The sequence below is a fragment of the Rosa chinensis genome, chromosome 5 (genome assembly GCF_002994745.2).
Source record: "Rosa chinensis cultivar Old Blush chromosome 5, RchiOBHm-V2, whole genome shotgun sequence".
Classification (NCBI taxonomy): Eukaryota; Viridiplantae; Streptophyta; class Magnoliopsida; order Rosales; family Rosaceae; genus Rosa; species Rosa chinensis.
In genome coordinates this window covers 77,551,401-77,623,079 of record NC_037092.1, presented here as the reverse complement: position 1 = coordinate 77,623,079, position 71,679 = coordinate 77,551,401, and the positions used below count along the sequence as shown (strand labels likewise).

At 39.3% G+C, this 71,679-nt stretch overlaps 4 protein-coding genes and 2 long non-coding RNA genes across 10 annotated transcripts in view; 5 read left to right on the top strand and 1 right to left on the bottom strand.

The window, feature by feature from the left end:
* The window catches only part of LOC112167293, a 2,259-nt gene extending 515 nt beyond the window's left edge, over window positions 1-1,744 (top strand). Inside the window, exons 1-2 of one of the 2 annotated variants that reach the window (XM_040507003.1) lie at window positions 1-1,241; window positions 1,443-1,744. The exon at window positions 1-1,241 is cut by the window's left edge and continues 515 nt beyond it. In XM_040507003.1, coding sequence (XP_040362937.1) covers window positions 1-1,241; window position 1,443 — 1,242 coding nt within the window. In that variant the 3' untranslated portion in view covers window positions 1,444-1,744. Of the gene's footprint in view, window positions 1,408-1,442 lie in introns of those variants that run through there. The other variant, XM_024304301.2, reaches the window with a different exon arrangement.
* Window positions 1,745-22,493: 20,749 nt separating this feature from the next.
* On the top strand, window positions 22,494-24,760 carry LOC121049602. 3 transcript variants are annotated; one of them, XR_005800856.1, is made up of 8 exons: window positions 22,494-22,859; window positions 22,969-23,153; window positions 23,266-23,333; window positions 23,459-23,535; window positions 23,744-23,815; window positions 23,973-24,016; window positions 24,137-24,195; window positions 24,534-24,760. It is a non-coding gene; the product is annotated as an uncharacterized LOC121049602 (long non-coding RNA). The 3 variants fall into 3 exon arrangements; XR_005800855.1 differs by lacking the exon at window positions 22,969-23,153; XR_005800857.1 differs by lacking the exons at window positions 22,969-23,153; window positions 24,137-24,195.
* Window positions 24,761-26,685: 1,925 nt separating this feature from the next.
* Window positions 26,686-27,246, top strand: LOC112164123. Its single transcript, XM_024300363.1, has one exon. The coding sequence runs from the start codon at window positions 26,686-26,688 to the stop codon at window positions 27,244-27,246; it is 561 nt and encodes a 186-aa protein (XP_024156131.1).
* Window positions 27,247-37,723: 10,477 nt separating this feature from the next.
* On the bottom strand, window positions 37,724-42,751 carry LOC121049623. The gene is made up of 2 exons (XR_005800917.1): window positions 42,520-42,751; window positions 37,724-37,921 (listed from the first exon to the last, which is right to left on the bottom strand). It is a non-coding gene; the product is annotated as an uncharacterized LOC121049623 (long non-coding RNA).
* Window positions 42,752-43,364: 613 nt separating this feature from the next.
* On the top strand, window positions 43,365-46,749 carry LOC112164122 (cation/H(+) antiporter 3). Its single transcript, XM_024300362.1, has 3 exons — window positions 43,365-43,580; window positions 44,405-45,430; window positions 45,613-46,749. Exons 1-3 carry the CDS (start codon window positions 43,365-43,367, stop codon window positions 46,747-46,749), a joined length of 2,379 nt encoding a protein of 792 aa, XP_024156130.1.
* An 18,714-nt stretch (window positions 46,750-65,463) lies between these two features.
* Window positions 65,464-69,157, top strand: LOC112164121 (cation/H(+) antiporter 15). 2 transcript variants are annotated; one of them, XM_024300360.2, is made up of 3 exons: window positions 65,464-65,885; window positions 66,059-67,060; window positions 67,544-69,157. In XM_024300360.2, exons 1-3 carry the CDS (start codon window positions 65,694-65,696, stop codon window positions 68,744-68,746), a joined length of 2,397 nt encoding a protein of 798 aa, XP_024156128.2. In that variant the 5' UTR covers window positions 65,464-65,693; the 3' UTR covers window positions 68,747-69,157. The 2 variants fall into 2 exon arrangements, with proteins under 2 accessions (XP_024156128.2, XP_040363112.1); XM_040507178.1 differs by having other exon boundaries at window positions 65,752-65,885; window positions 66,063-67,060.
* The last annotated feature ends 2,522 nt before the right edge of the window (window positions 69,158-71,679 follow it).

Genomic DNA, 71,679 nt, shown 5'->3' with positions numbered 1-71,679 from the left:
TACTCCGCGATTTTCCAAGAACTCATCGCCGAGGGCTTCCTCGCCCCCAATTCCAAGGCCCTCTGCGTCGGGACCCGCGCCGGAGAGGACGTGCTGGCACTTAAAGAAAACGGCGTCGTTAATTCAATTGGAATCTCAGGCACCGCTTCTCCGCCGTTGATCCTCCCCGGGGCCCCTCACCGCCAGCCGTTCGATGAAGCCAGTTTCGACTTCGAATTCTCCGCCAACGGCTCCCTGGACCGGTCGGGTCGACCCGCGGATTTCGCGAACGAGGTCTGCCGGACCCTCAAACCGGGAGGGTTCTTCGTGGCCCAAATCTTCGCTAAAGACAATTACAGCTTCAACTCCTTTCTCGATTTGTTCAATTGCTGCAGACTCATCCGCACCCGCGACGTCGACGGCGTCGATACGACGTCGGTTCGCGAGGTCGTGCTCAGAAAAGAGGCGCAATTTCTCAACCCTAGTAAATTGGGGCTCGGTGGCAATTCCAGTAAAAGGTGCTTAATTCCGGGGTATAAACGGGAATTGATCCGGAAAGCAGAGCCGTTGATAGAGCAGGAGCCACTGAAGCCATGGATTGCTTGGAAGAGAAACTTGAAGAAGGTGAAGTACTTGACTTCAATGGCGGACATTAGCTTTAAGCAGAGGTATGTTTACATTGATGTTGGAGCTCGTAGCTATGGGTCTAGTATAGGAAGCTGGTTCAAGAAACAGTACCCAAAACAGAGTAAGAGCTTTGAGGTTTATGCAATTGAGGCTGATAGGGTTTTTCATGAGGAGTATAGAGATAAGGAAGGGGTGAGTCTTGTGCCTTACGCTGCTTGGGTGAGGAATGAGACATTGTTCTTTGAGATTACGAGGGATTCGGGTTCGAAAGATGTGGAGATGTCCAGAGGAATAGGGAGGAGGATTAATCACAATGTGAGGAGTTCTTCGAGTTATGGGGAGGAGGTGGATAAGATTAAGGGGATTGATTTTGTGGAGTGGTTGAAGAGGAGTGTTTCGGAGAGCGATTTCGTGGTGGCGAAGATGGATGTGGAGGGGAGTGAGTTTTATTTGGTTCCGAGGTTGATTGAGAGTGGAGCCATTTGCTTGATTGATGAGGTGTTTATGGAGTGTCATTACAATAGGTGGCAGAGGTGCTGTCGCGGTCAGCGGAGCGCCAAGTTCAAGAGGAGTTATGGTCAGTGCTTGGAGCTGTTCACTAAGCTCAGAGAGGCTGGAGTTCTTGTGCATCAATGGTGAGTGGTGAGTGGTGACCAGTGAGTATAGTAACTAGTTGTTGACTTGTAGGAAGATACTTTAGAATTTCCTAGTGTTCTTGCTTATTCTTTGTAGGGAGTAAGAGATTCAGAGCTGTTTATATGTTACATCCTGCAAATGTGAAATATTCAATGAAAGGTTCATTCTTTTTCCTCAATTTGGTGTCTTAATTTTTGCAGATATTGTACTCTGTTGAAGTAAATTGTTGCTTCAGATTGTACTACTTATTTTGGCTCATAATGCTTGGGTACTGCTGGCTTAGAAAGTAGTTCGGCACTTGTGTCACTATTAGGAGATGAGGAGAGCTACTCACTCTTCCCTACAGTATAAGTATTACTATGCTGGAGTGTAAAGTGTATATGCTCCAGATTGGAGTGCTAGAGTGCAGTGGGACAATTTCCGATTGCGTTCGTGCTCCCTTAAAAACTTATCATATTTGATGAGCAGCATGTTTCGAGGAAGCTTCTCTGGAAATGATGTTTTCCATTGTCTAAGGGAGTTAAAAAGCATTTCCTTTCAAGTACAGCATGTTTTGAGGAAGCTTCTCTGGAAATGATGTTTTCCATTGTCTAAGGGAGTTAAAAAGCATTTCCTTTCAAGTACAGCATGTTTTGAGAAAACGCAAAAGCACACTAAGATGCCTTTTTTAGCATTTGAGGATTTGTACCGAAACAGACTTGGAAGTTGCTCAGATAGATAATCCAACTGGTAAAAGCACAAAAAACATATAGAAAGTCAAAGTATGATGGAGCTCTTGGGTCTGGGATTGGGGTAAAAAGCAATATTTGCACATGAACAAAAGAAGCACAAGCAGCGCACTTAGTGTTGCATACATGTGGAGGATCTATGGAATAATGTGATGATATGTACACCAGGTGAGATTGATCATAATAAAAGATATGGGACTTAAATGTTTGATACAGAACGTCTTTAAAGACAAGAATCATAATTAAACTAGGATGATTATTTCCTAACGTAATCATGCAAATAAGTAGGAGGTAGTCCTTGAGTTGTCTACTTGGGCCTTCCTTCCTCTAAGTTGGAGGATACACCCGTACCATTAGGTTTCGAATTACTTTCCACCTCATCAATTTTTTCATATCAAAAGTTAGGGGTCATCATAGGCCGGGCTAGGGCCGGCCCTACCCTAAATTTTAGGGCTTAGGGTCGGGCCGGGCCGGGCCAAGTCAAAGTCAACAAAATTTAGGGCCGGGTAGGGTCGGGCCGGGGCTTAAATATGCTAACCCTTACCCGCCCGAAAAGTCCGATCCGTTAGGGCCGAAAGGGCTGGGTCGGGCCGGCCCTCAAATAGGGCCAAATAGGGCCGAAATGGGCCAAAAAGGGCCTTATTTTGTTTAACAAAAAAAAAACTTTATTTTTTTCTTCTCAAAATATGGCTTAATGGTATATATTGGTGATAAAAGACTCATTGTTTTTTATTGAACATAATTTATATTCATATAATACTTGTAACTTATAACATTTATTAATATTACTTAAGGTGGTTATATTCAATTAACTATCTATATAAATCTCCCAATATTAATTGTTGTGTAACAAAGAAAATAGAAATTAAAGAAAACAAAACTTATGAAATCAATTACAAAGAAAGAGATAAATTGCATATTATAGAAAAAAGAGAAACGTAATTAAAAAATAGAAAAAATATAAAAAAATTATGGCTTATTCGGGCGTGCCAAAAATTTCGAAATGGAAATTGATCAATCTGACAATGCTCATGGAGGGTAACAAGCCTAATAAACTAGTTATACTACATTACAAGGCATATAAGGATTATGTGCGATCCAAAAATTTTGAAATGAAAATCGACCAATCTGAAAATTCTCATATGTTTATACAACATTGATAGGCATTGTGTAAAGAAATTAGGCCGATCTGCCGTGAATAAGGCGTCCAACATAGCGGTCAACGCTTTACACAAGCAAACTTCCCTAAGGGGAGCGGCACCATGCGCGGACAAACGTTGCGGAATTTTGACATCCGTAAGTAGACCCCCTACCCATGAGAGTGTGGGAGCTAAAAGATAAAAAAAAGTGAATTGCCAAGGACCGGTTAAGAGCATATTTGTTTTATGTTCTATTTAGGGTTTTGAGTTGACAGGGTAGATCGAGGTCCAGCCGAAGGCGGAAATTGCTGAAATTTCTACCACTAACATATATTCATATGAAAAAAAACATCCAGCGGTTCATTTAAAAAAATTCCATTTCGTCCCCCATTTTGCTCATGGAGGGTAACAAGCCTAATAAACTAGTTATACTACATTACAAGGCATGTAAGGATTATGTGCGATCCAAAAATTTTGAAATGAAAATCGATCAATCTGAAAATTCTCATATGTTTATACAACATTGATAGGTATTGTGTAAAGAAATTAGGCCGATCTGCCGTGAATAAGGCGTCCAACGTAGCGGTCAACGCTTTGCACAAGCAAACTTCCCTAAGGGGAGCGGCACCATGCGCGGACAAACGTTGCAGAATTTTGACATCCGTAAGTAGACCCCCTACCCATGAGAGTGTGGGAGCTGAAAGATCGAAAAAAGTGAATTGCCAAGGACCGGTTATGAGCATATTTGTTTTATGTTCTCTTTAAGGTATTGAGTTGACCGGGTAGATCGAGGTCCAACCGAAGGTGGAAATTGCTGAAATTTCTACCACTAACATATATTCATATGAAAACAACATCCAGCGGTTTATTTTAAAAAATTTCATTTCGTCCTCCATTTTGCTCATGGAGGGTAATCTCAATCATTTAAATGCAATGTATAAAAATGCAATGTATAAGTTATACAATTTTAGGAGGCAAATTGGTATAGACTAACATATTTGTAATTAAATTTGAAATTTTTATCTTATATCTACGCACATCCATTGATGAAATATTTAAAAATGTGATGTAAAAAAATTAGCACGTTTTGCGGTTGTCACGCCATCGGTCAACCAAGAAAACATACAAGTGAATATGGTTGACCAATCTGATTGGGTTCGAAACTATGGTGAAATTGACTAAATTTTTAACCACACGCATAATTTATTGTAATAATCACATCCAACGGTTGATTTTCTCATTTTCTTTGAATTGATAGAGGTTGCTCTTTGGAGTGTATCATATATAAATATAGATTTATAAAAAAAATTAGTGTCCATTCTCTTTGGAGTGTATGATATAAAAATTAGATTTACATAAATTAATTGGGTTCAAATGTTCAATCTAATACCCATTCTCTAAAATAACATATTTCTTATTTCTTTTTATGTAAATATGTAATATAGAAAAATAATAAAAATAAAATATAAATTTTAGGGCTGGGCCGGGCCGGGCTTGGCCCTTTCGGGCTCAATCGGGCCGGGCCGTAGGGTAGGGCCGGGTTTCATTTGCATGACCCTTACCCTACCCTATTTGAGAAAGGGTCGGGCCGGCCCTCCCTAATGGAAGGGCCGGGCCGGGCGGGCTTAGGGCCCAAGGGCCTATCAAAAGTGATGTGTAAGGCCTCCTAGTGATGACATATATAGCAGATGCTATATCATTCGGTATTGAAATTTGGACTCAGTTATTATACTCGCACATGTCAAGTAAGGGACATATTTATACATTAGTTATTATATGTCGGGGATTAGGTGTTGGACCTAATCAAGGTAATCGGCACTAGGACAACTCCAAAGCATACAATGATATTTTATTCTAAATATTCACCCAAGGCACCAAGCCTAATTAAAACCACTAACTTATAAGTGCATGCCAAATGATCATGTCACTAATTATGGTCACGTCATTCAATAAGAAATGCACATATTGAGTAGCCAATAGTATGTCAGATGACCGTGCCACTAAGCATGGTGACATAATTCAAAGAAACATGTATATATATTGCCAACATCACACTCTTCTTAGCTAAAGGATTCTCAAATAATATTAACTTGAATACTCCCATAGCAAAAAAAAATTCTAAGTATTCTCAAATCAAAATTTCTTGAAGTTAACAACATAGTAACCATAATCATCTATCGTGCTTTATCCATTTATATTTTTACTGGTTTGTAGGATTTATACTTTCTATATTTTCTAACGTGATATGACATAGTTGTGAAATGAAATTTCTTCTGTGCAGTGGCTCCTTTTTATCATGCCCCTAGTATATGATGTGATTTTGCATGGTTTCAATAAAATTGGTGTCTTTTTTATTTTTATTATTGTATTGTACTCGTTTTTCTTCTTTCTAACACCCCCGTCAGATTATCAATTGACCCTATATCATTTAGATAGTTCTTTGTCCACACACTATTCATACTTTGGGTCCTAAAACATTAACTTGAGGGCTAGTTTGGAATTGTTGTGACTTTTACAAGAAATTATTGCTGATGTGTTGTGAGAATAATCAGCTGTGAATTAAAACAGTTTCGTGTTTAGTAATAATATTTTTAAAAGTGTTGTCAGTACATAAAACAACTTCAGAGCGTTTGGTAAATTCCAAGTAAAAGTGTTGTAGATATGTTTATTGACCACAAAGGACTTAATTTTTTTTTTCTTTCACTCCTTAACAATCGATTAGGCCTCATCATGGGCTGGGCTTTGACCAAGTCAACAAAGCTTAGGCTGGGTTGGGCAGGGACTTCAATATGTAAGCCCTTACCCGCCCTTAAGCCCCATCCCGCAAGGGTCGTGGTCAACCCTTCTAAATAAGGTTGGACCAGGCTTTTGTTTAACTCACATAAAACACAATTTTGTAACAACATAAACAAAACAAAAAAACCTCAATCTGAAAAATTCTTCAGTCATCATACTTGAGAACCTTGGTTAATTACAAATAGGGGAATTTGATTCTACACCCAAATTCGCACACCCCTTTTAGAATAAACCAATCCATAAGAGTGTTTTAATATACACCCAAACCAATTAATTAGGTTTATTCAAAATAAAAAAAACCTATTAAATAGGATAAATATTAAAACCCAATGTTGTTAAGAATTACTAAAGCTGCCATTATCAAATTCCCCATTCACTTATTAAATAGGATTAATATTAAAATCCAGTCTTGCTGCTAATGGAAGTCATGAAACGGCTGCCCATAGACGTTGCCCGGAATTACTCAACCCTTGATTCCAACAATTGAAAACTCTCCTCTGGGTTGGAGGTTATGTATACGTAATCTCCACATTCAAAAGCCTAATCTCTACATTCAAAGCCGGTATCAATATCTCCACAATCATGCGATTATGTTTTTGATTTCAAATTATGATTGTGATATAAATGGATAGCACAATCAGAGGTTGGTGGGTTGCCTTTGTTCAACTGCATATCCCTTTAATCCAATTGGCACGGTTGATGAGCATTGTGTTTGCTACCTATTCAATAGGTGTGTGTCTTCCTGACGAAGAGGTATTTGTTTTGTGATTTTTCAGGGTTTATGCTATTGAATATGTATAATAGACTCTACAAATTCTTGATTGCATGTTTCTTTTTCCTCTTATTGTTTCTCAATAGATTCTACAAGTTCTTGATGGCTAAAGAATACTCTCACCTAGAGTTTAGGTGCGACCTTCTCCACAATCATGCGATTATGTTTTTGATTTCAAATTGTGATTGTGATATAAATGGATCGCACAATCAGAGGTTGGTGGGTTATCTTTGTTCAACTGCATATCCCTTTAATCCGATTGGCACAGTTGATGAGCTTTGTATTTGCTACCTATTCAATAGGTGTGTCTTCCTGACGAAGAGGTATTTGTTTTGTGATTTTTCAGGATTTATGTTATTGAATAGGTATAATAGACTCTACAAGTTCTTGATTGCATGTTTCTTTTTCCTCTTATTGTTTCTCAATAGATTCTACAAGTTCTTTAGCCATCAAGAATACTCCCTCCTAAAGTTTAGGTGCTATCTAATAATAGGAATATCTTGACAAAAGGATGTTTAATCACGTTGAGAAATCTACGAAATCTAATAGGAATATCTACACAAACATATCTACTAAAAAATAGCAAATATATAGATCAAATCTGAAAGGAAGAGATATACAATAATTAAGGCAATTAATCTTTTTAAATAAGGAATATCTACACAAACATATCTCCTAAAATATGGCATCAGTTATATACTATAATTAAGGCGATTAATCACATTGAGATATCTAATAATAGGAATATCTACACAAACAAATCTACTAAAAAATGGCAAATATATAGATCAAATCAGAAAGTAAGAGATATACAATAATTAAGGCAGTTAATCATTTTTAAATAAGGGAAAATAAATTGATTGTATTAAATTCTAATTTGTGTTTATAACTGATGCCATATTTAAATTCAAAAAAAAAAACAGCTATATTTGAGGAATATTTTCCTTATTCAATCAGAATGTTACGTCCTGTACCTCAATTTACCAGTTTACTAGTCATTTGGACGGAAAACGACAATTACTTTCACTTTTTACTTTGTTTCGATACTTTTAGTGGCCCTAAAAGTTGACTTTTTGTTCAGGTCAAAATTTGAGAAAATGTTCTTCATGAAAGTTGTAGAGGACGTTAAACCGAGTCCGTAGACATGTGGTACACTTAAATCAGAGTTTGTATGTGAAAGTTATGGCCAAAAATGTTAAAGTTACTGTTCATAGTAACTTTCTATAAATATAGAAAGTTACTGTGGTGAGTTGCCATTTTTGGAAACCTACCCAGTTTTCTTTTTCTTCTTCCCTGACCCTTTTCTCCTCTTCTGCCCAATTCTTCCTTCTCCGGCCACCCACGAATGTATCCGGACACCGGCAAGCTCGCCTCTTCCTCCTTGTCACATCTGTGGTGGTGTTTTGCAGTGATTCGGCCGGAGGAGCTCGATTTTGAGCCGTGAAGTTCACTGTAGCCGATCGAAACTTTCGTCGATTTTCGGCGATTCCGGCAGTCTCCAGCCACCAAACAGGGGTCGAAGGTTCAGTTTTTGCCAAGGATCATTTTGCCCCTAGCCTTGAGCCACGATTTGCAGTGTGGAGGTCGAATCAACGATTTCAAATCCTAGGGTTCTTGGGTTTTTTTCTGGAAAAACTTCACCGGCCAAGTTCGATCACTTACAGGTAAAATTGGAACTTGTTGTAGTTGTGAAAAATGCTTGGACTGTTGAGTAGGTGGTGCTGCCAAAATTTGGTGGCCATCGGAGCTGGTGGCGGTGGCGACGGCGCCGCCACTGTGGGCGGCGATGGCGGCGTGTAGGGCAGTTTTCTGGCTTTGATTTGTAGCCTATTAAATCCTATATTTGATATAAAGCTCGTAAATGTGAATTTGGTTAGAATTGAAGAAAAGTTGTGTTGATTATGAAATTTCTGGAATTTAGAATTCCATTATCGATTTACGAGAATCCGACCATCGGATATCTCTTGGTTCTACCTCAGAAACTTTAAATTAATGAATTGGTATTAGAGGTAAAATTTGGGTTGAATCATAGAAGAAATGAAAATGTTGAATTATGAGGATATGACGTGGGAATCGTGTTTAATTTCCGGATAGTTATTCACGAATTATAATTGTATACAGGACGACGTACCGAGTTACTGCTCGACGAGGGAAACCGTTTGCATGGTCGCCTAAATAGTACTATGAGTTGACATTTATTTTAAATTAATTGTGCATGCAGTATATTATTATTTTCCTTCCCGAGGGCTTTCAATAGATTTTCAAGCTATTTATTTATGAGTTGGGAAATGATTTTCGGAAAGTGATTGATTTAGAAAATATTGTGAGAATTATTAATTTCGAAAATCGATTTATATGGTGATTTACGAGTATGAATGATTTAGAAAATATTTGAGCATGATCGAATTATTGAGATTTCTTGAGTTTTGAGCTCCGCATTTATCAGCTTTGAAGTTATATTGAGATTTCCTTCTGAAAGCATTTATTGATTTACCGAGGATTTATGCTTTCGAAGATTTATTGAGATATTGAATTTTGAGTTATCGAGATATTCTTAAGTTATGCTTTCGGTGAATTATTGATGACTTATTGGATTAATAACGGGTTTCCTTCCGAAAGAAATTATTTTAAAGAGGTTGATTCCAGTTTATTGAGGAGGCAACTAAGTCAGCGCATGCATGCATTACCTAGTCGGCAGTCCCTTCTAAGTAATAGTCTGGTTGGCAGTCCCTTCCGATGCGTCACCTGGTTGGCAGTCCCTTCCGATGCGTCACCTGGTTGGCAGTCCCTTCTAGATGACATGAGGTAGTTGGTTGGCAGTCCCTTCTACCCACCTCCTCCTATTCCGGTTGGCAGTTCATTCCGATGCGTCATCTGGGTGGCAGTCACTCTCAGATGGCATGAGATGACTAGACAACAGTCCTCTTTAGTCATCGCCTATTGAGATATGATTTGAGATTTGAGTAATTTAACGAGATGTCTGAATTATCATTATGTATTTGAGGGATTTGAGATTTTAAAGAGATTTCAAGATGATCGACATTACATAATTGAGATTTCAATAAAGATGATGATTAAGAGTGTTTCTAAGATTTTTACTGCATGCAAGGTTTTAGAGAATAACTTGGGAAAACATTAAGTTTCACTTGTTCATTCGAAATTACTTATTTTTCGTCTACTCACTCTAACGGTTTTTAAATGCTTTTCCCCTGGGCCCTTCGGTTTCAAATGCCCAGTTTGAAGGCCAGATTAGCGTGAGGTCGAGCGTACATGGAATTGAGGCATAGTCAACAGCATGGCTTCCACGTTTGCCTTTGAATTAGGTTTTCCTTGTTTACCTTTCTATTAGAATTGCTCTGATTACCTGTGCGATTAATGTTATTCAAGTTGCGTTTTGTGTTATGTGAATTGGACAATATTGTGATTTGGGGAGCTGGGTGGCTCCAGGAGAATAAGGATGAGTGATTTAGAAGTGTAAATTTCATTTCTACAGGTTTTGGGTAGCCCATTTTAGGGGAAGTTTTGCCAAATTTTTGGAAGAATTTCTTCTAAAGTGGACCCCGCAAGGCCACTTCAGATTTCAGGGTGAAATCCGGGGCGGATCCTGTCACAGAAGGGTAAAATAGTCAAACTAAAAAAACATGAAAAAACTTAATTATAGACTTACAACCTATAAGGTTGATTTAATTATGTGCAAGGGTGTAGATTAAAAGAAAATATAGGAATGAGTTTTTCTTAATAGGAGCTTCATTTTTTGGGTTTTTTTTTTTCGAATTTTCTCTTATAAAGCTACAAATCGCACTAAAACTCACATAGCTACACATTCTCACTAATAAAGTCTTCTTGAAATTGAAATGACATCAATCAGCAACGAGATGACCTTACTATGATGTGCAAAGTATTCCATGAAAGAGCGAGCAGAGATGATTGAAGACAAAGCTGAGGCTGGCTTCGATGCTAGTTTATAAGGTACCCAATATTGCTCCATCTCTTCAGCGGACAAAATCTTATCACACAACTCACTTATTGATAGGAGCATTTTATGCGATGTGTATATGGTTAATCCCTATATTTTTTTTAATAAAGGGCTGGTGCGGCTGCCTCAAGCCTTGATTAATGAAACCGTCGAATACAAGGGGGGACATTGAGCCTAAATCCCTGATTACAATAGGCACCTAGAGTACATCCTAAAATATTATCATGAGTCTTTACTAAACAATTGTATTCAAATACGCACAAACTAGCAAAGAACACCCTCCAGACGGTTCTATTTGCTTCCCAGCGGTGACACAACAGAAAGATAATTCGATCTGCAACTCGAATATAGCATAGCATAATATCCATTCTCACAGCTTTCCCATCATGTTGCCACTGGAAAATACATCCAGTGACACCAAGTTTCACCCTGCCACTAGAAGGTAGCGACCATTTGACAAAGCAAGGAACTCGCCACCTACCTAGAGCAGACAAGGCACTAGGAGTGCACACACAGGAACGCAACCTGACTAGACCCACACGATAAGTGTATGGACTTATTAATCGCAAAAAGCGCAACAAAACTAAATAGCATAAATAAACAACAACTTTAAATAGGAAAAAACAACTAGGGCATGGCCCAAGAATTGAGCCCAAGCCCAGTTAGCTAGGGAGACACAGCCCACATGCAGGGCCCAGCCCAACTCTTGCATGGCTTCCACCGTCTTCCCGTGATCCCTGCTGCGCCACCACCAGCAACAGGTTGCCACCATCACCGCCGACGTTCCCCCAGCAAGGTAACCGAGAACTCAAATCGGATCTAGAAGGTCTCCTGCAACCCAAATCGGATCCAGAGGGCCACCAGCAACCCAGATTGGATCGGGAAGGTCCCCTGCAACCGACAACCGCACTCTCAGCCTCAAACCCCGCCAACAAGTACCGAGCCACCACCCAACAACGATTGTGTTTCCTTTAACCACCTTCCACAAATTGCAGCAGTCTAGAGTGCACACGATTGAGGAGACCACTTCTTCGGACAACACAGATGAAGACAGCCCGTCCGACGACACCGCCCTTAGGACGCGTCGCCGGATGGAAAGGGGATGCTTTTTCGCTGAAACCCTAAGCGCGTGCAAACGCGTTCTCTTTGCTCTGGTTAATCCATATATTAATCTTTGTTAGTTTATTCTATTTTCTCCTTATTTATTTACTTTTGTGTTTATTAGGTTTTTTGGAGCAAATATACAAAAAGAAGATAATATTGAGGAAAGATGCACAAATAAGGAAAAGATTGAAGTCCTGGCCAAGTAGAAGACCTTGATGGATCGAGGAGCCCAATCCATGGAGATATCGCAGCAAATCATGGAGATATTCGCAGAAATATTGATGATGACATGGCAAATTCTCATTGGACAAAGTGTGGAGAATCTTAAATCAAATAGAGAATCAAGAAGTTGCCTTTCTCTATAATTCAAGGAGTCTCAAACCAAAAAGGAATGAAAGAGGACTCAAGGAGCAATATAAAAGGGCTGTGCAAATTTTAAAAAAAGCTCTCTTCTCTTCTCTCCTTTCTCCTCTCTCCTCTCTTCCTCTCTTTCCTCTCTCCTGCAACTTCATATTTTTCTCTTTAGCTTGTTTTTTTTTCTTTATATGTGAAACTAACTCTTTAGTTAGGGGTTGTTGAAGCCCCAAATCATGATTGTAAACTTGTTATGACTTTCAATTAGTTTTGTTTATCTATTGGATGAGAACCTAATTTCTGTCTTCACATTGATGCTTCCTTTGCATGTTTTCTTTGGTGCGCAACTTAGATTGCATGTTTAGGGTTCTATTGCTATGAATGATCATTGCCTACACCTTGCTTCAAGGGTTCTGTTGAGAGTTCTAGAATAGTAAATTGTCTATAAGGCAAGTGATTAGGTTCCTAGGTTAATTGAGACGTGTCGTACTCAAGATACCTTGTGATGTCTCGTTTTTCTATTGCGTAATAATTTCTTTGTGTTAAATCTAGAGTTGCGTCAACCTAGGTTGCATTTTAGAAAATATGTTAGGTGTAGAGCGTCTCTCACCTAGCATACAAGTAAGGAAAAACAATAGGTTAATTCAGGCGTTGGGTTAACTTGAGCATCTTCATCCATAGATAAATGAAATTAGGTTGAACATGATTAGTTTACTTGATTGATTGGTGGTGGATGCAATTCTTCTAACTTGTTTTATCTTTGATTTTCAAAACCCTAAATCAAGTCTTTTTATTTTCAGAGTCATTTAGTGTTTGGTTTTATTTAATTAGTTCATTAACCAAAACACCTTCAAAAATTATAAAACTTTGTCAGTAGTTAGTTGATAATGTCTAAAGTCTGTCTGTAAATTTTCGTGACATTTAGAATAGTTTAGAGTCGTCTGCCAGTCAGATCTTTATAGCTGGACAGTTTTGGTTTATTTTGTTTTGAGTCTTTAGATTAGTGATTAGACCACAATCTCTTGCGGGAACGATCCCTACTTACCTATATTATTTTGGACATTCTTGTAGGGTTAAATTATAGGCATTTTTGTGCATCTATTTAGGAGTATAGAAATAGCCTATCACTTATAATCAAAGTAAAACTAGCATCTCAATCTTCTTACTCAACCACCTATCCACATCCAAAACCGCACCGTTTCGACAATACCCAATAATCGTAAAAGAAGCTGAATGCCACCATGTAATGGGCCTTGTCGGCCAGTGAAGCCACGACAGAAATGGCGTGTTTGTGGGTCAAAGAATCGAGCTTCATGCAAATTTGAGCTTTTGAGGTGATGATTTGAAATGGGTTTGTGGGTTTGAAATGGGGAATAGGATCTGTACATAATTGAACATATTGTGGTGACCAGAGACTGCGATTCTAATTGGGAATCAGAGGTGTTGGTGGAGGTTGTGGAGGCGGCGGAGGAGTGTGGTTCATCAGAGTCAGTGAAGGAAGAGAGGGTTCTGAGAGAGAGGAGGCTGCAATCGTGTAGAGAGGAGACTTTGATCAATTCGATGTCCAGGTTGTGCCTCTTGGAGATTGGAGTTGGACTTAGAGTCTTGGACTCTTGGAGTTGGGCTTCAGACCGGCTAAGCAAAATGAGCCTCAAACGAACAAACTCAATTTTAAAAACTCATTTTCTAATATAACATATTCAAATAATCAATACTTTTATAGTTCTATTTCTATGTAATAGACTATAACAAAAATAAAATATAAATTTTAGGGCTGGGCTTGGCCTTACAGGCTCAATCGGGCCGGGCTTCATTTGCATGACCCATACCCTACTCTTTTTGAGAAATGGTCGGGCCGGCCCGCCCTAATGCAAGAGTTGGGCCGGGCGGGCTTAGGGTCGAAGGACCATATGATGAGGCCTACAATCGATCATATCCCTTTATTTATTTTTCCTCCAAAAAAATAAAAGAAAAAAAATAAAAGATTCAAAATTTATATCATGTATATGGGTATATATATATACATAGAGGAAGCAATAAAAGAAAAAGAAAAAAAAATTTAAGCAACCTATAATTGCATTTTAGTAGAGGCGAGCGAGAGCGGGTTGGGGCTCGAGGCTCTACTCTCTCCCCTGAATAAGTAAGGCCCGGGGGGATAAGGAATAAGGATTGAAGCCCCCAACAGCTCTTGCTCCGCAACTTATGATATTTGTACCTCGTGCTGCTTTCGGCTGTTTTCTTGTAGAACCTATTTATTTTTTTTCTGACCGAGGCAGAGAATCAAAATCTATATCAACAAGTCCTATGTAAATCATTTTCATAAGATTGATGTCATGAGTATATACACAGATCAAGGGAATCAATAGAAGAAAATGAAAAAGAAAAGAATCAAATAAGAAGAACATATGTATATACATGATAAGGGCTGATAATTTCTACCTTCCTACTGGGATTTTATAAAATTCATCAAAACCTTCGCATGTTTTGATCCAAAGCAGCTTCTAAAAATAACTTTTGGGCTTTTAAAATCTATTGCCAGTGACCTATAATTTTCAATTAAAGCAACTTTTTATTAATTTACCAAACAAAATAAAATTTAAAATTTTAGACAAAAGTTGATTTAAAAAAAAAACAAAAACGAAGCAATCCCAAATGGGACCTCAATCTCTCAACTTACTTTTATTTAGAAAATGTCTATAAAACATGTCAGCAACAGTGATGAATCTGATACTAAATATAGAAAACTAAGAAAAATAGAAAGATCAAATGTGTTTGGACCCAAAATGAGCATTTTGGCCTGACAAGGCACGTTTTGGAGAAATTGAGCCAATGTCAGTGGCTCAAGCTATATATTGTCGACAAGTTCAAAATATATATTTAGAGGCTAAATAAATCCTACTATGGAATCATGGAAGTATGGAAGCATGAAAAGTCAACTTTAGCACATTTTCCTACTTCGGCTAGGAGAAACCGAGCTAAACAAGGAAGGAGGGGCGGCAGACTAACCAAATGAAATCCAAATGAGCTGAAACTTTCCAAATTAAATCTAGAAAGCCCAAAGATCATTTCTTATGAGAGTTCCAGAGCTATTTTTGAGTGGAAGGCCTTCAAAAAATCAGTCCAATTTTCTGCAGAAGCAAAACTGGAAAACTCGACCTGTAAGAGGTCCAGCAGCGTTTTCGGCCCAACCATTAGACCAAAAGCTCTGAAATTTTACCAAGATGATCTACACTCATATTGGAATATTTGTTATGAAGAAGTCATGGTCAAAATCTGAGTTCTTTGATGGAGATATAATTGAAGGAATAAAGGAGCCGAAAGTGCTTCCTTATCTCCAAAATTCATCATTTCTTATCTCCAATTATGCTTCCTTATCTCCTTATCTCCGAAATTCATCATTCTTTATCTCCAATTATGCTTCCTTATCTCCAAAATTCATCATTTCTTATCTCCAATTAATGCTCCACTATCATTTGTTTAATGCCAACTGCTTTGGCATGGTAGCCTATAAATAGAGGTTACAAATTCATCACTAAGACACACAATTTACGTACTCATCAATACATCTCTAAGATGATCTAAGTCTCTCTAGAGCAAACCTCTCTAAGAGCAACTTCTCTCCTTCTCTTTCTCTTACCGGTGACCACACTCCTAGTCCTAGTCTTCTCAGAAGCTGACTTTCAGTGCCACCAAACCCTCTGTCAACATAGTTCGGTCCTAGTCTCCTCGGGAGCCGATTGTAGTACCACGACCACAACAGTTACGGAACCAGCCAAGCAAGGGTAACGCCCTCACAAACCAGCCAAGCTAAAGTCACGCTTTAGCAAGTTCTCTCTACTTCCCAGTGGTTCTGGCTCTGCTCTATCTACAACATCGAGTATCGATTGTGATTTTCAAGAAGATTAGCAAAAGTCCTCACCACAAGGGATAAGGAATCCCATGACGAGTTTGGTGCTCTCCTCGTCCACAATCGCTTGAAAGAAGTCAGGTCAAGGGACACCCCTGACGACCGCACCCGAACGGTGCTGGCACGCCCGAGCAAGAAAAGAGACCGTTGACCAGCTGCAACAAAACTGGAGCCAAACATTTTGGCACACCCGGTAGGACATACTGTGAGTTGTAAATCACACCACTATTAAGAAGTTGAGGTTGGTAAGGGGTTGTGAATCATAACAGAATAGGTGAAGTCTCTTTTGTTAATATTGACCTAAACTCCTTATTGGTGCCTAGTTCAGGTCCCTTAAGGTTAAGGGCAGTTTTTATTAACACTTGTTGAACTGTCTTCACACTTATGATATTTCTCATCTTAGTAAGTATAGCCTATGTGAAATGGTGTCTAGAAAGGGGACAACATTCATAACAGGTTATTGAATCCAGAAGTGCGTGCAAATGGGCTTAAACCACTATGTGGGAGTAGTTCATGCCAAAATGGATTCTACCTCTTTTGTTCGCCCTCCCCCACCTGGCCATTTTAGTAAGGTTGCCCAAAGGATTTGAAAGAAAGTTTGTGTCTAGGCGACTATACTTGGGCCACAAGTCTAAACCTTGATTTACAGTGTCTTATTGAATTCAGCTACTTTCAATTCAGACTTCCAGAAGCCATAGGGAAGTCAAGCGCGAATCCTTATCAAAAGGTTTACGTTAACTGCTCGAAACATAAGACCTCCAGTTACAGACCGCACTCGCGTGCAGAGTGTCGTGGTCTTTCCGAAGAACAAGTAATCCAAAGATTTTCTCCCCACCCTCTATCGACAGAGATGTCAACTGAATGAGGAGGAAATCAACATCCTACCACTGAAGGCGAGAAAGTTCCCACCGCCCAGCCTAATCAGGCTGGCAATACGTCTAGCATCACCCAGGTAGCCACGAGCGCAGTTACAACTATTGACTTTGTGCCTATTCTCGTTCCAGAAAATGCGACCATAGAAGAGCGGCTTAATATCCTTCAACAGAATTCTGCTGCATACCATGAGAAGATGGAAAAAGCCCTTGCGGAGGACCGTCGACGGCTTGATGAGTTCACGATCTCGGTCAAGAGGCTTGAGCTAGGGGCACAACAAACACAAGGTCAATTGGATGGCATAAACCAAAAAATGTAGAAGAACCACGAAGAGCTGTTGGTCGCAAGCAAACACATCGCTTCAGAAGTCGCGACGATTCGCAAAGAAGGATCTAACGTCGTGACCCAGGTGGCCATGCAGAAGGCTGACCTTGATCAGGCCAGAGAGGTTCTACATAAAACACTGGGAGATCCTAGCACCATTCTAGGATCTCTAGGTCAGTCCCCCATATCTGGCAAGTACATACCACCAAATGCTTGAGAAAAAGCAAGCGGCGGCAGTACAGCCACATCTGCTACTGCTGTATCAGTCAAAGGTAAAGAGACTACTCTGGCATCTGGTGGGAAGAACAATGCCGCGTCATCAGTCACGCAAGGGACCAAGACTTTGAAAATCAATGAAGGGGCCTTTTCATATCATAGCCAGTTTCCCCAATACGACAGCGACGGAGTTGAATACGTGCACCATGATCAACCTCCAGTAAGCCATTATGGTATCGACCAAGTTGAAAGTCCAGCGAAGGTCACTGCATCCACAAAGGGTCAGCCAACAGTGGGTTTTACGTCACAGACGTCAACCCGACACAAAATGATCCATGGAGGCGGCGTATCTTAGGTTAATCAGGTTTCACAGGCGCCACCACTGATCTGGCCAGTTGATGATACAGTGGTTCACCCACCTCCTCCTGATCCAATATATATAAGGAAAGAGGAGGTAGAAGCAACTATCAGGGCCGCGAACCAGAGGCCTAACCTGGAGGAGGCCTACTAGGGACCCTTCCCACCGCATATTACACAGACACCTTATCCTAGGGGATATAAGAACATTACGTTCTCTACTTTCTCGGGAGAGGAAGTCGAAAATGCCGCGGCCCATTTGGTTAGGTTTCGAGTATAGTGTGGCCAGTACCAGAACGACGATAATTTGAAGTGTAACATCTTCGCTACTTCTTTGTCGGGGTCTGCCTTCACCTGGTTCACTAAGCTGCAACCGGGATCAGTTGCGAGTTGGCCTGCGATGGAGAAGTTGTTCAAGGAAACCTTCGGGACTATCGAGCCGGAAGTAGATCTGGCTTCACTCACTCAGATGGCTCAGCAACCAACTGAATCCGTTGTTATGTACCTTCAGCGCTTTCAGATCTAGAAAGGAAAGTTGAACGTGATTCTGCCGGAGAAAGAACTGGTGAAGTTGGCAATCAAAGGCTTAGAACCCCGCCAACGCAAAAAATAGCATGGAAGCATGTTCAATTCCATGGGGGAACTGATCACAGAAGTAGGAAGTTTCGAGCACTTGCTCAGGGAGATGGACGTTATGAAAAATGCCTCGAAGGGGACATACATCCCAGGGAAATGCCGAACAGTGGCTGCGCTCAGCCATCAATCCAGTTCCTTTGATCCTTACTACAAGAGTGAGGAATCTAGTATAGCAGAGGCTGATGAGTCTGAAGAAGACGAGATAGCTGCCCTGGAACTCACCGGGAAAAAGGCTTCAACGCTAAAGCAACTGAAGCTGTGCAAAGAGCCGGGGAAGCTCAAGTCGATGGTTTTCACCAAACCAGAGTTCGCAAGTTATACTTACGACGCGAACAAAGCGCATGACATCTTGGATGAAACGATCGCCGCGAATATAGTGAAAACCGACTTCGGCCCATTTCCCAAACCAGAGCATCTAAGGGGGAAGAAATACTGCAAACTCCATAATATGTGGAATCATAATACAGTCGATTGTATTAAGCTGAAGGATCAGATCCAAATCTGGTTAAATAACGGTAGTTTGCAAGTAGAGGCGCCGACAACAGCAGCAGTGTTGGTGGACCTAGATCCCTTCCCAGATACCGGCATCAACATGGTGGACGTGGCGTGGGGTGAAAAAGATCAGCAGAATCAAAGTCCAGTCCACGCGACTAAGGATTTGAAAAGGGTTGGAGACAAAGTCGTGAAGCGGGAATCCAAGACTCGTTTACCCATCGTCCTATGCTCGTGGTGCAAGGAAGAATGTGACACTCAAGCCCTGTATGAGGAAACATCCCAGACTGTCCGCTTTGGATCTCTGCCGCCAATACGGTTAATATCATCCTCTAGAAATTTCCAACCACGCAGCCCAAGAGTACACAGTGGTTCAGAAACTCCTTCTCCAAGGGACTCAAACTTATTCAAAAAGTTGAAGATCGCGAGGGAACAAGGGCAAGCAGATAAGCAACAAGGGGTTTTAACTAGACCTTACATTCCGCCAGTGTCGACATCCTCCATCAAAGAAGGGAGATGGTATACACAGGAGAAGGGCAAGGCGGTGGAGATGAGCTCTTCAAGGAAGAGAAAACTCCAGCGGATGTTCGGAGAAGCAAAGCGAACTTTGGAAGCACTAGATCAAGGACTGATCAAACCATTGCAATTACTGAAACCTCCAGAAGAGTATCAGAGACAATTGGAGGCACTGGCCTCCAAGAGATTCGTTTCCTCAAGTTCAGAAACAGCGGCCCAAAGTTTCGCACAAAGAGCAAAAGCCACGTGCCCCCAAGAGCAGCACTCAGGAGAAGTCCCTAGTTCCCGCGAGGCAAGAACCACCGCCAGCTCGTAAAGTCAATGTTTGGCGGAGAGTATCTCGCGAAGGAAGAAATAGCGAGCCTTCCATCTTTGACAGGCTGGGGGGCAAAGACAATCGGTCCGCTATTGTGCAGAAAGTTCAAAGCTTGGTGGTCGCTCTCCCAGAGGAAGTGCCAGTGGCGAAACAAATTTTAGAGTCATTGAACCAGGTTCCCATGGTACAGGAGCACGAATAAGCCAAGGCGGTAATCCTCACAGAGGAATCATTGGTTGCTTTCATGGTTAAACGGTTCAACGGCGATATCCCAGCTGATGAACCCAAGCTCAATCTTGATGATGACATGGATGAAACAGAAATGGTGGATACCTCGTGCCATATGGTTTATGTACTCCCTGCTAAGTATGCCTTACCAGTCGCTACGCAGGAATGCGTATAAGCTGACGCAATTGGAGAACAGCAGTTGCAGATCACTTCAGCTGCAACAACGCTGGTGAAAGAAGCAGTGTTCCTTAAGATTGAAGATGCTAACAACAAGGGTTTCTTCATGAGATTCATAAGACCCACACCCGCCATGGTGCAACACATGAGACCTTTGTATATCATAGCAAAAATTAATGGGACTAAGGTCAGCAAGATAATGGTTGATACCGGCGCGACTGTGAATGTCATTACTACCAGAACCATGCATCTACTAGGGATCAAGAAAGAGAAGATCCAATCCACGTCCCTTATGCTAAAGAACTTCGCGGGGACTATGACCAAAACATTGGGTTTGATTTTCCTACGAGTCAAGGTGGGTCCTGCAGAAGAGGTTTAAGCTTTCTTTGTTACAGATTGCTATGTGGCATATAGCGCAATTATGGGCCGCGACTGGATCCACAGGAGTTATTGTGTCCCATCCACCCTTCATCAGGAGCTGATCATATGGGACAGAGTCGCAGACAAGGCGGAAATTGTTAAAGCAGACCCGTGACCTTTTTCGGTGTCTGCCAACTACTTAGATGCAAGGTATTACCTAGAACCAATCTCTCCTTTACAAGTCGTTGGTATTGGTGATAAGGGCCGCCCCACAGGGGTGACGACCTCTGAATTGGCACAATGGGGGCTCGCGGTAGCAAAAAACGACCTCGAAAGGCCTGGATATGCGGTGCCATCTCCAAGTGTTAATTAATGGATCACGAACTCATGGAGGAAGAGGTAGAGGCCTTCCATTCCTTGTACGAGAGGCTATCCTCATACTTGGTGGAAAAAGAGGCCTATGATCGAGTCGCGACCTTAGAAATTGTTAATGAAGAGTTCACGGGCCAAGAAGAGGAGGAAGAAGAGATTCAGCTTGCTCCAGTGGCATTGGATGACACACCTCCGAAGGTTAGGGACCCTATTGAAAAGGTCAATCTGGGAACAACTGATGAGCCCATAGAAGTGGCTATCAACACTTACTTAGAGCCTAGAGAGAAACAGAGGCTCGTCGAATTATTGCTGGAATTCAAGGACTGCTTCGCGGAAAAATACGAGGACATACCAGGCCTATCACCAGACTTGGTATGCCACCAACTACCAACGCTGCCTGATAAGAGGCCTGTTAAGCACGAGCCGCAGAGAATGAACTCGGAGACCCAAGTTCTGGTCAAAGAGGAAGTCGAAAAGATGCACAAGTCGGGCATTATCAGGGTAGCCAAGTACAATAAGTGGCTGTCCAATATAGTGCCTGTTCGAAAGAAGAATGGCAAGATGAGGATTTGCGTAGATTACAGAGACCTTAATTTGGCTACACCTAAAGACTTCTACCCCATGCCTGTTGCGGACATATTGGTAGACGTAGTTGCAGGGCACGAACTGTTGTCTTTCATGGACGGTATAGCGGGATATCACCAAATTCCGGTCGCGGAAGAAGATAGACACAAGACCGCATTCCGCTGCCCTGGGTTCACTGGATTTTTTGAATATGTGGTCAAGCCTTTTGGACTGATGAATGCCGGAGCAACATATCAGAGAGCCATGAACCTGATCTTCCACGACATACTTGGGAAGATCTTAGAGGTTTACATTGATGACGTCGTCGTGAAGTCTAAGAAGAGTGGAGATCACTTCACGGATCTCAGAAAAGTTTTCGAGCGCATGCGGCTACACAAGCTCAAGATGAATCCCGCTAAGTGCGTTTTTGGAGTTCAGGCAGGCGATTTCCTGGGATTCATTGTCCATCAAAGGGGCATTGAGGTCCCTGAGGATAAGGCAAACGCGGTTATCAACGCATCTCCCCAGCGAACGAAGAAAGAATTACAGCGACTACTGGGTAAGATCAACTTTTTGCGACGATTCATTTCTAACTATGCGGGCAAAATCCAGCCGTTTTCCCCACTGCTGAAGTTGCAAGGACAGAAAGAGTTTGTGTGAGAACCTAAACATCAAGAGGCTTTCGACAAAATCAAAGCCTATCTGGCAAGCCCACCAGTGCTTGTTCCTCCCAGAGCTGGATTTCCATTAAAGTTGTATGTTTCAGCAACTAAGTCTTCCATTGGCAGCCTCGTCGCTCGGGATGATGAAGAGGGTGTCGAACATGCCATCTTTTACCTAAGTAGGACACTCACAGATTGTGAAACAAGGTACACTCACTACACCAAAACTGGTATTTAGTGACGAAGTCTAGTGACAGATTTAGAAAACCGTCTCTAGTGATTTTAATAGAGACAAAATTTTTGTGATTGTCTCTAATGATAGTGGTGGCAGATTAAAATTCGTCTCTAATAGTATTAGAGACGGAACGTGGCCCCTCTAATCTTTTGGGTGCGACCTCAAAATTTTGAGTCTAAAAATTTGAAGACCCAACATTTTTTTGGCGCAAAGTTTTGGATTTTAGAAATTCAAAAGAAAAAATCTCATCTCATAAGCAACAATATGAAAACCCAAACTGCTCTTCTCATCTTTCATTAGTACCGACTCACTGTAGCCACCGTCTCAGTCAAACCACGTACAAATCTCTCAACGGTGAAACCACAAACCACAAACCACAATCTCCTTCACAACCATTCTTCAACAAGCAAGACCAATAATCTTCGGTGTTTCGTTTAATTGGAGGCAAAGGATCAGAAGAAGCTCTCACGGACCCAATTCAGATCCTAGCCCTTCACTATCTAGGACTATGAGGTTTGTGTTCTGATATGACGCTTTGGCTTATTGCAAATCTAAATGGGCTATGACATATATGCTAAGTGGGTCCTTGAAATTTGACGAGAAGTTGGGGTATGCCTATTAGGTGTTTGTAGAAATGTCTAAGTGGAAGCGGTTGAAATTTGCAGAGAAGTTAGGGCATGCCATTAGGTGTTTGCATAAATGTCTAAGCAAATCACTTGAAATTTGATTGGTTTTCACTATTTGAAACGGCTCTATTTTCCTCTCAAAGTCACATCTTTGAGTATGTCAATCATTCTACAAACGATGGTATGAATTGAAAGTGGTTTTAAGGCTAGCTAGTGTTTTTTTCCTTTTGATTTTGATCAGTTTACTTCTATGATAAAAACTAATATTGACATAGTATGCATGAAATGGTCAGTGATGTTGTATTGGTGACTTTGAACTTGACACATGATGATGAAGATTGGAACATCAAATTGAAATAAGGTCAGTAATGTGAATTTAGCAATTGTTCCTTGTACTCATTTTTGTGCCACTTATGCTTGCTTATATAATTAGCTGCACACAAACATTTGAACTATATTATGGGTTTAAGGTGTTCTTTTTTGAAGGTTATTGAGGATTCAATTGCGTGCTCATTTGGGTTGGCACCTATACTTGCTATTTTCTGGGCTTGAATCTCCTTGAGGTATTTATATATGTGCTTGCATCATTTGTCTTTTCAACTCATTCATCTTAAGCAACATTTTCTTTCACCTTTTTGTGTCTCTAAGAAATACCTTTCAAGTCTGATGGTTTAGCTTAATCTCTTAGAAGAATTTTATTGACTTGTTTTTTCTGACTAGTGCTATATATCCTTCATTCCTATGCTATCATCTTATGTGTCAACTTTGCAGGTAATGGAACTACAGCTGCCATCCTTTTTTGACAATTTTGATCCCTGGGCTGCTGCTGCTAATTTCCATAAGGTAACTACCCGTTATTGTTGTCGGTATTTGTTTTTAGATAAAAGTTGGTTGGTCATGAAAAGATCTTACAAATTTCATCTTGGAACACCATGACATTCTAGGTGTTCAAGCATATCTTAGGTGGACTTACATTTTCTTTAACATGTTCTCTATGCAGTACACAAGCACTAGCCATTGCTAGGATATGTACCAACGTCCAAGGTAAATTAAAATGTTTGATTGTTGGCATCTCTAATTATAAGTAGATAGATACATGACAATGATCATTTTAGTACAAGTGCTTGACTATTGCTTGATAGACTGATGTTGTTTTCCATCTAGGTGTAGACAAAAGAAAAATGTGTATGGCATAATTCATAATTGGCATTGGCCAACATATGGTGAGTATGTAAGGCCTTGTTAGTTCTCTTTTTTCTTATTAGTATTATTTTTTTTATTTTATTTCTAATTTCTTTTCAGGCCTTATTAGTTGTTGTGATTTACTTATATCTAACAGATATAACATGATAGGTCTAGAACAAGTTTGGCTACTTGTTTTCTTTTTGTTCATACAACTTCAGGTTTGAGATTTTTTTACATATCTTTAATTGCATGGTTTTTGGCTTCGAAGTTCATCATCCATGCAAAGAATAGCAGAGCTTTGTTTATGTATTCAATACAGTTTTTGCAGCTTTGTAATCTTACGTGCTATTGATAAGTGAACTATTTTCTTTTGTAGGTTGAGATGCAAGAGAAGTTGGCAAAAACGGTTGCAGTTTAAAGGCATAAAGACTTTGGACTAACATGATTGCTTATAGGGGATGCAGGTGTCTTGAAGCTCAATTTAGAAATGAGCTCATATACTTGGATACATATTCGATACTTGACTAATTTGTACTTTGTTTTATAACAAGTAATCCAGGGATCTGTACTCAACAGTTTATTTTTATATATCAAGCATATTGTTATCAACTTATCAAGGTTTTTTTTTTTTTTTTGCTTTTGGTTTGACAGATTGTTATCAAGTTGTTGCCCAAGACAAATATTAAATTATTATTGCTATATATTTGATCCAACAAAAAAAAATTATAATTATAGGCTGATTGGATTGGAATAATTGGATTGTAATTGGCTGTCATCATATTCATTCAAATGCATTAGAGGCATTTATTAATATTAGATATTCGTCTCTAAAAGAAGTAGAGACGGTTTGTATTGTCCGTGGTTGTTATTGTACACGTGTCAGAGAAACAGCAATAGGGACGGATTTTTGTTTCTAGCAGTTCCTAATAAGCATTAGAGACACAACCTTTAGAGACGGATGGCTAATTTGTCACTCCTTCTATTAGAGACAAACTTAGCTATATATTAGTCACTAATATATTTTTAGAGACGTTTTGTGGTTGTCTCTAAAGCCCATATTTGGTGTAGTGACTCCAATGGAAAAGCTGTGTCTTACATTATACTTCTCAGCATGCAAGTTGTGGCATTACATGTTGTCCTTTACTACTTGCATCATTGGTCAAACCGATCTAGTCAAGTATATGCTATCGCGACCTATCTTGAGAGGCCGTATTGGCAAGTGGGTGCTTGCCTTATCAGAATTCTCACTACAGTATGTCCCACGTAAAGCAGTAAAAGGGCAATCCATCACGGATTTTCTGGCACATCACCCTATGCTGGATGTCCCCGCAGTTAGAGACTTAGAGGTCGCTGCCACAATTTTAGATCGCCCAGATTTGGCGTGCTTACCAGAGTACACTACACTGTATCAAGCCACAGTCTCACTCTAGCCCTGGGTGTTATATTTTCACGGGTCAAGAACGGATACGCTAGCAGGAGCAGGAATTGCACTGGAGAATCCTGCTGGAGATCACTTTTCGTACTCATTCCAGTTGGAGTTTCAGTGTACCAACAACCAGGAAGAATATGAGGCCATAATCATAGGCCTAGAAGTACTGCTAGAAATGGGAATCAGAGATGTACAAATACTTGGCGATTCTCTTTTGGTTATTAATCAGTTGTGCAATGAGTTCAGATGCAATAGCTTCACGTTGGTCCCTTATTGGAACAAGGCATTAGAACTGTTGGACCAATTTGATAATGTACATCTTGAGTACATTCCTCGCGAGCGAAATTTTGCCGCAAACGAGTTGGCCCAGCTGGCAATAGGGGTAACATTGAGATATGGCGTGTGGGAGAGAATCCTTAAAGTCGAGCGTCGCACGCTTCCTTCATGGATGGCGAGAAGAGATCCTCCAGACGATAGCTCAGTTGCGACCCTGGAATCCATCGACGTGGATTGGCGCATCCCTTTGATCAATTATCTCAAGCATCCTGATCAGACCACAGATAGAAGGATTCGCTATCTTGCCCTCAACTACTTCCTCAGAGGTGATGAACTTCGTAGACGAGGAGAAGATAGCGTGGATTTCAGATGTGTTTATGGCCACGAAGCGAAACAACTCATGCGCGAAGTTCATTCTGGCATTTGTGGCGCCCACCAAGCAGGTCCAAAGATGCGATGGTTGCTCAGACGACATGGATATTTTTGGCCCAGTATCTTGAAGGATTGTATCGCGTTCGCTAAAGGTTGTTTGGACTGCCAAGCTCATGGCCCGGTCCAACATGTTCCTAATATTCCAATGTAGCCCATTATACAGCCTTGGCCCGCAAGAGGATGGGCGCTGGATTTAATTGGGATGATTCACCCACATTCATCACTTCAACAGAAGTTCATCATCGTCGCGACTGATTTCTTTACAAAGTGGGTTGAAGCAGAACCTTTGAAGGAAGCATCTGGTGGCACATTGTGACAATTCCTATTCAAAAACATCATCTCCAGATTTGGGATCCCAGAAGTTTTTATTTCGGACTGGGGGGCAGTTTTCATGGGTGGTGAAGTTGATAAATTGACAAGAGAATGGGGAACACAGTACATCCATTCCAGTCCTTATTATGCTCAGTCTAATGGTCAAGCGGAGGCCAGCAACAAGATCATTACCGATTTGCTAAAGAAAATGTTGGAAGCTAATCCACGACAGTGGCATGAGACACTTTATGAAACTTTTTGGGCCTACCGCACCTCTAAGAGGAATCCCACCGCGACAACACATTATGCTTTGATGTTTGGCCATGATGTAGTCCTGCCGTTGGAAGTCAATGTCCAATCATTACGAGTTCAAGAGCAACATCATTTCATTGGAGAAGACTACGTTCAGGCTATGTGGCAGAAACATGAAGACCTTAGCGAAAAGTGCTTGGAGGCTTTAGATAGTTTGGTCATGGAAAAGCAACGAGTCGCTCGCGCCTATGACAAGCAGACGCAGGGAAGGAGTTACAGCAAAGGAGAGTTGGTTTGGAAAGCAGTTCTCCCGCTTGGAGAAAAATTAGATGGTCGCGGCAAATGGACTCCAAAATGGGAGGCCCGTACATCATCTATAAAATCTTAGAGAAAGGAGCTTTTCATCTCAAGGACCTGGATGGAGATGTCCATCATAACCCTATCAATGGGAGATACTTGAAGAAATACTTTCCCAATGTCTGGGACTCGGAGGAGTTGTAGACAGTTTATTCACATAAGACATGGGGGACAATTCTAGTGTTCCTACACTCGCGAAGTCCATTCATGAAGGCCTGTTTTTGAGGCCCATAATCATTTCTTCGCTACGCCTAGCAACACTAGGGGGCAACACTATACAACACTAAGCCGAATCAGTAGCTCCGGAGGAGTTGAGGCTGAGCTCAAGGGAAATGCGAGAGCCACCGTTGTAGCCACCACCGGAGTAGTCGTCATAGCCGCTACCTCCCTCGGAAGTAATCTTCATGTTGCCAAAGATGTCCTCACCGTGCATGGGAAACAGTGGAAGGGTTTTAATCTCCTGGTGATCTTCTCCTTGTTGTTCCATGATGGATCCACCAACACCAGCAGAACTAGTTGACCCAAAATTGAGATTAATAGATCCACCAACAAGCCTTGATCTTTGCTTGGGCACTTGAACATCCGAAGTGAGCTTCTTCTTCTTCAGCTTCTCCCGAGCCCTTTGGTTCTGGAACCAATAAAAGACGTTCTTGTTCTCGATCTGTCTATACCATTTCAGCTGGAGAGTGATCCTCTGAACCTGCTCCACAGTTGGGGACTTAACTCGTCATCGTAAAGCTCTTTGAGGATTCTTATCTGATCTGTAGTAGGAAGCCACCTGGTACTACTCTTCCTACAATGCATGTTAGCACTACTCTCGGCTGCTTTGTTGCTTCCTCCATCTTTGGTTGGATGCCGGTTTTGAGGTTCCATTGGTGATGGATTGAGAGAATGCGAGAATTGAAGAGTGGTGATGATGAGTAATTAAGAAAGATTGCTGTTAGAAATATTCGAGTTGATGAAACAATTTTGGGATTGGAAATTTGGGTTTATAATGTGGAGGAAGATATAGGCATGCAAATCTCCACCCTTGGATGGACGGTCAAAGAGAAGAGTCAAACTAAGTGTCAGCAAAGCGTGATTAAAGTTGCCCTAAATCTCGGAAAAGAAGGGATTATTGGCACATGGGGAAACCGAACGATTTTCGAGGAGGTAACTGTTCTATTCATGAGACGGGGACTGTTTTTTCAGGATCGTTGTTTTCAACGAGTGATTAATGCCTTAAATCTAGAAAAAGAATGGATTATTGGCATGAGGGAACCAAACGGTTTTCGAGGATGTAACTGTTCCATTTTCAATATTATCTTCTCAAGGTGGAGTTTTCAACAGCTAATTAATGCGAATTGAGTTGGGGCCAGCAAGTGGATCCAAAAGATAAATATTTTCTCAAAACCCTCGAAGAGAGGCTCATTTTGACGCAGAACATATTTTAAAAGTTCATATTATTTTCAATATACAACTATGGGGGCCTATATTTGAGGCTTTGCGAGACACAATTATTGGCTTCTCACGGATATTGGAATATCAGGATAAGAAAATATTATTGTATTCATAAAGTGTCTTTGCGGCCAAAAGCAGTACATTCATTACAAAGCCAAAAGTGGCTAGAATACAAAACAAGAATCTTCGGATATCTTCTGAATCTTTTCTCAAGTGGAAGCAGCTATGGAATCCAACGTTGGGTTGAGCCGCGCCATTATCTCAAGGAGGAGCAGACTTTAGGGAAGGAAAAAGAGGCGTAACGGAGCCCCCGCGCCCCCTTTACATGGAAGCGGCAGAGGAATACAACATAGGCTTGGCCAATGCCATTATCCATGAGAAGGGGAGACTCCAGTGAAAGAAAATGGAGCCTCCAAGCCCCCTCAATTGGAAGCAGCTATGGACTCCAACGCCGGGTTGAGCCGCGCCATTATCTCAAGGAGGGGCAGAGAGTGAAGGAACCTAATATCAGCTTGAGTCTCTGCACCCCCTCTAGCCTTGGTAACCACCATTCTGTAGCTTGAACCCATTCCTTCAAAGAGTCCACCCTTTCTCATCCCTCCAAGATTCTATCGAGAAGAGAAAGGGGGAGAAGGAGGTGAGAACCAAAGCCCCTTCCATCTGGAGGGCACAACACGGGCCAGGTCCAGAAGGAAGGAAACAGAGGAGGAAAGACGAACCTCAGAGTGGCCGTCCTCCCTTTCTCCGTTTCACTCCGCATGTGGGATTCTAACAAAAATGATCTCGCATGATCTTGGATCCCACACTCAGAGCCCCCTCGCATTTCTAAACCAATATGAAGCCTGGCATTGTTGTTGCAAGATTCCAGAAAGGCAAAACAAGGGGTTGCCTAAGATTACGCCATAAGGCCTAACCCAGGCTTAATATTACGCCATAAAGCCTAAAATTTAGAGGCTAAAGGTCATTTCATGCGGGGAAGATTTGTGAAGAAGGAGAAAGAGAAGCAAGGACTGAAAGGCCATTTCTTGAATGTTTCAGAAAATTTGTTATGAGTATTCCTTGCCCAAAATACAACTATTTAAAGGGACTTCCGGAAAATCCCCACCCTTGGATGGATGGTTAAAGAGTCAAACCGATGTCAGTAAATCGAGATTAGTGATTCCAAATCTCGGGAAAAAAGGGACTAGTAGCATGTGAGGAGCAGTTTTTGAGGAGTTAGCTATTAAAAGAATGGATTATTGGCATGTGAGGAGACCGAACGGTTTATGAGGGGGCCTATAAAGATTGGCCCACAAGCTCAATTTCAAACAAAATTCCTCCATGTAGCGTTTCGCCACAATGGCACCAACTTCGGCCTGAGTGGCCCGTTCTCTGATACGGGCCAGGTTGCGGCCCATTTCTTTAGAAGCAGCCAAAGGTTCATCGAGTTGAGCTTCTTCTGCAACAATCGCATTCTCAACAAAGGCTAAATAGGCTTGGAGGTCCTTGATCTGAAGTTTGAAGTCGGACCTTTGGATTTGTAGTTCCCGCAGGCAGATGGCTCGTTCATTTAAAATATCGCGGGAGATGTCCATTTCTCGAGAGACACTATTCAAAGCCTCTTGAGCGTCATGAGCTTGGGTGTTCGCGGCCGATTGACTTCGGTGGGCCATATCAAGTTCATTCAGCAAAGAGTCGATAGCACTAAATTACCACGGAGTCTGATAGGCTATTTCTATACACCTAAATAGATGCACAAAAATGTCTATAATTTAACCCTACAAGAATGTCGAAAATAGTATAGGTAAGTAGGGATCGTTCCCGCAAGAGATTGTGGTTTAATCACTAATCTAAAGACTCAAAACAAAATACACCTAAACTGTCCAGTTATAAAGATCTGACTGGCAGACGACTCTAAACTATTCTAAATATCACGAAAATTTACAGACAGACTCTAGACATGATAAACTAACTACTGACAAGATTTGATAATTTTTGAAGGTGTTTTGGTTGACGAACTAATTAAATAAAAACAAAACACTGAACGACTCCGAAAATAAAAAGACTTGATTTAGGGTTTTGAAAATCAAAGATAAAACAAGTTAGAGGAATTGCATCCACCACCAATCAATCAAGTAAACGAATTATGTTCAACCTAATTTCATTTATTTATGGATGAAGATGCTCAAGTTAACCCAATGCCTGAATTAACCTATTGTTCTTCCTTACTTGTATGCTAGGTGAGAGACGCTCTATACCTAACCTATTTTCTAAAATGCAACCTAGGTTGACGCAACTCTAGATTTAACACAAAGAAATCATTAAGATTAAGAAAAACGAGACATCACAAGATATCATGAGTACGACGCGTCTCAATTAATCTAGGAACCTAATCACTCACCTTATAGACAATTTACTACTCTAAAACTCTCAACGGAACCCTCGAAACAAGGCACAGGCAATGATCATTCTTAGCAATAGAATCCTAAACATGCAATCTAAGTTGCGCACCAAAGAAAACATGCAAAGGAATCATTAATGTGAAGATAGAAATTAGGTTCTCATCCAATAGATAAACAAAACTAATTGAAAGTCATAACAAGTTTACAATCATGAGTTGGGGCTTCAACAACCCCTAACAAAAGAGTTAGTTTCTCATAGAAAAAAAAACAAAAACAAGCTAAAGAGAAAATTAAGAAGTTGCAGGAGAGAGGGAGAGGGAGAGCGGCTGCAGATTGATCTCCTTTTATATGCTTAGAGGTTGCCTTCATCTTTCATGTTGTGTAGGAAATCCAAAAGCTAAAAGAATTAGGGCTCATGTGCTTAGGTGGAGTTTTCCTATTGGCTCTTGAACTTGATGACTTATTCCAACCATTCACATCATGCCAATTGTCCATCATAAGTCAGAATATGAAGCAGAAACTCGTCCTTGGGCTTCTCAGTGTGATTTGGGCTTCGAAACATAAATTCCCGTCCAACCTCAGATTCACGCACAGCCTGACCTTGTTGTACTAAATCGGCCATAACTTCTTCTAGAAAAATGATATTGACAAGCCGTAAAAATATCTGGAAACTAGACATCCGAAGCTTTCCATCAATACAAAGATCAACATCTGGTTCATTGTGAGCTGGTCTCAGTGATCTGTCGAAGTTGACTGATCTGCACAGGCAGATTTGCCGATTTTGCCTTTCAATCCCTCTTTTACTTCTTTTCTCCTTCTTTGCTCAAAATACCTATAAAACAAGTAAACAACGTAAATAACTAGAAAATATACTAAACTAACAAAGAAAATATAGAGATTAACATTATTAATATCGCATAATTATGCTCCTATCAGAGTCAAAATCTTCTCCTGGTGAAGATACCTTAGAGCTTCCAAGACTCGCGAGAGGATGTCAGTCTCCAATACCCGAAGACCCAGATGTTCGTGAAGCACCATATTAGCTTCATCCACAGCAGAAGGAGGAGTTACCTCCAACACCCTCATTAATCTCTCGAATCTGGTAGGATGAGGAGGCAGCGGAGGCGCCACAGGATCACGAACCACCAATGCAAAAGGGTGGACAACTTCCTCAGTTTCTTCATCTTCAATAGGTTGGTCTATCCCTTCAGCCGTAGGAGAATCTGGAAACTCAACTCGCGGCTCATCATGGGCAAGTGGAGCATATTCAAGCACAGGGCCCTCGGCTTCGACGGTTGTCTCATTTATTTGTGAGACTTAGGGGGAACCATCACCGTCAGTATCATTTTCCATCTCTGGGGCGACTGTCCCGCCGATAGGACCCTCAGTGTTTGTAGCCACCTCCTCGGTACAAACAGAATCTTGGTTAGATTCAGGAAGTCAGAGAGCGGGGTTGGATAAAAAAGGAAAATGGAAAGCATTGGCCAACAGTGGCTTACCTCTCGAGCTGTCGGGTCAATATCTGGTACGTGGTCACCAAGAGGAAGAGGCCTCACCTCATTCACCTCTTGGACCTCTAGTGCCGCGAGAATCTCTGTCGTCATCAGTTCCTCATAAGCTACAAAAGCCTCAGAGTGGCTTTCCACGCTTTCATGCTCCGAGGAGTCATCATCGGAGATCGCTATTAGAATGGTAGGACCTTGCAGATGCTCTGTAGATGTGGGAGACGGAAGAGGCGCCACGGGGTTAGTTGATGCTTGAACTAGTGATAGAGTTGGCTCTTTTGCAGTGGCTGAGGATCCAGCCTCGCTCAGGCGAGAGGGATCAGTGGTCCTCTGACGGACCTGTCAAAAGATATATAATGAAGATCATGCCCAGATTCTAAAATTTAAATAGAATAAAATGGGGCCGGATTTTACCAATCACATTCTCAAAGGTTCGTCATCTTCAAAACTCTCTTCAATGGATTGAGATCGATCACATTTGCAAGCAAAGACAGCAGTGGCCTGTACGAGAAAAGAATCACAATTCAAAAAGGGGGAAAACACCAAATATGCATGTTTAGGATCGTTCTTAACCAAATTACCTCAGCGGGATCTTCATCATGAGAAGACTCATCATCAGGAGTCTCCTCTACTATTGCCTTTTGTTTCCCTGCCTGAACAGAGGTTGTCTTGCTCCGGTTAGTTTGTTGCAAAACACACTCAGGAATAAGAGCGGGAAAATCATTTCATGAGGAAAAGGAATGGTGAAGAAAGACAAAAACTTTCTGTTGCCCTAAGCTCGTGGATTTGTATCCCTGGACGCGATGAGTGAGAAGGTAGAATAGGTCACGGGGGTTGTACGGTCCTCCGGACCAGGACTACTCATGCCACGAAAGATTAGGATGAAGAGTTCGTCATGTGGCAGGTCCCAACAGTTCACGGACACTTCTTTCCACCAATCAGCATAATCATCGTCGACATCGTTGAGGGGGTACAGCGCTCTGACCCAAAGGGGAATCATTATCAAAGTAAACTGACTCTGAAAGGGGGTAGACCCAGGTGGGGCTAATCTCCGCCAAGAGGTGTAATAATTGGCAGAATCAACCAGAGGCTAGGGTACCAACTGGGCCAACCCAAATTGGCGAGTGAAGTGGTTAAGGGCATGGAGCTCATAACTTATGCAGTCGGTGGCAAGACAAATATCAAAGCAGGAGATGGCGCGACAAAAGGTCAGGAGGGCTCTTTCGCTATGATCCCGTCCACTGGGCAGAAAGCCATCGTCAAGGGGAGGAGGGAAACGCCTAGAAATGACTATTTTTTGGTCCGGCATCTCTCCCAGCAAGTACAAGTAAATAAAACACTCGGAGTAGGGAGGAGCTCGATACCTTACATTGCGGCAAAGCCAATTCCCCAAAAGGGAATCGACTGGAGGTTCCTTTGGAATATCATCGCGACGGAAGCAAGGGAAATAAATCTGCAGCCAAAAGGCAAGGATCCAGAAAGGGCCACTAATGTCGGTATCGAAGGGGCGCATTATGGCCCTATAAAGGGAACGATATAACACACCCAATACAGGTTGCCCAAGGCCAATGCAAGTACCATTGTAGAGAGAAGTGGCTAGAGAATTCCAAGGCCCAGTAGGTTTGTTGGAAGAAATGCAAAAGATAAATTTGCAAAGCCAGAATTCCAGGAATGCGATACCTCTTGTATGGTCACGCTGGGTGCAGTAATAGTCGCGCCAGATTGGGTAGGATCTGCTGTGATGCCCCCGACTAGCCACATCCATTCTCAAAGAAAATTGAATGCCATCAAACTGACCATGCACATAGGGGTCAAAGTCAATGGGCAACCCCGTGATGGTAAGAACATCCAGCAGAGTTATGCTCATCTGCCCAAACCGGAAATCGAATGTATTGCTGGAGGTGTTCTAGAAGCAAAGAGCGGCCGCTAGCGGTGCAGGGCTAGTATTATGGGGAAGACAGAAGCATAGATCGATGGTTTGGGTGATACCCACCGCATCCCATCGGGCCAAATCTCTCGCTCGGACCTCCTGATACCAAACTTTTTCCTCGGGAGCGATGGTAGGCCAGAAGCCCACGTTCCTCCTTGGTCCCCAATTGCTAAAATCACCAGGCACCTGCCGAAGAGCCACTATGGGATGGCGGATGGGAAGCCCATAATAGGCCATAGCATCATCTGGCAAACGATCGCGAGGTGGGACCCAGACTCGCTTGACTATCACCGCCACCAAAGCCCATCAGTCGACTTCTCTCCTCTCCGGTCTGACTTCTACATCGAATACTCATGTTAGTCCGCTAGGTGAATGCGGCTTTCTCAGTGATTTCATCTGCCTGATCGAAAACGAATGGTTTCTTGGATGCCATTTCTAGGTCGCAAGGAATACTTCTCCATTACACCTTGATTTATAGCTCAGATATTTTTAGAGATTAATTTATTAGCTGGGCCAGTAAGTGGCCCTAGTTGATAATTAATGAATCATTATTCCATCTTGAGAATCGCATCTAAGGCGACAGTGAAGATACTTTTCCATTACACCTTGATTTATAGCTCAGATATTTTGAAGATTAATTTATTAGCTGGGTCAGTGAGTGGCCCTAGTTTATAATTAATGAATCATTATTCCATCTTGAGGATCGCATCTAAGGCGACAGTGAAGATATTCTACCTTTTCTTACCACCGCAGGGCCAGCATAGTGGCCTGATGTTTTTTAATTAAAACATGATTAAAACCAATGCGGTTTTAGATGCTAAAGTTGCAGCAAAATATGGTGGTTTCACTTGGTCACACGTCATGATGTCGATAGCCATGATATAATCATCCTCTTCGGCATAAGACTCGGGAAGGATTAAATGACAGCAAACAGTTTGCTAATTTGCATCTTATTTCACCAAGTACAGTAGGCCTTGATCTAGCCAGCGAAGCGGCTCCAACACCGACATTTGAGAAAATCAACAGAGAGCCAGCGAACAAGGCATATACTTTTTGCTCTACACATGGCGAAGCTACCACCAAGGAAGAGAAGGATCCTCATTCGTGATCAAAAGCAGTCTCATTCGCATGGGGGGCACACTAAAGTTATGATCTCCTACAACCTGCCCAAGTTTCACCAATTCACTGCATACCAGACACCAGATCCATGGGGGGCAATAAAGTTTGAAATATATATTTAGAGGCTAAATAAAGCCTACGATGGAAGCATGGAAGCATGAAAAGTCAACTTTAGCATATTTTCCTACTTCGGCTAGGAGAAACCGAGCTAAATAAGGAAGGAGGGGCGGAAGACTAACCAAATGAAATCCAAATGAGCTAAAACTTTCCAGATTAAATTTAGAAAGCCCAAGGATCATTTCTTATGAAGAGTTCCAGAGCTATGTTTGAGTGGAAGGCCTTCAAAAAATCAGTCCAATTTTCTGCAGAAGAAAAACTGGAAAACTGGACCTGTAAGAGGTCCAGCAGCGTTTTCGGCCCAACCACTAGACCAAAAGCTCTGAAATTTTACCAAGATGATCTAGACTCATATTGGAACATTTTTTATGAAGAAGTCATGGTCAAAATCTGAGTTCTTGATGGAGATATAATTGAAGGAATAAAGGAGCCGAAAGTGCTTCCTTATCTCCAAAATTCATCGTTCTTTATCTCCAATTATACTTCCTTATCTCATTATCTCCGAAATTCATCGTTCTTTATCTCCAATTATGCTTCCTTATCTCATTATCTCCAAAATTCATCATTTCTTATCTCCAATTAATGCTCCACTATCATTTGTTTAATGCCAACTGCTTTGGCATGGTATCCTATAAATAGAGGTTACAAATTCATCACTAAGACACACAATTCACTCATCAATACATCTCTAAGATGATCTAAGTCTCTCTAGAGCAAACCTCTCTAAGAGCAACTTCTCTCCTTCTCTTTCACTCACTGGTGACCACACTCCTAGTTCTAGTCTTCTCAGAAGCCGACTTTCAGTGCCACCAAACCCTCTGTCAACATACTTCGGTCCTAGTCTCCTCGGGAGCTGATTGTAGTACCACAACCACAACAGTTACGGAACCAGCCAAGCAAGGGTAACGCCCTCACAAACTAGCCAAGATAAAGTCATGCTTTAGCAAGTTCTCTTTCCTTCCCAGTGGTTCTTGCTTTGCTCGATCTACAACATCGAGTATCGATTGTGATTTTCAAGAAGATTAGCAAAAGTCCTCACCACGAGGCATAAAGAATCCCATGACGAGGTTGGTGCTCTCCTCGTCCACAATCGGTTGAAAGAAGTCAGGTCAAGGGACACCCCCGACGACCGCACCCGAACGGTGCTGGCACGCCCGCGCAAGAAAAGAGACTGTTGACCAGTTGCAACAAAACTGGAGCCAAACAAAATGTATTACATAGCCAAAGTTATTACAAACAGAGAGTTGAGGTCTATTTATACTAAGGTAGTGTTTGAGTAGGTCTATTTGGAGGTTCCAAGGGATTTCAAGGTGAATGGATTATGAGGTGATGAGATCTTAAAATAAAGGCATATAAGTGGTGGATTATTCAAATACCTTGTTTGGGTAATTTTTTTAACTGTAGGGATTTAATTATGAGATTTTGTAAACATATATATTTATTTTTTGACAAGATTAATCTTTTTTTATATTTTGCTATTTCTAGTTAATTGCAATTTTTTAAAAACCAAATAGATGCTCATATTAGGCATATTTTCAGAGAGTGCAACATGACTGCAGACGCCTTGGCCAAAGATAGTATTAACCATGAGCTTGGTTTCATTACTCTTGATGACACTCCCATTCATGCTGCTCAACCTTACCTGGATGACATAGCCTCTGTATCTAGAGCAAGAAGAAGTGCTTACTCCAGTTCTTAGTCCGTTTGTTTTTTGTGTTTGGGCCTGCCAGGCCCCGTTGTAACAAAAAAAAAAAAAGATGTAAAACAAGAAAAATTTGTGCTTCACCAGTTAATTCCCAAACTTCCATTAAAATGAAATAATCATGAAAAAAACGCAAGAAATTTCAAAAATGCAACAACTGAAATTTCAGAGTCACAATTTGATTTTGGTCTTGCTTGAATTCATAGACTTCAAATAAAAATACTTTAATATCATTATACTGATGACATCCTAAACATTACAACAAAACTTCGTAATTATGGTACATTTCCAAGGTCTCCTTGTTTTTGCTGCGCTTGTTGAGCTCGATGCCTTTGGTAGTCAGCAAACATATCCATCACCAATTGATCACGAAATACAATCCACCTGTTAGTGGCTTCGATCAATAGCAAATCTTTACCAACATTTTTAGGAATCAAACTTCCAATCACTAAAAACTATTTCTCATTAACTTTACTTCCCGGTAGTGGACAAGAACAATGTGTGAGAGGTCCCTGCAATAGAGGTCAAGTAGGTAAGACATTGGAACAAATTTTCACAATCTCATTTGTGAGCATGGTTAATTTAAGGACAAAATACTGTTTACTCCCTATACTTATAGGGTCTCGACGTTTCAGTCCCTGACGTTTCAATTTCACCTAAAAATTTCCTGAACTTTCCAATTTCACAAAAAAAGTCCCTGCCGTCAATTTTCTGTTAAAAAGTCTGTTATCTTGCTGACGTGACACTATTTCAACAGTAAAATGACTATTTTACCCTTACTGACCCAAAAAAAAAACTCTCTTTTCTCTTTTTTTTCTTTTTTAACTCTTTTTTCTCTATTTTTTTTAATTTGTTCTTTTTTATTCCTACTTTTTTTTTAACTCTTTTTCTATTTTTTTTAATTTGTTCTCTGTTTTTTTTCCTACTCTTTTTTTTCACTCTTTTTTCTTTTTAATTTGTTCCCTTTTTTTTTTTAAACTCTTTTTTCTCTTTTTTTTTAACTCTCTTTTCTCTTTTATTTTTTTAAAACTCTCTTTTCTCTTTTTTTTTTTTGTGTTCTCTTTTTTTTTTAACCCTCTTTTCTTTTTCTTTTTTATTTGTTCTCTCTTTTTTTTTTAAACTCTCTTTTCTCTTTTTTTTTTATTTGTTCTTTATATATATATATATATATTTCTTTCTCTTTTCTATTTACCTCTTCTTCCTTTTCCTCCTCTCTGCTCTTCGGCCTTCTTTTCCTCCTCCCTGATCGCAGCTCCAGTTTTCAGCCACGCCTGGAAACCGGAATGGTCGGGTTCTCTTCCCTTCAGATTTCGGCCCCTTCGTGGTGTCGGAGCTATATCAGAAGATTTCTCTCGACGTCAATAACGTTTTTTTGGTGTTGGTTTGCTGAGATGATGAGCCAATAGAGATTCGAAGAGGATAAGATATTTGAGTTCTCCTTTAGAGAGAAATGTTTGAACAGTTTTGGCACTGAAGAAAGGGAGGTGGAAGATGAATTGATTTGATTTGGGTGTGCTCCGATTTGGTTTGGAACCGCTGTATGGAGAGGGGTGATTAGGAGAGGTGGTGATGCTTGCTGGCATGACGGGGATGATGGATGGATGGTGGAATGGCCAGCACTTGCTTGTAGTGGCGAGCACGCTAACGGTGATTAGGAGAGGTGGTGATGCTCACCGAAAACTGGACCTGCGATCAGGGAGGAGGAAAAGAAGGCCGAAGAGCAGAGAGGAGGAAGAGGAAGAAGAGGTAAATAGAAAAGAGAAAGAAATAAAAAAATAAAAAAACAAAAGAGAGAGAACAAATAAAAAAAAGAGGAAAAAAGTTTTTTTTTTTTAAAAAGAGAAAAAAGAGTTAAAGAAAAAGAGTAGGAAAAAAAGAGAGAACAAATTAAATAAAAAAAAAAGAGAGAGAAAAGAGGGTTAAAAAAAAGGGAGAACAAAAAAAAAAAAAGAAGAAAAGAGAGTTTTTTTAAAAAAAAAAGAGAAAAGAGAGTTAAAAAAAGAGAGAAAAAAGAGTAAAAAAAATAGAGTAGGAAAAGAAAACAGAGAATAAATTAAAAAATAGAGAAAAACGAGTTAAAAAAGAAAAAAGAGAAAAGATAGTTTTTTTTTTTTTTTGGGGTCAGTAAGGGTAAAATAGTCATTTTACTGTTGAAATAGTGCCATGTCATCACGATAACAAACTTTTTAACTGAAAATTGACGGCAGAGACTTTTTTGGTGAAATTGGAAACTTCAGGGACTTTTTAGGTGAGACTGAAACGTTGAGACCCTATAAGTATAGGGAGTAAACAATATTTTGTCCTTAATTTAAATATGCATTCTAAAAGATATATATATACACACACACACACTAGAAGATAGTATGCCAAAGAAGAAAAGTATATAGTAGAAGACGAAAGAAATAATTTGTGCAAGAGAAGACCAAGTATGCCATGTTGACAAGTCTAAACCAGCTCCTTCTTCACGAGGAACTAACTTTTTTTTAGAATGAACAACAACATTTTCTATATGTATTATATCATAAATACATGAGTTTCAACAACTAGTGACATGTTTCCTTTGAAGTACTACTCTTTCTTTGATCAAAGAAAGGACCATGAAGTTCAATGGTACAAGAAGTAGAATGTAAACAGAAGTAGAGAGACCAAGGCCAAGAAGACGCATGTTATTTTTCCAGATACCCATTTTCAGTAAAAACAAACAAGGCCAACCAATAATCAACAACCTAATGTATCATGCCAGGTTACTTCACAACTTTTTTGATGATTCAAGTGGATTGGTGTATTCCCCATTATATACTAGTCGCTTGGGTAAATCAAATTATATCACACTCTTAAACAACACAATGTCAAATCCCATATTCAAGTCACAATATTAGAGAGAAGAAGGGGGAACCTCAAAAGGTAGCAGCAACGGATCTCTATAGTTAGTTCCTAAAGTTGTAGCATTCACAGTAGCTGAAAGGCAAAATGATGAACATTGTTATGGATGGATCTAGGTCCACAACCCCTAGATGTATAAGCGAGTACACCTGCTCCTATTAACATAATAAAGAATCTTTACTGTTTGAGGACATAGGAGTTTACTGTTTGGGCAATACTATGAACGGGTTGCCAATATTATTATTCGAATTTGATATAAATAAACATGCCCATGCAGAAAGTAGAATCAAACAATGAAAACTTGCATAAATAGCAACCATAGAAAACTAAGACCCCATTTGTGCAATAATACCAAAACATCAAAAATTGAAAAGCACATATAAGAACTACCTCATAGGCAACCCAAAGAAATAATCACAGAGCAAAGCACAAAGAATAGAAGTAACAGAAGGAAAACATCTGCAACAAAGACCATACAAACACAAAGAACAAGTAGAAATATGACAAAAATTCTAAAGCAAAGAGACATTGAGAAAAACCTTAATTAATCTTACGGCAGGTTATGTTACAACATGGCACACAACACCCAAGAACAAAGACGTTGGACATTGACCCTTGTAGTTAAACTGAACCTTAACTTGTTGCTTGCTACCAATATTCTAGATTAACACAACTACAAAATAACAGGGTTTGCAAAGATATTTACTGCAGAAAAACTTAGTGCTCTGCATGTATTCTGTTTTCAACTAATTCATATAAAGTTGACATCCTAAAATTTCACCCAAGTAAATATGGATGTACAACATCAAATCGTACAAGTACAAGTAAAGGATGCCTAAAACAGATCAATCAAGTAAAGGAGCACTGAAATCCCTTCTTTTATATGTTTAGTAAAATTGTTGATGGATGCTACTCTGGTAACTGCAAATTCCTAACAAGGTATATGTAAGTACGTCTCTCTTTGACGCTTGTAATGTACAGCTGGAGTGAAATGCACTTTGCCTATGTAGCTGTCTACCTAGCTAGCGTAGCTATGGCATCACAAAATTACTTGTGCCTAGTGAAAGAAAAAATATGTGGCACCAATATTAACTGAGGTTATGAGAAGTGGCACAAAGTATCTAATGCAACAATGTATTCAAACACCAGCCACTAAGGTACTATGCTTAATTTATGGTCTAAGATTGCCTCTAAGCTTTGAACATTCAGTTATATATACATATTCTGAAATTCTCTCTCCTATCCTGAAACTACTAACATTTTACAAAAATTGGATCAAATTATTGACATATACATATTATGATAGCCAAAGAAAAGCAATGCTTAGCAATGGGTCATGAACATGAATGTAAAACTTTATTTATATAGGCATACACAGGTTACAAACATAGACTTACAAACCAAACCACATTGAGTAAATAGAGGTCGGAGAGATAATATCAGTGACTGAAACATTGATGGTTTCTATTTGCAATTAATGAGAGAAAATCGATTCCAATTGAATAGAAAGACTGAAAGAGAGTTGAGAGCTTCTCCTTCTTTCTCGTTCTCTGTGAAGAAGAAGAAGGTGCTTAGCTTCTCAAACACATTATAGATACCTCAAAACCCATTACAGATACCTCAAACACAACCCACAAAACCCAAAAACCAAGGTTCTAAAAAACGCTAGGCACTAGTCGGGCGGTGACCCGGGGACTAGCGCCTAGGGACTAGGCGGTTTTTATTTTTTTAGTTTTTAAATTATTTTTATGACCTATAATAATAAAAATAAAAATATTTAAAGTCTAAAAATTAATTATAAATATAAAAATAGTCAAAATATAGAATAAAGTAGGGTTTAGGCCGCCTAGTCCCTTCCTAGGACCGCCTAGTACGGCCTAGAACCGCCTAGCACTGCCTAAGAGGCACCACCTAGCACTGCCTAGCCCGCCTAGTAGCCCAGCACCTAAGGGCAACGCCTAGGAAAAACTCCGATCGATTCCTTACAGCCTAGCGCCTAGGCGTTGCCTAGGCCCTTTTTTAGAACATTGCCAAAAACACAACCCACAAAACCCAGAACAAGTCTCATATCCCAGAAACAAATACAAGCTAGCAGCTTACTGAAGAATTATCAAGTATAATAAACACATAACCATAGATCGCCAAAATTAGAGATCGAAAAACGCAAAACTCAACCATATAACCCTAGATTACAAAGAGAAACACAAGCCCAGAGTGTAGAACAAACCTGAGAATCAGCGATTCAAGGATAGGAATTCGCGAGAAATCAAGGTGGTCCGGTCACGTTGCTTTGGTTTTTGAAATTTCAAAGTTACGCCTAAAGAGGCGGAACTCATACAAGGGATTCTCATTAATAAAGATCCCTCCTAATATCCCTTTCTTAAAATCCGAGGTCATTCAAGTCCCTCTGGAGTTTTTTGCCAAACAAGGGACTTGTGGTGAGGGATATTAGAATCCCCGCGAAAAGTCATCTCCCTCCGTAGAGTCCCTGATCCAAACACAGCCTAAATGAAGGGCAGCAGATGAGGTACACGTGTCACAATACTGACGGTCAGTATGGACAGAAACAGATAACCCTAATTAAGCTAATTCGAAGGATAACTAACTTCACTAATTAGGAACTTAAAGGCTGATTGAAAACAACAGATCTCAACAATAATCCTAACAGAATCCAAAATCACAACACAAATTCAATTATCAGGTGAACATTTCAGTTTCGTTGTTATTATCATGAACTTAATCAGACTATAATTATGCACATGAGTATTAACGTTGTCCTATAAAAACGCAAATGCACCTAAGTTCTAAGTACCTAACTGACTTTTGTTGCTGTTCGTTATCTGTTTCTACTGAACTAATACATTAAAACCCTTTGACTGAAACAAACTTGCGATTCTATATAAATATAAAAAAATGTTATTACAGAGCACAAATTTGTAATATTATTACAGAGCTCAATTTTTTGGGAAGACGACCGGGTAAAAAAAAAAAAAAAAAAAAAAACCCAAATCACGTTCATTCCTTTGCCTTGTTTTCTATTGAAAGAGATCAAAGGCGCCGGAATAATCCGCCATGGGAGATGCATATCATCCGGTAACTAATGTGCAGTGTATTCAATTGCCTCCCAATGTACATTCGGAGGGAATAAAAGGGAAGAAAGATCGTTGGGGACTGGGGTTTTCCCTTCCGATGCTGGAAATGCAGATGGCCATCATTTTCATCATCACCCAAGTCCTCCATTTAATTATGAAGAAGTTTCATATCTCTAAGTTCAACAGCCAGCTTCTTGTATGTGCTGTTTTTCTTTCCTTCTTGTATTCCTCTTATTTTTGACATCAATTAATATCACGTTGGAGCCTTATATATTATGGAAAATTCTACAATGTGTTAACGTATGACATGCATACAATTGCCTTAAAAGTGGTAAAATGAGTCCTCAAAATAGTAATATTAGTCCTTAAAGTAGTAACATGAGTCCTTAAAGTAGTAAATTTTCTTAGTTACCACATGAGTACTCAAAATAATATTAGTCTTCAAAGTGGCAACATGAGTCCTTAAAGTGGCAAATTTTCTTAGTTTACCATATGAGTCCTCAAAATAGTAATATTAGTCCTTAAAGTGGTAACATGAGTCCTTAAAGGGGTAAAAATAGTTGATATATGAGAAATGTTAACATAGCATCACTGTACCCATTATATTATATGCATTCCTCTAGTCATCGGGTTTCAAGATTCCTTAGTATATGAGTTAATGCACGTCAATGTGGCATGTTTTATGTTTAGGGTTTACTACTGTGCTTTGGTCCTGTTAAATCCAAAAGATATACGGTTCTTTGACACCTTTGGACCTAATCGTACATGCATCAACACAAAAAATGCCTCGAGTCTTCCGAGATATGTATATTTTGATTAATTTCCCCGAATCTAATCGGTTGCTTCTGTTTTTATGCTGATATTATCTATAATGATGATGATCTTGTTTTGGATTTAAATGTATTTAGGTGTCAATAACAGAAATATCAATTAATATATAGATTTAGTGCTGCCTACTCTTGGGGCTCATTAATTACTTGTATTCTTACTGAATCGTTGAGATGATTTTTGTGAACTCAGGCGGGTATACTCCTCGGCCACCTTGGCAAAAACCTCAGCCTCCTCGGGACGGATAAGAAGTTGGCCGAACTAACATTTCCTGTAGACAGTCAAGAAGTAATTAGTGTTCTGGGTGAGCTTGGCTTTGGACTCTTTCTGTTCGTCATTGGAGTGAAAATGGAGGTGGAAATGATAAGAAGAATTGGACGTAAAGCGATCCTCACCGGTACTTTATGCACGTTGGTCCCTTTGGTCAGCGGTATAAGTCTTCAAAAGCTTACCGCAGGACCTGTATTTGGCATTGACAAGGAAAAAACCGACAGGCTTACGGTTGTGACTGCCATACATACACTAACTTTTTTTCCGGTTGTTTCTCTCCTTCTCGAGGAACTGAAGCTCCTCAATTCTGAAATGGGCCGGTTAAGCCTGACTGCGACCATAGTCTGTGAGCTCTTAAGTCTGTTTCTCCAGTTTGTTAACAGATCAATTTCATCCATAACTAATGAAGGGGATCAGAGGGATTTAGTACACCTCGCAATAGCCTTTGGTTACGTTACTTCTGTTGCGGTAATATTTAGACCAATAATGTTATGGGTTGTTAGGAAGACCCCGGACAACAGGCCAGTCCAGAAAATCTATCTCAATGCCATAGTCCTGCTGGTGTTTGTGTCTGGAATAGGTTCACATCTATACGGCCAGACATTTCATTTTGGCCCTCTCATATTTGGTTTGGCTGTCCCAGCTGGACAACCTCTGGGATCGGCTTTGGAAGAGAAATTCCATCTCTTTGTTTTCGAAGTGTTTCTACCCCTTTTTGTGACTACATATGCAATGAGGGCTGATTTTGGGTCGATCAGATTGGACGATCCAAGAACACAGCTAACTATAATCCTCATAGTCCTCATTTTTGTGGTCAAAATATTAGCCACCATGGTCGCTCCGTTATATTTTAAGGTTCCCTTAACCGATGCATTTGTTCTTGCTCTCATTTTGAGCTGCAGAGGGATTATCCACCTTGGCACCTATACTTGGTACAGCGACACCCGGGTAAGTACACCTATAAATTAAGAAAACTAGCATTACTACACGCGCCTTGCGCCTAATTAAGCATGGTCAATAGTTTGGATACTCAATTGGGACAATTTAGAGTTTGAGTACGGAATTAAAGTTGTGTGATGTTAATAATCATACGAATTAAAAATTGGGCACTAATTTATATTCTTATACAGATGATAGATGATTCTGCTGATTCTGTGTATGCTGTGACACTCGCTAGCGTTGTAGTGACTTCAACTCTCGTGCCTATTATAGTGAAGCGCCTCTATGATCCTTCAAGAAAATACGCAGGCTACGAGAGAAGGGACATTATGCATTTGAAACCTAATGCAGAGCTCAAAATTCTCACCTGCATCCACAGGTCATCTAACATGCCTGCAGTGATCAATCTACTTGATGCAGCGTGTCCATCTAAAGAAAACCCCATTAATGTTTGTGTACTCCATCTCATCGAATTAATCGGCAGAACGGCTCCCATATTTATCTCCCACCAAGTGCAGGGGAAAACAGTTTCCCATGTTAATACATATTCAGCAAATGTGATTCTTTATTTCAATCAGTTTGAGAAAGAAAATCGTGGTGCTGTTAATTTGAGCATATTCACAGCAATCTCTCCACCAAATATCATGCATGAAGACATATGCACGCTTGCAATGGACAAGCTCACATCCCTAATAATCCTCCCATTTCATCGAAAATGGTCGATTGACGGGTCCAGTATTGAGTCGGAAGACAATACTATAAGGACACTAAACTTCAGTGTACTCGAAAGAGCTCCTTGTTCCGTTGGTATCCTTGTGGATCGGGGACATTTAGGTCGGTCCACCTCTGTTGTATCCACACTATCAACATTTTCGGTTGCTGTAGTCTTCTTGGGAGGGAAAGATGACAGGGAGGCATTGACCTTTGCCAAAAGAATGGCCAGGGACTCGACGATTAGGTTAACAGTAATCCATTTAGTGGCCATGGGTAATGAATATGCTGGTGGGGAATGGGATAAAATACTGGATGCAGAGGTATTGAAGGAGTTCAAATATAACCATGTGGGTGAAGGTCTTGTAATATATTTAGAGGAAATGGTGAAAGATGGACCGCAAACAGCCTTTCTATTAAGGTCTATGGTGGAAGAGTATGATATAATCATAGTTGGGAGAAGTCATAAGTTAGAGTCACCTCAGACAGTAGGGCTTTCCGAATGGTGCGAATTTCCGGAGTTGGGGATAATAGGAGACTTGCTTGCATCACCTGATGTCGATTGTAAGGCCTCCATTGTTGTGATGCAACAACAAGAGTTGAGCAGATGCAAATAATTAAACTCTTCGTCTGCACTACTTGTACATATGCTTTTTTCAAAAACCTCGTCCATTTTCGGTTTCTCATTTAATATTAGGAAACTGTTATTGACACTTCTCGGCTGCCACTGGGACCAATGTTGTAAAGTCTTTACTAGTCCCTCCTTTTTTTCTTTTTGGACAATTTTAGGTTCACCCCTACGGTAAACGAGCATATTCACCCCCGTTGTCGATTAACATATTTTAATTTAATAAATTTATAATCTAACCATCTATATCCTCAATTATCCTTTAAAGATCATCTCTGTAAAAAGTCAATCAAATCGAAAATCGTTTAATTATCTAGAGCAGATTACCAATAATTACAAACTCATTCAAATAATTGCCACGCGCAGAGTCCACGGGTCTTATTTTCATGCGGTAAGCTCATAAAGTCTATGTGGACACGTGGGCAATTTTTTTATTATATATTTTTTTTTTATGACAAAAATGTCCCTTAACACAAATAATAGAGGAAGACAGACAAGAGAGAGAGAGAGAGAGAGAGAGAGAGAGAGAGAGAGAGAACATATCTAGATCTGGATCGAGAACGAATCCGGCGAAGCGAGGCGGCGAATTCGGCGAACCGAGGCTGCAAAGCAACAGGCGAACCGAGGCTGCAAAGCAGGCGAAGGGAGGCTGCGAATCAGGTGAAGCAAGGCTGCGAATCAGGTGAAGCAAGGCTGCGAAGCCGGCGAAGTGAGGAGGAGAATCCGGCTAATCGAGGCAGCGAATCTGGCGAACCGAGGCTGCAAAGCAACCGGCGAACTGAGGTTGCGAATCCGGCGAAGGGAGTCTGCGAATCCAGCGAAGGGAGGCTAGCAAGGCTGCGAATCCAAATTTGGTTGAGAAATTCTGAGGGTCAGTACCTTTAGCCTCATTTTGTCATAGGTTTTGGCATGGGTAAGCTATTTCACTGGTTTTTGATCTGAAAGTATGACCAAATAATTGGTGCTGAATAAAATTGAATTTCAATTTTTTTTCCCTGTATTTGGTGGATTCTCAGTTTTATATTGAGGGTCAGTAGCTTTAGTTTTGTGTTTATGGTACTTTCTAGCTTATTAGATTGGTGGTGTTGTGTAATGCTTTAGTTTTGGGTTTATGGTACTTTCTTATTGGATTAGGATGGAGCTAATGAAAGCAATGCTGAAGCGAGCAAACGCGAGAAGGCCAGGCTAGTATACTGCTGGGGGCCAGTACACTACTGCGGATCAGTATACTACTGAGGGTCAGTATACTACTGGGGGTGACATACTACTAATCCTCAGTACACTACTACGGATCAGTACACTACTGAGCGTCAGTATACTACTGGGGCTAGTATACTGCTGGGAGTGACATACTACTAATCCTCAGTACACTACTGCTTGTATGCGGAAGTAGCAAAGCCAGAGATAAATGATAGTGTCCAAGTTTCATATTGTAATATGTACAAATAGTTTTTGGAATTATTAAATAAATGAGTTGTTTCTAAGAAAAACAAAGATTTCTTTTTTCCTAATGCTACTGCCATTCAGCAGTATTAATTTACATTATCCAAATCACAAGGGCAGTTTCATAGTTTACTTGTCAGTAGAAATAATTAAAAAATAGAAGGAATCTGACCGCAAGGGATAATACCTTGCACATGGGCCTTGCACACTAGCACATGGGAATTAAAAAAAACAGGTTTGCTGATGGTAATTTATGGGCTAAAACCTAAAAGTGTAGGTAGTGGTAATTTGCTAAATTATCTAATTGAATCAAACAAATGGATGGTTCTAACAACACTTACTACTACTATGGTAAATCGTCCGTGTATTTTATAGAAATGAATAACTAAAAGGTTTTCAATTTGATTGATTTTTTACAGAGCTAATTTTTGTATTACATTATACAACATGAATGGTTAGATTAGAAAATTATAAAATTATTATGCGTTAATCACAAGAGAGGGTGAATATGCTCATTCACCTTAGGGGTGAACCTAAGAATTGTTCTTTTCTTTTTTTCATCAAAAAGCTAACTTTGATTTAATAAAAACAAAGATACAACAAGGACACAAACACTAACAAGTAAAAAAGAAAATAAAAGATAATAATATCTTAGATCATCTCCAACAGCTTCCTTATAAAATCTCTATTATAGAGACTAAAAACTTAAAATCTCTATAATTTTTCTTCTAAAATTTCAACAGATTTTCGATGACATAGAGAGAATGTGAAAACTTCCTAAAAGAAAATTCCCTATAATTTTAGAGTTTGCTGTGGTTATAAGAATTATTATTTTTTCTCTCTTCACGTTCTCTAAAATAGGGATAGATATTGGGAAGCTGTTTTGAGAAAAGAAAAAAAAATTCCTCAAAAATAGGAAATGACATTGTATCTTGATAAGAAATGACGTTAAAAGCCATGGTAAACTAAGATAATAATAAAAGAACCATAAAAGTTGAAATTGTGTTTTGTATTTGTACCCAACAACACTGTATTCACATAACAACATGGTTTTCTTCCAGCAAAAAATTTGGGTTCGCTTTTCATTTTGCATCATCTCTTAGCTTTGATACACATGGTATTAACAAAATTGTGAGTGCATTTATGATTTCGGAGACTTCTAATAAAGTATGTTCATTTTTTTTTATCATTCAACATAAAAGACTTTGCTGCTAAATTGATCGAAGAAAATACATTTTCAAGTGTTCCTGGGTTTTGTGATTCTAGGTGCCATGCTTGCAGATTCACGTTTGCATCTTTATGTTCTTTGTACCTCGTGAGCCTCTTTTGGCACCATCATACTATTTCTCAAGTTTCTTGTATCTTGCATAATGAAACACATCTCTGGGTTTGTGCATTAAGTTGAAAAGAATGGATTAAATTACTGAGCTTCATTTCAAGGGTACCAAAGCTTCATATCACTGAAATCAATTGGAAACTGGTGACCTAGGATCCATAGTACATATTTGAGTTTGCTAATTCTCACCCTAGTCCATATTGATGCTGCTTTAGAATGCGCAACAATAAACTAACTTGATCGACCTCGTCAACTCTGAGTTTTGAGTTTTAACCCAATTAAAAATAATAACTTCTGCATTGAGACTTAGGGCAGAGAAAGAGAAAGAGATCGAGACTCGAGAGTGGGGGAAGTGAACCAATTCGAGCAAATTGAGTGTTGGACCGATCGATGATAGCCAAGTGAATGAGAATGGATTCAAGACGGTTTCTCCATCACCGTCATCTCTATTCTCTGTATTCTAGCTTGATCGAGAAAGAAAGCACCGGATAGGACCAATCAATACGATTAATTAAATTAAATCTTTTTTACCAGATCAGCATTAAAAATGTCGTTATGAATTTCATCTAAGAATAACAAAGGAGTTCTACTAGGAGTTTGTTATTACTTATTCTTTATCTCGATAAGGTTTTGCTGGGTATATGAATTTTGCTGGATTTACTTAAAAATAAGGGTATTATCGGAAAACTTGTTGGGTGTAGTTAGAGATTTTATGATTTTGTTGGGTGTAAAATATTTGTTGAGTGTATTTAGATATTTGTTGGGTACATTTAGAAAGACCTTTTTGTTTACTCAATAGTCTGCTACTAATTTTTTTTCTAGTGTTTTGTCCTTTTTCTCTTGATTTTTTTCCCTTCTCTTAAGCATATAACCCCGTATATCAACCCTGTGTCATATTCTCGAGTAAGCGAGAGAGACATAGCTCGCATCATATGTAGAGAAGGAAGCTGCTCTTGATCGATCAAATTGATGCTCTTGGTCGATCTAATTTCTTGGTTCAAGTTTTCACTTTATTACCTGCATTGACATCTCATTCGGAATATTTTGTTTTGATTTACAATTTCATGTAATTGGCGTTGAATCTCAATCTTTTCTTGGTTTGATTTTAAATTATATGGCTTGACTTTTGTTAATATTAATTGTTCGTTATTCTAGTTTGATTGTGCCATGAATTGTGGTTTGCATTTTGGACTTTTTTCAGATTTTGAATTTTGTGGTATTGTTCAATTTTGATTTTATATATTTGAAGTTTATTATTCAATTAAATCTGTCAATGTTTAAGGTTTTTAATTAAAACTCGGAAACGCACGAATCATCATTAGTATAGTGTCCAAGTACGAGGTCGTTCCAATTAAGAATTGATAATCAATTTAAATCCTAACTCAATTAATCCAAACATAGAATCACAATGAACAATTAAGATAAAGAAGATATGGTTTTTGAATTTTTGAATAAAGAAATAATGTGAAAATTAAAGAAAGAAACAAACAAACAAAGTTTATAAGTTGAAAAGTAAAGATGATAAAACCTAGGGTATCAGAATCAACCACTAAGAATCCTATTTATGTTTCGATGCAATTAACAGATTCTTTCATCTCTTTTGATAACAATAATCGTATCTAAGTCCTTCTCAGGTACTTTAGACCATAGTTTTGCTTAAGTGTATGATGCTCTCCCTCTTGGGTAAAGATCTTATACTCTAGCTATGCAGTTTATCCTCCTCAGGTATAAATTTAACATGCAAGGATTCACTACGTTCTAGAAAACAAGAGAATCAAGCAAACCGTTATTCTTTCTCGAGTAATAATGTAATTTACTACACTTAATCACAAGAAGCTAATCAAATTATATTGCATCTTTGCTTCAAATTTGTCTTCCAATTACTAAATGCAAAGCCCTAAGGTGGTCCATCAAAGAACTTAAACATGAAGCATAAATTCAAATAGTGATTAAGCATTTATTAAAGAAACTATAAATCCATCAATAAAACATTAACATGCATAAACAATTATGATAGGGCATCAACCTAACCCTAGAAAAAGGTTTAGCAAATTATAACTAGATAAAACATAGAAAAAAATATAAAAGAATGGACAGGGAAAAGAAGGGGAAGATGGATGGGTCATCTTCACTCTTTAGGCGAATTCAATGTGCTCCAAGGCGTCCTCCTCATGTAAAATTCGTGCTCCCTTATATCGGGAAGATTTCAACACATCTTTCGCTTCAAGTTTCCTTGTAAAACTTGGGTTTAGATTCCTTTCTTCATTTCACTACAACAAATCTGGGCTTTTACGGCCTAAAATTTACGGCGTGCATACATGTGTGCCATAAAAATCAATAACTTTCATCTCACCCTAGACTAGGGGTCATTATGGGCCGGGCTAGGGCTGGCCCTATCCTAAATTTTAGGGTTTAGGGTAGGGCTGGGCTTGGCCTGGTCAAAGTCAACAAAATTTAGGGTCGGGTGGAGCCGGGGCCGAGGCTCAATATGTAAGGGTCAAAAGGGTAGGGCTGGGCCAGCCCTTCCAAATAGGTCGGGCTAGGCCTTGCTCTATTTAACTCAAAATCTCAAATAAAGTAATAAACACTGAAAAAAAGGGTTGGCTAAGCTCATTTTGTAGCCTAGATCGGCCCTACTCGGGTTTGATCTCAGCATCTTGGACTACACCATGTTGAGGTTGAGGAGCAGGTTCGAGTTTGTGAGCGTCGAATCAAAGATGTTGGATAAGGTGTCGAACTCAACATGAGGATGATGGCAGCGATGTTGTTGTTGTTGCAGTACTTGCGGTGGGTGGTAGTGGTAGTTAGTCATGGTTGGACCTAATAAGGCCGAGATCAACTCTGCGTGTGAGTCGTACAACTCGTCATCGCCATCAGACCTATTCACAGCATCACAACCTAGTTTCCTTCTACTGTGCACCATCATCGCCTTGCATGAGCCGGTTGCGCACCTTCCCCTGCAGAGCAGCCATGCTTGCTCAAATCTCGCCTCCCAATCTCACAGCCATGTCCAAAGCTCGCGTCTGCGCTGACATCAACGTCCTTCTCCCTAAGGAGTTCTGTTGAGTTTCAGAGCTCTCGAAAGAACTAGGATCTAGATCTGTCTCGAAAGCATGAGGTCCACTCCTTGAAGGCCTGAGAAATTGACCGGTCTTCGAAGCCTTGCTCTTCAAGCTAACCTTCAACGCCTTGACCCCATACATCTATGAGAGATTCTCTATCCAAATGGCTGCTGCTAAGAATAGAACATGTCGGCATTGGCTTCGGCGGTTAAGGAGGTGAGGTGCTTGGGGAACATGGGAGAGAAGGCGGACTAGAAGCAAAACCCACCACCTTGGATGTAAAACAGGATGGGGAGTTTTTGGGTCAGGTCGTGGATCTTGGGTAAGAATATGCGGGCAGAAATGACAGGTCCTTGTGAAATGGTGAGGTCTTTAGATTGGATGCCGATGACGGAGTCAGTGGAAGGCAGGACTTTCTGGGTGTTGTAGAATATTTCGACCTAGCCATCTTTGTATGTAAGCCTTGAAGAAGCGAAACTCGTGAGTGACTTTGTTGTTAGTTGACTCCATTGGGGTGTTTTTCACTTAGGTTAGGCAAAATGGGCCTCATATATTAAGTGGGTTTAGGACATGGAAAGAAGACATAGTATTCATACCCATTATTCTATATAATAGAAAATAATAAAAATAATATATAAATTTTAGGGCCGGACTGGGCCGTAGGGTAGAGTCGGTCTTCATTTGCATGACCCTTACCCTATCGTATTTGAGAAAGGGTCGGGCAAGGCCATCCAAATACAAAGGTCGGGTCAGGTTTTGGCCCTATGGGTTGGGCGGGCTAAATGATGAGGCTTACCCTAGACTTTGTCTGCTTCCATCTCTACCCAATCTGTGCCACCCTCCATTGCTACTCAATCAAGTCCCTGTCTTGCCTTGCCAAATAACAATTCTTCTCAGTCACAAGTTATCACTTCTCTCAAGTTGTAACAAGGATGTGAAGCAATTCAAGTTGTCTGAGATCTTGATGAGCATTAAGTTTGAATCATTTCATGTTATTGATTAGATATCTAATGAATTATGAAGTGTAGGTAAGCTTGTGTGTCCACATTTGTGGCGATCACTTCCTCTCATTCTTCCTAGTTGATACGCTGTTCCAAAAGGACTCTATGCTACAACTAGAGCCAAGCACTATTTTTTTTGTTTTGTGGGGGGATGTTAAGAGATGGTCAAAGTCAACAAAGATAATAGTCAAGTTAGTATAAGTAGGGACTTTTTTCCGTTACTAATTCTAATCTTTTAGGTCTCGTTTGGTTCGTGGAAAAGAAATCAATTCCTTAGGAAATGCTATGGGAAAAGAAAACAAATTAACTTCCTACTAACTTTCATTTCCGCTGTTTGGAATTAAACGATGGGAAAGTACGGAGAAAATATATGTTTGTTTCTATTTTGGTGTTTGGTTTGGTTATGGAAAGGAAACAAAACCATACTAATATTCCATTTATATCATCCTACATAGTTACACAAATCTCATAAACTTTTTAAATAAAATTATCGATAATAATTTTCAATAAGGATATAAATATACTGATACTATGTAATTAATGCAGGAAAAGAGGAAGAGACAATGATCATTTGGAGGATGATCATATTTTCCCTTCTTAAAGGAAAGTTGTTCATTTCCTTATGCACACCAAACATAGGAAATGAATAAACTTCATTTCCCAATCCCTCAATTCTGCGAAACAAATAAGGCCTTATTGTAACCAATTAGTCCCTTTTTGTAGACACAAGAGAAAAATATCAAGAATCTATTTTCGCTTCTTTCTTGGTTTCTTTCTTCTTCTACTTTTTACCATCTTCATCAAAATCTTAGCAATGCATAATAGCTTTTTAATGGAATGCATATTGGATGCCTTTTTTTTTTTTTGGAGAAGAGACCAAAAAACTTTTATTAATCGGACTTAGGTACAAACAGTAATAAATTATTACAAGAAGCCAACCACGATATGGAAATAAGCTCCTAAGTAGTAACAAAGACTTCAGCTCCTAGAGTCAACATATACAAAACAATAAATGTGTATGCCTAAGCTGATCATGACCACGACCATACTAAAAAAATAGAGCTAAATACTAGTTACTACCGTGTGGTTTGGGTCCAAAATCAATTCAGTCCCTGGACTTCTAATTTCATCAAAAACACCATTGTACTTTCAATTTTGATATAATAGGTCCAATTCGTTAGTATTATGCTATGGGTTCAACTTATAGTTGGATTATTTGATGAAAAACTTTTTATTTGATAGATTTCTAATAGTGAGACCCACTCCTAAATTGACTATGCATGCCACCTCAACATCACATCATAAAACATAAACCATATATGATCCACGTCAACAAGTTAAATGACTAAATTATTGGAAGACTAACAGATTGGACCTATTAGATCAAAATTGAAACTACATGGGTGTTTTTGATAAAATTAGAAGTCCAGGGACTGAATTGATTTTGAACCTAAACCACAAAGTAATAATCAATATTTAGCCCAAAAAAATATGCCCCACTATTGTGCCCTATACAAAAGCTAAAAAGCAAAAACAAAAAACCCCAATGCTTATCGTCTCTGTTGGAGAATTATAGATTTCCTTGTAGTTTTAAGCTAGCTTTAACTATATTGATTGGGGTCTTGGCCAATATTTTTAAGTAAAAAATGTTGTAGATAATAGTAACACGTGCGTGATAACTTTTTGGAGAGGGTGTAGGTACGTACTTATAATTGTTAACATAGCATCCATGGAAGCAAAAGCTTAAGAATCAAAAGGAAGAAGACGAAGCTTACCAGACGCTAGAGAGAGAAGCTTACAAAATATCTTAACGATCTTTGCAATAATGAAAGCCTATGTCAGGATTATTACAAGCCAACAATTTATAGTAGTCAACCGAAATCAAACCCTAACTAACTTTCCTAACTATGTAGTTTATTACAGGTTGTAAAATTTTCATGACCATGAATAACTCCATATCACCATAGAGACTGCAGCTGCTGCCAACTTTGACTAGGAAAGCTAGAAGAAATGGTTGACTCGGTTAACAATGATAACATTAATTTTCTTAACCTGAAAGCTATTGGAACCACAAGGAACAGGTGTGTGGAAAATCCCTACCGGTATAGTTGATGAGGTATCTACCTTAACTAAGTAGTATTTTATTCAGGAGTGCAATTATTCCTACCCCCGCGCGCCTATCTTACTTCCCCCACTCACCTTTCATGAGTGGAATTTTCAGTTGTGGCATGGAAGTCACAATGAAACCATGCATCCCCTTGCAATAAATATCTTTTATTCTGTATCACATAAGCTAATCATCTTAATCAAGTTGTAGAAAGAAGGAAATAGAAAAAGATGAGTATAACCTTATAGGATGTATAGAAAACTAGCAAATAGCTGGTATAATAGGTTTCACCCTTCTGCTGAGAGAACATACTTGGTGTTTATGAAAGAAATTAAAATTGTGGAAGGAGATGAGTGGATGGGTATCATAATAATTGTGGGTGGTGGAAGAGTATGCAGTGGATGAGTGATTGAGTTAGTTTCTTTTCTTTGGTCTAGATTAGTTCATAAGGGACAATATGGAATAATAGGAAAGAGCGTTTTCTTTTTCCAGCCATTTAGTGAGGGTGGGAAACATGAGAAAGGGTGGGAATAGCAGCATTCTTCATTCTTTGTAAACTGTTATGCTTGTTACGGCCGGACATTAAATGAGCTATTCAATTACAGGATGAGGATATTACTGTGGCAGCTGTAAGGGAAGTTAAAGAAGAAACAGGCTTAAGTTAACAATTTCCATGTATCTATATTATATTTACTCCTTGTAGTTTATGATACCAATATGAATGGTGTGATGAATTCCACTGGTTTGCACCACTTCAGATTGACGCAGAGTTTTCAGAGGTATTAGCATTCAGGTACAAGTTTTAAGAGTCTTGAATTCATGTTTTTTTTTTTTTTACGTAATGTTATTTTAAATAAACTCCATTATAGATGGCAAAACTAAATCATGTGTGCCAAACAAGTCATGAAACATGATCTGGATGTAAATTATACTGGTATCCTTAATTGTGGACCTATATCCTTAATTGTGCACCGATATCTTTGATCGATTCAGGGATGTGACTGAAAGGTGCTTCATCTTTAACACCTTCCTGAACCCACGTGATTATAGGATTAACTTTAGCAATACCATCATGATGTAACCTACTTTTGTCATTTGGGTGAATTATATCTACATCCACCGAGTGTTCTCGGACCATAAAACAATTTCAAAATCTGAATTTTTCAATACACCATCCATAATCTTACCCTTATGTAAACTTGTTCTTGAAAAAGTTCTATGCAAAATGAAGAAAAGCAGAAGAATAGAGACGAAGCTGAAAAACGAAATGGAATACAGAGGCTTCAATTGTATTGATAGATTGTCATGTAAGTAGCATTTATACTCACATCTAACTTGAATTGAAAAATTACAGTTTTACCCTTAACACCCTCCCTCAAGCTGATGGGAGAGAAGCTACCGTTAGATTGCATTAGGAAAGGGCTAAAGACTTAAGCAGCACAGAAACCTGTAATATTGGTTTCAACCAAGATCAATGAGCGGCAGTGGTTGACATAGCTTCAGAGGATAAGAGGCCTACCTACAATGTAGTTTATTTTGATATGAGTAGATAAGAGTTGCCAAGTGCCTTGTATCGGATAAGCTTTAACTAGAGATTGAGAGCTGTAATCATAATTATCTTGTTGTTTATCTCTTACAACTTGATCATGAAAATCTTGGTGATATTCTCTCCTGAAAGCATTATCAAGGGATAAACCAGATTCGATAGTTTTGCATTTGTAAAATGGCAATTCATCATTCCTTTGCTTTTCACCCCTTGTTGACTTTGCATCAAATGTTTGCTTTCCTTGATTGTACTCTTGAGCCAACTCAGATGTCATAAAAGGTGCCTGAGCTTCTGTTCTTGAGTTGGTTGCATTATCACTTTTGTTGCCAAGAGAACTCATAAGAGGACTCATAAATGAAAGCTTAGGGATTGAACAAAGAGAATCCGAAATAGAATCAGAAGTAGATTCTATTACAATGAAAGAAGCAGATTTATTTTCTTGTAGAAACTTATCTTTATTAGAAACAACTTTCTCATCCAGAAAAACATGTTCTTGAGACTTCAATTGCTCTTCTTTATCTGAATAAGAGTCTTCTTTAGCTTGTTTCTTCTTCAAATCTTGAGGAATTTAAATGTCTTCATGAGCACAATCTTTTCTAATCAGTTGCTCAACACTCTTACTTTCAGCCACAGTGGAATCAGAAGTTGAGTTAACATCAGACTCTTCTTTGACAACAAAACTTACAATTTCTGCTTCTTGTTTTTGAACACATTCTTCTACAACCAATTGTTTAACACTCTCATTTTCAATCCCCATGGAACCACAATTTAAGTCTTTAGCAGATGCTCTTCTCATCATATACTCAGAAGTAGGAAACACAATACTATTGTGAACATCATATCATTAGAGACACATGCAGCATTAGTAGCTTGAGCTCTGGAATTATCACCAAATGCAGCCATAGCAGTCTTGGAGGACAAAGACATGGACATCACTGTTTGATTAATCTCATCTTGAGCAATTAACAAAAGAGATCTAACTCTTCCATTGAAACAGAGGGTTTTGATTCTTATTATAGTTTTTATGGAAACAAACTCTACTGGCAAACCATGAAGAACTGAGACAACTATATCCTCATCCGCCAGATAACTCCTACAGTAGCAAGCTGATCACATAGTAACTTAACTCAAATTATATACTTGTCAATAGAGTCTGAGCCTTTTTGGATGTTGTATAAGGAGGTCTTCAGAGTCATTATGTTATACACTGATGCACTAGCATATTTCTCCTTAAGTTTACACCAAAATTTCTCTAGAAGTCTTACTTCCAACAATGAAGGAAAGAACATCATTAGATAGAGTCGCTGCAAGTATAGACATAACGGCAGAATCATTTTGCACCCAATCCATGTACTCCTTTGTCATATCAGACATAAGTCGACCTTCTTCTGTAACAATGTGTTGTGGTGGACGAGGGAATGATCCATCGATATATCTAATGAGGCCACAACCTGTAAACATTGTCTCTACCAGAAATCTCCATGTTACGTAGTTAGAGTTGTCTAATCGAACTGTGATTAGATTGTAGAAATTGGACATTAGGCAATTTTTTAACTCAATACTATTATCCATGATGCAAGGCAACACATAATTGTAAAAGAACCTGAAAGAGACTCACAGACCTTCACAATTCAGTTCTTTTTTTCTTTTTTTCAACTTTGTTTCTCATTCCCCCCAAAAAGTAAAATTTTGCTCAAGCTAAATTGTAGATTATAGACCAGAGTAAACAATGATGTATATCTGATCCTTTGTGGGATTTCATATGCAAATTTCTGAGAGATACTCGCACAAAAAAGAAGTGGAGATAGATAAGAGCACCACAGAACATCCAAATAACATGTAATTTCCAAGAATAGTTAACCTAGATTCAGGTAGAGTAAAGAAGTTACCAAAATTCAAGCGCACAAACACCAGAGGAACATAGAATGATCAAATCCTTGAACTTGAAGAAGATCAATTCAAGAAAAACCCCAACTCTTGAAGATAATATAACATGCAGATGATGTGTTCGATGAAATGACTAAACCAAAATTTAGCATCCAACCTCTTGAAAGCACCAAAATCTCACAGCGCGAGATGAGAGCTTGAATGGAATCGTTATTAGACAGCAGTGAAAAGCAGAAGAATAGAGACAAAGCTGGAAAATGAAATGGAATACAGAAGCTTCAATTGTATTGATATATTGTCATGTAAGTATAGGCATTTATACTCGCATCTAAATTGAATTGGAAAATTACAGTTTTACCCTTAACATTTCTCTTATGCCAACGCCAGTGCTGGTCACATCTCGTTGATGCTCAGGTGTTGACCTTCAATTATGAAATTTTCAGCTGTAGAATTATAGAAAGGAAACAATTCAATTTTTGATGGGAAAATCGTTCGTACGATACCTGACGTTTGGCCCATTCTAAATTTTCGTACCTCACGTTCAGAAAATATTAAAACGGTTCTTGACATTTTGACCCTGACTGAAGATGGGTACCTGGGGCCGTTAGCTCCGTAACGGAGCATTCCTAAATTCAAATTTTGAAGGGTAGTCTGGTCTATTCACCTAAACTGAACCCCTAACCCTTAACCCTATCCTGGTCCATTTCCTTTTTTTTTTTTTTTATCTAATTCTCTCTCTCTCTCTCTCTCTCTCGTCCCCATTAAAACCCAGAAACACCATGGTTTCCAGCTTTACCATGACGCTTGATATTTACCTACACATAATAACACGTCTCAATCATCACCCAAAATTGCTACACATTCTAATCATATTCAAATACAAACACCCATAACTGATCAAAAAGAAAAAAAAATTATACAATCTTGATTGGTTTAGCTAGCATCAAATCAATAAAATTTCCGGTTCAAATGTAGACATAGGATAATTTCATCGAAAAGAAAATTCTTGCATCATCAACATGCACCCAGAATCCTTACCGCCAATGAAAGACAACAGCTTGAAGAATGAACTGGGTGTTGTCGAGGTTGGGAGGTTTATGGGTTTGTGAGAGAGAGAGAGAGAGAGAGAGAGAGAGAGAGAGAGAGAGAGAGACAATAGCTTGAAGAATGAACTGGGTGTTGTCAAGGTTGGGAGGCTCTCATATTTATTCATAGTTTCAGACCCAAGCTCTCTCTTTACTAAACCCACACCTCTCTCTTTTCTCTCTTTCATGGCCTCCTCTTCCGGGAGCTTAGACACCTCCGCAAATTCTCACCCGAGCAACTTCACCTTTTCTACCCACCCATTCATGACCACCTCCTTCTCGGACCTCTTATCCTCGGGCGCCGACACCACAAACCCAATAGCCACCGCAACCGAAACTCCGGGTACGGGTTATCGGATCGTATTGCAGAGCGAACGGGGTCGGGTGTCCCCAAGTTTAAGTCCCTCCCGCCTCCCCAACTCCCCATTTCGCCTCCCTCTGTTGTGTCTCCCTGTTCCTACTTTGCAATCCCACCTAGGATGAGCCCCGCCGAGCTTCTCGACTCTCCCTCTTCCTGTTGTTGTTCCATTTTCGTAATAAGAGTTGGTTGTTGTCAATGACAACGTATTTGGTTTTGGAACAAATGATGGGGGAACAACATATCATATATGGGGTTTTGGTTCATAGTAAAGTCAAAGTTTACCTGTTTTTGAGTTTGCTAAAAAAAGGAGGTTAGGCTGATTTAGTTGCTTTATTGTTAGGGGCTAATTTTGTTTGGGATTGAATCTTACCATATATGTTTCTGAAATTTTGTTTCTTCATGATTTGTACTAATGAGATTTTCCATTTTTGTGGTTGTGGTCTTGTTATTATGGGCAGATTCTTCCATCTCCAACTACTGGGAGTTTTGCAGCTCAAGCCTTTAATTGGAGGACCAATTCTGGTTCTGGTACCAACAACAATAACAACAACCGGAGTGTTAAAGAGGAGCACAAGAACTACTCAGATTTCTCTTTCCAAACCCAAACCAGGGCCCCTCCAACTTCATCATCAGCAATTTTCCAATCCTCGAACAGCAATTTTCCTCATCATTGCCATTCAAATCAATCCCCACTTTCGACTCTTGCTTCACCGAAACCAAATCCTCCAAAAAACCAAATCCACATATCCTCAATCTCCAATTCTCCATATCCTGGCTCTCTTCTCCCCTAGAAAAGCTTCAATTTTCTTCTTCACACTCCCCACCTCTTCAGCATGCTTCTCATGAATTAGGTACCTCTTGCAGTTCGGATTTGAGTGTGGAAATGCCTAAACCTTTGCGGTGAGCTTCGGGCTCCTTGATCGTGATCTCGTATGTCTTCATTAGGCCCTGTTGTTTTTGAATCTCCGTCAGCATTAGGGTCAATTGCGGCGAGAGATCGAGCTCTTTCTTCAAGAAGCTGCATTTGAGCTCTAAAATGGCTTTCAGCTCGTCCACGTTTGGCGTTGGGCTTGAGCTTGCAAATGCCATTGTTGGAAGCGATTTTGGTTGCGACTCGGAGGCTAATGACCTTGTGGATAGTCCTAACCAACTTGCTCCGCTGGATCGGAGCTTCTGATCAGCTTTAAATAGTTTACAAGAAGAAGAAAAGGAAGGGTACCCATTTGAGAATTTCGAGCAAGAACTCTGATTCTAAGAAGACCCATTTCCGGTGACCAGTTTCAGAGCCGGTGGAGTGAAGAAAGCTACAGAGGCCATTGAGAACCAGTTTTGGAGCTTACTCTAAGTGAAGAGAGATGATGATCAATATGAAAGTGAAAGGTAAAAATTTAAGTGAAAAAAAAAATTGCTTTTGCTTTATTTATTATTATATGAAGAAAACTAAGAAAAACAAAAAAATAAAGGGTAAATTGGTCATTTAATGATCAAAACATGCCATCTGTCATTTTTTGTAACGGATCAAACGGCTCCAGGTACCGATCTTCGGTCGGGGTTAAAACGTCAGGTACCATTCTGATATTTTCTGAACGTGAGGTACTGAAGTTTAGAATGGACCAAACGTCAGGTACCGTACGAACGATTTTCCCATTTTTGATAGGCAAAGTAGCAGATTTTCATCTCTGACTGAGTAATCAGCACCCTCTACTCCTCTAAAAGAAGTAGATGGTTCTTTTGCTCCCATTCAATATTTGACCCTTTTCCTTCAAACTCATATCTCAAGCCCTCTTGCTAGTAAAACAAAAATGCTCAGAGGAGTATCTCTAGAGAGATTTTGAAATCACGCAATTGATTGCATAGCGCTTTTTTCGTTCTTTATTGGCTCTAGCTTTGCTTCTCATTAGCATGGATTTATTGAATTTGAAATCTTTTCTTCTACTTTACAGATGTAAACCATGGTGGAGATTCTAATCCTACATACTTTATAAAAATATATTTTGTAAATGTCTTAATTATCTTTGTGATTTAATTAATTCTCAAAGTTTATTAATCTTCTAGGGTCAATTGTCAAAATTTTTGATTTTGGCTAATAAAACCTCTTCTCTTAATAATAACTAGTCTACAATCACATGGTCTGCATGTGTAAAAAAAAAATTTAATTGTAAAAAAGAAAAAGTTATCAGCAAAAGAAATAGATTCAATGAATAGTTATTACAAAGATAAAATAGTTGGAGAGAAAAGTGGGGGTTGTGGGATCATTTCTTTTCAATTTTTATAATAAAATCTATTTTATAATTGTCCTATTTACCCTTGTGATTTAATTTATTGTCAAAGTTTTTTAATATTTCATGGTTAAATCTGTCAAAATTTTTAATTTTGGCTAACAAAGTCTATTCTCTTAATAATAGTATAGATAATAATAATAATAATAATAATAATAATAATAATAATAATAATAATAACAATAATAATTAGCAGGGCCCACCCACTATATGTGTGGAGAGAAATTAAAGGTAGTGGAAAAACTTAATAAAAACTTTCAATCAATACATTTATAAGGGTGTCTACGGCCTAGCGCTGTGCTAGGGTTAAGAAATCTCTTCCTCAGGGTGGTGGTTTCTCAATTTTCTCGTCGTTGCTCGTCAATAGCAGTTATGGCATATCTTGGTCTGCTTATTCTCTTCCTCGTAACGTTGGGTAGCGCTGATACTATGTTGGTGTCGGGGGTTGGGGGCGTTGTTGGATCCGCGTCCAAGCTCGATGGTGAAGTGCAAGATGCGGCCTCGTTTGCGGGGATGGCATATCGGTGGCGGGTGAGTGGTGATCCAGTCTTGGTTTGGTCAAGATCGGATCCGAAAGGTTGATTCTGATCGGATCCAAGGGACGATGGTGCATCTAAGAATGGCATCTTGATTAACCAAATCTGGTTTGGTGTTCCTATTGATAGTGATGATGGATCTACTCTTGATCCGTCAATCTATGGCAGAGGCCAGGTTACTCTTGTTGGAGGTGGTGGTGATCTGTGGTGGGGTTGCGTGCAACAGTATGGCGAATCTAGGCGAGGTGATAGCTTCAGCTTCTTCTCCTCTTCCTTGAAATCTTCGATGGTCTTAGCGGTGCATATCTCGTGTCCGGGGCAGCTGGTTATCTTTGGTTATTGAGGAGAAAGCATCGGGTCTTCGATGGTGGAGGCAGTAATTTGTCTTGGGTTGTTGACATTGGGCTTGATCCGGGGGCCACTGGCAGTGTTTACGACGACGGTGGAGGCGGGACAGAAGCTGGCATGTATAGCGGTGGCGGCTTGCTTGCTTTTTCATCTAGGTTTTGCCCTAAGGGTTATGATTAGGCTGCTAGGGTTTTTTGGCCCCATGCAGTTCTTTTGTCTTTAAGTTTTAATGTAGCTTTGGGCCTTCATTTTTTTTGTGAATGATGGGCTTATAGTTTTCTTGCATTGAGCAGGAGAGATCGCAAAGAAAAGAGAGACCTCGTTGCCAATTTAATCTACTTCAGGGCTCTACTTTTTTTGTTTTGGGCTTAATCCTAAAAGGTGGGTGTGCTAGGAGATTACTAGTTTGTTTGCTCTTTTGTTAGGGGTAGGTTTGTAGTAGTTTCTAAGAAACGGTTCTTTCTGACGACCCCACAGGGGTGGATCGTTTTTGTACTGCTTGCTGAATTAAATAATCAGATGACATCTTTTACACACAAAAAAAAAGGTAGTGGAAAAACTTCCCGTACAACTACCACATTTTCTGTTTTTTAATTTTTTTTTCAATCTTATAATTTACCATATTATCCTTATTGATTAATTATATTTCATAATTTTTTAATATATAAAGGTTAAATTAATAAAAAAATTTAGTTTTGGAGAGCAAGCTCTTTTCTCTTAATAATAATAATAATAATAATAAAAATAATCCTTATAAAAAAAATAATTTGAAAATTAGGTTCACAGTGTTCATAGTGAACAATGAATCATGTAGATAGACACAAAGCTCCATACTTGTAGAACATAAGGTTATAAGACATGATACTTTGTATGATAAGTTCAAATAATTTTACATACTCATAAAACTTCAGATCTGATTCTGAACTAAATATTAGAACTTTCAGTGTCGTATGTTGAACATGAGGTTCAAATATTGTACTCAAAACATAAGGCTCCAAGAACTATAGAATAAGAAAACATGATATAAATAAATTACTCATAGAGCATGATTATTGTGGCAAAAAAAAAAAGGAAGGTTGCACCAAAACCTCTTTAATTATGATGGAGTTTAGGAAAAAAGAAGAACAAGGTAGGAGCATACAAAGAGGGATATAAGGGAGAATAAGAGAGATGTGTATCATTCATTGCGGCCATTAGATTTTTTTATATATAGATGCTAATGACACATTTACTTACTTCGAATGAGTATTGGAATAAGAGAGTCGATTCTAGAACATGTTTTTCCTACATTTACTAACACAAAAATGAATTAGAATGAAAGTGGATCCCCTCTCAAAATCAAGAACTTATTTCATAACAACTCGAAGTTTAAAACCCAAAAAGGGAGTTGAGTTTAAGAATCAATTCATTGAGAATCAACTTATTCGATTCATGAGTTTCTTAATTCCAATTAAGTAAACATGTCATAAGTTACTTAAATGATACTTCAAAATTACTTTAATTTACACAATAAGAGTAATTTGCTTTTGTGTTACTATTCATTGAACAGTAAATATGGCAAATTGGAAATCACTGTTTACTATTAATTGAACAGTAAAAATCCCTTTTTTTTTTTTTTTTTTGTATATGTATGATTGGTACATTTATAATATTGGAAACGTTTTTCCATCTCTAAACACAAACTATGAACCGAACTTGTGGTGAACTAGCGATCAAAGAACAAGCATAATTATTGTTTGGCCAACCCGCTTCATCCTCCTATCCATAACTTCCATACTCGTCGACATACTCTGTTCATGCATGTCTCTCATATCCAATTATCCATGCATGGCTAGACGTCTCTCCTCTCCTCGCCTCTCTATCCCTTCTCTCTATCTGGCTAACATCTTTGTTTTATTTTTCTTTTCTAAACGCTTTATTGTTGAGCTACTATAGGATCACAATGAATAGGGCAAACTGGATATGCGAGACCCAGAAAGGCATAAGATCGAAAGGTGTCTTTTTGGGTGATAATCCTTTGAAATACCCATCTCCAATACTTCTTCTGCAACTTACTATAGCTGCCTTGGTCACCGCTCTCTTCCAATTCATTCTCAACCCTCTCGGAGAAAGTGCTTATATCTCACAAATGCTGGTAATTAATTAAATACGATACCCTTTTTCAAATTTCTTTGTTAGCCGTGTATTTGGGTTTCAACATTCAAGTCAAGAAGTTATGACTCGATCTTGAATTTATAATACACAGCTAGAAAATGTCTTTGATAGAATATATTTGTTTAATGTGATGACCATATGTGATATTGTCAGGCAGGTATTCTATTGGGACCATCATTCTTAGGAGGAGAAAATGATTTTGCAGAAATAGTTTACCCAGTTAAAAGTTTCTACATCAGCCAAACCTTTGCTTTCTTTGGTTGCATGCTTTTTCTATTCCTAGTGGGTGTTAAAATGGATTTGAGTATAGTCAGACGGTCGGGAAAGAAAGCTGTGGTCATAGGCCTCTCGGCATTTTTCGTCCCTTTGGTTCTAAATGTAGGCTTCGCTCTCGTTCTGCAACGTACGGTCACCATGGAACCCCAGTTGCACAAATCACTTGTAGCCATAGCAGTGTTTCAGTGCCTAAGTAGCTTCCACGTCATCGGTTGTCTCTTGGGCGATTTGAAGCTCCTCAACTCGGAGCTTGGTCGTTTGGCTGTGTCTTCTTCGATGATTAGCGGAGTCATCTCTTGGATTTGGGTCATCCTGGCCTTCACAGTACGGCTAAGCACCATGAAAAAAACCGGAAACTTGCCTTTTATGGGTTTAAGTTTAGCCGCATTGTTTGTTCTAATTATATTCATAATGAGGCCAATAATGCTGTGGATGGTTGCCCAAACAGCTACAGGCAAACCCATTAAAGAGAGCTACATAGTCTCCATCTTCATCATGGTCATGATTTGTTCCCTTCTCGGTGAGATTGTGGGCCAGCATTTTTTGATTGGGCCTATGGTTTTGGGCCTCGCCGTGCCAGACGGCCCGCCTTTGGGATCAGCATTGGTGGAGAAACTTGACTCGTACGTTTCCAACATTCTGTTGCCGAGCTACTTTCTGTTCACTGGTGCAAGAATCAATTTGAGTGAAATCAGAATGAAGACTGTTGGGATTGTGGAGGTGCTGGCTCTCAGTAGCTTTTGTGGTAAAGTATTAGGGACCATGGTGCCTTCACTCTATTGCAAAATGCCTGCTATCGACGCACTTTCATTAGGGCTCATCATGAGTGCCCAAGGCATCACCGACCTTCTTGTCTTGCAACATGGAATGCTACTCTTGGTAATAAACTCTCCATACTCCATCGTCTATATATATAGACACACACACACACACACATCCTTCGTGGCAGTACATAGGTCCAAATCCATTATAACAAGCCATCTAACTTATCGTTCTTTATTTTTATTACGAATTTAGTATTGTAGTCCGAATTGCTTATTTTCTAATCTCATTTATAGCTTATTTTGTAAAACATAATATGAGATATCTATGTTATTTTGTAAAACATAATTCGTACTACGTTTACTCTAGGGTCTAAAGGTTAGATATCTATGTTATCTTGTCTCTCTAATACTCGTACACTTCCCATCGTATTGTTCTTTCCCTGAAACGAGACAAGCCAAATTAGTTTTGCAGTTCTAATACATATTATGATGATTATTATATTTATTTGTCCATATGTTGGTTTACTCTGGAGCTCATATATTAGATGTGTATGTAAATTGTTTCGGACACTTATTGATTTGTTCTTATTTTTTGCAGCTCATTGACGGAGAATGCTACAGCATCATGATTCTGTCATCGGTTTTATTTACTGGAATCATCACCCCCATAGTGAAATTTCTGTACAACCCCTCTAAGAGATACAAGTCCACAAAGCGAAGACGAACCATTGAGCATTCCTTGCCAAACATGGAACTCGGACTTCTTGTCTGCATGTTCCACCAAGACAGCACTCCCTCCATCATAAACCTAATAGAAGTCTTCAATCCAACCCCCAAGAGCCCCATTTGCTTCTGCGTTGTCCACCTCATCCGTCTCTCAGGTCGAACAGCTCCAGTCCTCATAACCCACAGACCCGGGAAAAACACCTCTTTACACTCAAACAACTACTCCGATCACATAATCAATGCCTTCAGATTGTACCAAGAACACAATGCCAGCAGTGTCATAATGAATGCATTCACCGCAATTGCGCCCTATGCCACAATGCACGACGAGGTTTGTACACTTGCTTTTGAAAAAAGGACTTCCATGATAATAATCCCATTTCACAAGTTTTTCAGTGCTATCCAATGCACCGAAGAATTAGCGCATCCAATCAGGTCTGTCAACAGAAATATTCTTCAAAATGCTCCGTGCTCAGTTGGGATTCTTGTAGACCGAGGTACGTTGAATAAAAAACCATCCGCTTTACACACTTCTATATCAGGAAGAAGTTTGTACAGCGTTGGGACGATCTTTGTTGAGGGACCTGATGACCGCGAAGCATTGGCGTTAGCGACGCGGATGGCTGGAAACCCCAATGTCAGCCTAACCGTTACCAAATTTACCGATCCCAAGCAAAATAAAACCCAGAAAGAGATCGATTCGGAAGTTATAATGAAGTATAAGACAGCCATTGATGGCAAAAAACAGCATGTCTACAAAGAGGTACATGTCAAAGATAGCGTCGACATGATCAATGAGATTAGATCGATGGAGGATTTTTTTGACCTAATTCTGGTGGGGAGAAGACATGATAGTGATTCGCCGTTGTTCATGGGACTTACCGAATGGAATGAGTTTCCGGAACTAGGGTTCCTCGGAGACATGTTAGCATCTTTTGATGCAAATTGCGAGGTGTCAGTGCTGGTGGTGCAGCAACAATCGTTTGGATGTGCTGAAAAAGAGAAGACTGATATCTTTAATTGCCATGTGAAGGATTCGTTTTCTGTTGTGGATATACCTCATAATCGACATTAACAAAGTGTGGCCACTTTGATCTTAGGAGATTAACAAACACTACAAGTACGTACTATGGAATTGTAAATATTTGGGAAGTCTACATGGTTCGTGCGACCTTGACATATTTGCTTAGATCGATAAATTTGTTAAAGAATTGTGCATGCTAGACTATAGGGCTAATGTTGAACATAAGCTAGCTAGAGATCAAAATTTCATCGTACTTTTTTTTTTTAAGTGTGGGGAACATACATTATTGTAGAAACACAAAACATGTAGATCATAGCATAATAAAACAAAATGGGTGATAAATATCTCTGATCATGAAATTTATGATCACCTAAATTACTTTCAATAATTTAATCTTACACTTTAAATTTATATCCAATAATAAGTGATTATTACTTTCTTGGTCATCAGTGACCGAGTGAACACTCGTTTGAATAATGTAGGTATAGATTTTGTACTTGTCGTGGCATTCCCATACAAAGTTATGACAACGCCCTTTACTGATATCGAAGAGTCACAGGACAGGTAAATGCATCTGCATATGCAGGGGATTGCAACATGTGTTGCAATCCCCGAGTCTGCAGTCAGTTTCATGTGGAGTCCGTTTTTGGAAAGTAGGGTTTGAATTTTATGTATTTACATTTTTTAAAGATTCTTTTGATTGTTAAAATCATGGTGTTGATGTCCTAGGGTTTTTAGGACGTGTCCATTCCTAATTGATTTTCTTGAAGATTTGTTGGAGTTCTTAATATGGGAAGTTTCTTTTCTAATTAAAGGAAAATTAGGGTAGAATCTTTGGATGATTGAGTAGTTGCCGCAGGTCTATCATATAAGCAGGAAAAAGACACGGTCAGCTGCAGGGAATATAGATGCAAGAATTTTTGATAGAGTCTTGCATGAGTTTTGCATGTTAGTTTGAAATTGAGTCTTCACAAAGAGTCAAACACTTGGGGGCCATGTATAAGTGTTATTGATTGGTTCTTCATATGCATAAACACTCTCTTGAGATCAGTAGAGAGACGGTGAAGAAAGAAGAGCAAGAATTGGTGATCATTCAAGTGAAGGAGTTCTAGAAGGAAGACTAATTTTGTGTTAGCTTTTGTCTAAACCTTATAGCTGAGCTAGTGCTATTCAAGTGTAAAAGAACATATCCTTTTGAATAAGATGATCATTATTTTGGGTTCTCAAGAGTAGGAGCCCTGTAGTGTTTTTAATCTCATATTTTGAGGTTTTCACTGCGTAACCAAATCTGGTGTTTAGTTTGTTATTTTGGTTTCTGCTGCCCAGTAAGGATTGATCAGTGCACTGCAATCCCCATTCTTCAGAAAACACATTCTGTCCTTGTATTTTGATTTGGCATCAGAGCAGGTTCTAAAGCTTTTTAGTTGATCTGTGGTCAAGGATGGAACGTGAATATAACAGAACCTCCAGTTCCATAAATTGCCCCCCTTTATTTGATGGTAAAGATTACTCATAATGGAAGGTCATGATAAGGGCATTGCTCTACTCTCAGGATGAAAATATGTGGAATATAGTTGAGACTGGATGGGAACACCCAACCAAGGTTGAAGACTCAAAGAAAGTTAAAGGGGCATCTACAAGAGTTCTTAAACCTAGGAAGGAATGGACAGAAGAGGAGGTTCGAAATAGAAGTTGTGATTTCAAGGCACGGAATTCCTTATACACATCTTTATCCAAGAAATAGAGGGTGAGAATCAGCCATTGTGAGACGGCTAAACAAGCATGGGATCTTCTTCAGGTCACTTATGAAGGAAATAAAAAGGTTAGAGGTTATAAGCTTCAGAGACTTGTCTTGGAGTTTGAGAACATGCAAATGGGGGAGGATGAATCAATAGATGACTTTCATGCTCGTCTTATGAACGTGACAAGTCAGTGTCACAGTCTTGGTGATCCTTTTGAAGAGCATCAGATTGTCAAGAAAATTCTTAGGTCTCTTTCATCAAAGTTTCAATCCAAATAGACAGCTATAGAGGAGACTCAAGACCTGGACACCTATTCTCTTGACAAACTGATAGGTAATCTTAAAACCTTTGAGATGAGGATCAAGCCCGAGAAAAAGGTAAAAAATGTTGCTTTCTCTTCTATTAAAAAGGAAGATTATATTGTTGATTACGTGGATTTAGCTTTGTTGACTAAAGAGTTCAAAATTTTTTAAAAAAAAAAAACAAAAATTCTTCTGGAAACTCATCGAAAATTTTTCCTAACAAAACTAAATGCTTTGAGTGTGGTGGAATTGGACATCTTGCTGCCGATTGTGGCAACAAGAAAAATAATTTATGTGGAAACAAGGCTCTAAAATCTACTTGGAGTAACAGTGATGAAGGCTCTCAATCCGATGGTGAAGAGGTAAATCTTGCTCTTACTTCCTCTTTTGATTCTGAATTATCTGATGGTTCTGATTTAGAAGATGATACTCTTGATGAAGAAATAAATGAAAAGTGTAAGCAATAGTATAATGCTTCAAAAATTGTTCTTAGAAAAAATAATAAACTTGAAAAAGAAGTTGAATCATTGAGAGTGGAAAAAGGAAAAATTGAGCAAAATTTTGAAATTTCTTTGAGAGATTGGGAAGAAGAGCGTGCTAACCTTGTTGATAAGATCAAAGTTTTGTAGGGTAAGGCCGGGTTTCAAGATTGGGACAAGGAACATGATGAGCTCACTAACAAAATCAAAGTTTTGCAGGTTGAAATAAAAGCTCAATCTAATCTAAATGTTTCACTAACCCTTGAAAATGAGAAGTTGCAGGATGAATTATTAAGGGTCAAGGAAAGCTTGAACAAGTTCACTATAGGGTCTGAAAAAGTCTCAAAAATGATTGGATTAGGCAAAGCTCATTGCAACAAAGAGGGATTAGGATATAATGGTGATACTTGCAAGCCTTTGAGGTTTGTAAAAGGTGTGGAATGTGAAAGCTCATCAAGTCA

What these genes read in the sequence shown, in the direction of transcription:
- LOC112164123 (XM_024300363.1), top strand. Translation starts at nt 26,686, where the DNA reads ATGGGTGGTGAAGTTGATAAATTGACAAGAGAATGGGGAACACAGTAC.
- LOC112164122 (XM_024300362.1), top strand. Translation starts at nt 43,365, where the DNA reads ATGGGAGATGCATATCATCCGGTAACTAATGTGCAGTGTATTCAATTG. An exon ending in AGTTCAACAGCCAGCTTCTT is followed by an intron (nt 43,581 to 44,404) that starts GTATGTGCTGTT and finishes TTGTGAACTCAG; the next exon opens with GCGGGTATACTCCTCGGCCA. An exon ending in CTTGGTACAGCGACACCCGG is followed by an intron (nt 45,431 to 45,612) that starts GTAAGTACACCT and finishes ATTCTTATACAG; the next exon opens with ATGATAGATGATTCTGCTGA.
- LOC112164121 (XM_024300360.2), top strand. Translation starts at nt 65,694, where the DNA reads ATGAATAGGGCAAACTGGATATGCGAGACCCAGAAAGGCATAAGATCG. An exon ending in CTTATATCTCACAAATGCTG is followed by an intron (nt 65,886 to 66,058) that starts GTAATTAATTAA and finishes TGATATTGTCAG; the next exon opens with GCAGGTATTCTATTGGGACC. An exon ending in AACATGGAATGCTACTCTTG is followed by an intron (nt 67,061 to 67,543) that starts GTAATAAACTCT and finishes TATTTTTTGCAG; the next exon opens with CTCATTGACGGAGAATGCTA.